At 40.8% G+C, this 54,421-nt stretch overlaps 2 protein-coding genes across 4 annotated transcripts; one reads left to right on the top strand and one right to left on the bottom strand.

Moving 5' to 3' along the window:
* The first annotated feature begins 1,822 nt into the window (after nucleotides 1-1,822).
* Nucleotides 1,823-40,962, top strand: PPP3R1 (protein phosphatase 3 regulatory subunit B, alpha). Of its 3 annotated transcripts, none has more exons than XM_080999308.1 (7): nucleotides 1,823-2,251; nucleotides 15,004-15,072; nucleotides 28,083-28,122; nucleotides 31,293-31,469; nucleotides 35,239-35,298; nucleotides 37,050-37,234; nucleotides 38,831-40,962. In XM_080999308.1, exons 1-7 carry the CDS (start codon nucleotides 1,838-1,840, stop codon nucleotides 38,876-38,878), a joined length of 993 nt encoding a protein of 330 aa, XP_080855434.1. In that variant the 5' UTR covers nucleotides 1,823-1,837; the 3' UTR covers nucleotides 38,879-40,962. The 3 variants fall into 3 exon arrangements, with proteins under 3 accessions (XP_080855434.1, XP_080855433.1, XP_080855435.1); XM_080999307.1 differs by having other exon boundaries at nucleotides 15,004-15,075; XM_080999309.1 differs by lacking the exon at nucleotides 15,004-15,072.
* Nucleotides 40,963-42,548: 1,586 nt separating this feature from the next.
* PNO1 (partner of NOB1 homolog) lies at nucleotides 42,549-51,674 on the bottom strand. The gene is made up of 7 exons (XM_080999345.1): nucleotides 51,406-51,674; nucleotides 47,967-48,116; nucleotides 46,194-46,277; nucleotides 44,619-44,679; nucleotides 43,989-44,106; nucleotides 43,293-43,363; nucleotides 42,549-42,831 (listed from the first exon to the last, which is right to left on the bottom strand). Exons 1-7 carry the CDS (start codon nucleotides 51,652-51,654, stop codon nucleotides 42,764-42,766), a joined length of 801 nt encoding a protein of 266 aa, XP_080855471.1. The 5' UTR covers nucleotides 51,655-51,674; the 3' UTR covers nucleotides 42,549-42,763.
* Between the last annotated feature and the right edge of the window lie 2,747 nt (nucleotides 51,675-54,421).

Raw genomic sequence — 54,421 nt, 5'->3', positions numbered from 1 at the left:
CAGCATTTTGTGTAGAACAGGCCCATGTCTGGACATACTCCTGATAAAAAGAAAGAGATAATAAATTTATCAGGCGACTCTTTTCCTATCAGTTTACCCTATGTAGAAGCCATATTGATGAAACTTATTCCCTAGGTAAGTTTGGAAACTTCCATGAAATGCAGCAATCTATTTTCTGTGATGGATGTTTTAAAGCAAAGGTTGGGTGGCAATCTGCTCATAGCTGTCAATCTTCCCTTTTACGGTGGGAAATTCCCTTATTCCAGTGCCGTTTCCCACTGCTATCCCGGATTGTTAGATATCCCGTAGACTGTCCCTGGGACAAGTGAGCCTGCTGATCCCTTATTTTCGATCCCTTATTTTCAAATCTGAAAGCTGACAGCTATGAATCTGCTGTGGGTGCTTTAGTTGAGACTCCCCCATTCAGGGGCATACCTATGGGTTGTCCAAGTTGGTGCGGGCCCAGGGAGGCGCAAAAAATGGTCTCTCCACTTTGGCTTGGAGAGGAGGAGAAGGAGTCCCTGGCAGAGGATGAAAGGCGACGAAGAGACTGGCACAGCCTGGAAGGTGGTGAAGAGCAGTCCCTGGCAGAGCGTGAAACACAAAGAAAAACAGAGTTTTTGGATGGAACTGGCGGAAATGACTGGCAGAATCCGAGACCAGAGAGAAGAGTCGGTGAAAGAAGACTGGAAGAAATTTAAAGACTATTTACAGAAATATTGTAAAATTAAGGAATCTTAGAAGGATGTTGGATAGAAACTAAGAGGTTTTTAGCTGTAATGCTTTAAGAGATATGAAAAAAGGTTTGCAATTGGGTAAAGGTTTAATGGTAAGGATTTGCTGAACTAACAAATTGAACTGGAATACAAAAAAGGGAGGTATGAGGACGTCCGGGGAAATAAGTATAGGGAAGATAGGTTATGGAAAATTAATGTCTTTTTAACCGTTTTATTTGGTATGTTTCTTTTTAGTTTTTACTTTTTTGGTTATACTTTAAAAAACTGTTCTTTTTCTTTCTGTATTCTGTATTTTTTGTATTTTTTGAAACTTTAATAAATATCATTTAAAAAAAGAAAAGAAAAACAGAGTTTTTGGGAGGTGCCGCTACACAGCTCCCTGCCAAGGGCGCAAGAGGCCCTAGGGACACTTCTGCCTGCATTGCAGGGGGCTGGACTGAATGACCCTCAGGGGTCCCTTCCAACTTTCACGGCCTTATGGATTCTAATGCTGGTTTACAGGCGCTGCCACGCCATGCTTGTTTGGGCGTGTTGTTCTGATAAGACGCCCCTATTCCCTCAGGGACGTTTAATGGCGCAGAGAAGCACCAGAAGCGTTTACATCTGCACCTGCCCTCCAGGGGCAAAGCCGTTTGGCTCCAGGCGCACATTCAGGGGGGTGACGGCTGCCCTCTCCAGCGCAGCGGCCATTGGCGCCTGACGCGATTTGAGCGTCGCTTTTCAAGGCAAGAGGGCGGAAGCTTTGGGGGTTTTTATTTTTGTGTGTGTGTCGTGGGGGGGTGCTTTTAAATTCAAGGCTTTTCCTCACGCGGTGAAACCAGAGCACGAGGTGAGGCCTGGGGCTTATAAGAATAACAGTAAAATTTTATTTATATCCCGCCCTCCCCAGCCGAAGCCGGGCTCAACATCTTTAGCTTGCCCCATTTCCAACGCCCCTCACGGCTAAAGCCGCCATTTTACAGCTTCACTCTTCTCCCCCTTCTAATACCTCCTCCCCCCCCCCCCGGCGTGGGTGACGTCACGCGCACGTCCTCCCTCCCTCCCTCCCTCCCACGTATGCAAATGAAGCCCGTGGTTGAATTGGCGGCGTAGTTGCCCGGATGTTGGAGGCTCCTCCCCTTTGCTGTCGACCGTTCGTGCTTCGGTTCCCCTGTCTCTCTCTCTCTCTCTCCCTCCCTATCTCTATCTTTCTCTCTCTCTCTCTCTCTCTCTCTCTCTTTCCTCCTCCCCCTCCCCTTCCGCGAGGCTGCGGGTCAGCGCGAGCCCACTGCGGCGAAACCGTCGTCGGCAACAACCACAGTAATAATAATAATAAAAAGGAGGGGCGGCGGCGGCGGCGGCTCTTGAGGCAGCGCTTGCGAAGGGACCGAGCGGCGGAGGAGCGTGAGGGAAAAGAGGCGGAGGAGGAGGAAGGAGAAGAAGAGGAGGAGGAAGACGACGACGAGGAGAAGAAGAAGGCCGGCACTCGGCGGTGGATTCGGCTGCGGGGAGGCTCTCGACAACCCGCCACCATGGTAAGGACCTTCGCCGGCCGCCGCCCCCCGCCACCTGCAGGCCCTGAGGGGATCCCGTTCTCAACCGACCGCGGAGGGGGGAGGGGAAGGGAGCGAAGGCGGCGGCGAGGAGCTCTTCCTCTCCCCCCCCCCCCCGCCGCGAAAGGAAGGAAATGAAGCGCCCCCCCGCCCCCGCTTTCGGTGTGGTGTTCATATATATATATGAGAGTAGAGGCGCAATCCGCTCTCTCGCTTCCTCCATGTCAGGCCTTCTCCGAGACCCCCCCCCCCCGTCTGGTAGAAGGCTTACCCGCCCCCTCACCAGAAGCCCCCGTATTTCCCCACTGGCTTAGCGACCTCCTTTCCGCATCTCATCGAGAGGCGCCTTCGGTGTCCCCCCTCAAAAAACACACCCCGACACCGCACCCCAAACCCTCCCCGCAAAAGGGAAAAAAACGACACCCCCGCACGCAAAAAAACCAGGACCTCGTGTGTGTGTGTGTGTGTGTGTGTGTGTGTTTCTCTCCTATCTCTCCCCCCCCCCCTTTACTAACAGTGGCTTTCCTGCTTTTCCGGTAGTTGCCTTCACCCAGCAGTGACCTCTCTTTCCCTGCAGTGCCCCACCCCTGGCAAAGAATTCGTCTCCTCAATATGTGCTGTATTACTTTAACCTCCCCCCCCCCTCCCCACGCACGCACTTTTCACGCGTTAGTTTTCTCCCCTCCCCTCCTGCGATTGCTTTCTTGAAAGCGCCCCTCTTTTCTGTTCCGAACTCCTCCTCATCTCCCTGTAAAAGGAAAAAATCCTGCAAATTTTCTTCATCCCACGCAGCTCCTCTTGCGTATTCGCATTGCTTGCTTCGCAGCAGCGGCACCCCCCCCCCTCCTCTGCAACCTTTTCTACCTTGTATAGTTCGCTGTCACCTACTAGGCTCCCTTTCTTCTTTCTTCCCACCTCACATGTGTGTATATGCCTGTATGTATGTATGCTCACACAGCGATAGGAAATATGGCACACGGCATAACATGATCCTGCCTCTGTGCCCCGAATAACAGCCACGGTTATGGGTGCTTGGTGAAAACAGATGGCGGGACTCTATATTTCACCCACAAGCATGCTTTGAAGCAACTGGAAGAATTTGCTTTTGTTTTAAGTGTGCGCGTGTGTGTCTCTTTTTAATCACCCCAACTGGTAGTGAAGAGGGTGGTTAATGGGTAACTAGTTTCAGGTGGTTAGCTATGCTAGTCCGTTGCAGCAAAAATGGTTATTGCAGCATCTTGTAGATTTACATATTTACTATGGCATAAGCTTTCATGGACTAGGGGCCACTTCATCAGATGTGTAACGAAGGCTGCAATCCTGTGCATGTTTAGTTGGGGATAAGTCCCATAGAGCACAGTGAGACTTGCTTCTGAATAAGATTGCTTTATAAATCAATATTAAATCATCTTGACTATGTGTATATTCAGCCTTATGCTATGCATGCCTGCTTGTTAGTATCACTGTGTTCCATGGAATTTACAGCCAGGTAAATGTGCCAAGGATTTTGCATAGGATCCTGCCTTTCTCAGTAGCTGTCTTAACTGTTTTGCCCTGTAGCATTCACAGACTTCACAATATTCCTTTATCCCATTTTAATTCCATTACTCTGCCTGAACTTCCACATAGTGAAAACTCCTGGATTTGTGTTGTGCTGTAATGAAATGTGTTCATAATTTTTCATTTCCTGGTCAGATTTATATTAATTTCTTCTTGCAGTTGCCTCTACCTGTCATATTCCTTTCCCTTTACTGTCCACAAGCAACCATAGAGAAAGGTCATTCTAATTTCATTTGAAGCCTTGAACCCATTTCCAAAATAATTACTGTACTAAAGTGTCATATTATTCAGTTGCCTTTCAAGCATAACCTGCACAGCAATTTTTATTACACTTTTTATGTAGCCTTCATTAATCTAGACTACACTTTACCTCAGTATCCTCATTATAATTGTCCCAACACCATAATTTCCTCGTATACACCACCACAAAAATAATCCCCATTCACTGATCTTTCTCAGTGGTCCCTGAACTATACAGATAAACCCCCACTTTACTAACCTTCTGCTAGGTGCTAATAAACAGACATGTTCTCACCGTTTAATGCATTAGCCACCCTTTCTTCACCATAGGAATGTGTCCTCCACTTGTACACATCCTCTTTCTACAAATTTTTATTTAATTTTTTTAAATTGTGACTTAAATTTGTTCAGGGGTCTTGTGCACCAAAACATAAAGGCAGGATTAAAAAAATTAATATTTTTCTAGTGTGCTGGTTGGGGGTTTTTTGTGTTGTGTTTTTTTTTTTTTTGCTGTGGTACAGCATTGTTTGATCTTCATATTTGAACTGAGATGCTACAGTGCACATAGCCTTTGCACAAAGCATGCCTGATAATATGTATTTCAGATTCATTAAGTAATGTTAACTCTGGAATATAGGAGTTGATACGTCCATGACCATTCAGGTTTCAGTGGATAAGGAAGATGAGGTAGAAAGGAACTGCCTACCTAAAAATCATGGCGATCAAAATTTGCTGTTCACTGCTATAAAATTAATCTAGTAATACTACTGCTGTAGTATTTTATGTCAACACTAGGGGTGTCTCCTGCTTGCTGCTAGTGCCAAGAATCAACGCCCTTTTCTACAAACATTTGTTAGCTTAAATTATCTATTGCCTTTTCTTTTGTAACAAAATATGTTTTGGGGGGGGGGGTAGACTTGGAAAAGGTTTATGCCATAGCTTGATTTTTGTAATATGTCAGTTGCTTAAAATCTTTCTTATTTGTAGCTTGTGTGTACTATATCTTCAAGGCTGAAATGGTTGTATATTGTGAATTAGAAATGTGTGTCAGAAAAACACAGTATTAAGGTGAACTGTTTTAAAAAGTGACTTAAAATGTGAGCCATTTGTTGAGCATAATTCAAAATAGTTGCAAGCTACATTCTTTAACAAGGTTCAGCAGCATGTACTGTTTTTTATTACCTAAACAAACAAGCAAAAAAAACCCCGAGGCTTCGATCCTAAGTATGTATGCTTGAAAGTGTTTGCAATAAGTGATTTCAACTAAGTTGTACTCATAATAGATCCATTGACATCAATAGACAAGTTACTTAAATACATTGATTTCAGTAGGTCTACTTTGAGTATGGCTAATTTTGGATACCATCCAATTAAAGTTAATCAGATTTTGTTGTTAGTAAACCTGGTTTGGATAGGTTGTTAAAAAGAACTACTTAAGAATAAATAGTTTTGAGGGGTTTCATTATAACAATTTGCATTTCACGTTCAAGTAAACTCAGAGCGGTTCATAATCGTTTTAAGAATATTCTGGTGTGCAGATTTTATGAAATCTGTATCATTATGTTACAGGATTGTTTTGGAATGTTAATTGCTATTCATATTTAGCTAAGTTTCAGGTATTTCTATGCAAGTGGTGATAAATCTGGTTAAGAGATGGATAGATGAAGCCTTTAGTTTTCATAGGGTCTACCAGAAGAATTCCACTTTTAAATCCTGATTGTTGCCTGTTAGATTATTCAAGCATATGCGTCTTAATCCAGGGATTAAGCACACCCAGGAGTTGTGCATGCCCAACAGGTTTTTGGTCTTAAAACAGCAGACTTCCTTGCCCTATCGCAAACTTATTTTTTGAAATAAATTGTCCCTAATAGAGTAGTACAAAGCAGCCTGGTCACACAGAAGTGGCACTGTGGTGCCCTTGATTGTCACAACTATCACTACTCCACCTGCAGGCCTGGCAAACCATTTAAAAAGGATTCCATGGGCAGTTGATGGACATGCTTACTATTTGAGAAGTGCTGCACTACATTCATACATAATTTTATTTGTATGCTGACTTTTCAGAGTTGAAACCTGCTCAAGGCAGTTTACAACATGTAAAAATTACATAATTGCAAACATAAAAAGAAGTAATAATAAGCAATAAATAAAACAGCAAAAAGTACACAACCAAACTGAACAATTTTCACCTAAATCATAAGAACAAAAATAAAGACCCCAAAATTATTACCAATAGAATTATCTAAGTAATATCCCAGCCCAAGAGTCTGTTTAGCAGCCTCAGCTTCTGCAGCTAGAGTGAGGTGGAAAAAGACCTACAAGGCAGGGAGCAGGTCTTCAGATCTCACAGCCATGATGATACAAAAATTATAAAACATCTTCTTTATATATTTTGTAGGCATATATACTGTACACTTTGGGCCTCTATACACTTTTGCTGCATTAATTTTTTATTTGTAGAGAAAATGTGCATTTATTATGCAATCTTCTCTTATTAAGTTTCTGTTGCTAGGATACCATATGTTACCATCGTTCAGGTTGCAATATTTTGTATTTCGCCAAACTTTTGACTGAGATTAAAATCTGTGACCGAGATTATGACTCCCATATTTATGTGCTGGATGTGGAGGGGATTCTCTCCAAGGACTGTGAACAAGAACATCTCCCTGCAGAGGACTTGTCTCGACAGACATTTCCCAGCCTGAGCCTCACCAAAATGTCCCCGGGACCAAGATGAGAATGACTCTGTGGCCCACAACACATTGCTCAGGATGGACAGTCAGGCCCACAAGATGGCTGCTGAATTTATTGAAACTGACACTGACTTCCTCAGGCCTCGCCAAAGCTTGGACTTGGCTGAGAACAAGGGACTCCATCTTCCTTCTGGAAGGTGGAGAGGAGGCATAGTCAATCCTGTGCAATGCTTTCCCCACAGGTCAATCAAAATCCCTCTTCTGTAGTAGCCTCTGTAGTATAATCAGTTCGTCCTCAGTATTTGAGATTGTGGCCTGAGTCCACCTTTGAAGAGAGCATTGACTATAAACCCTTGACCAGAGCAGAGTTTAGAAGTAATGTAATACCTATTAAATAAGGCTTAGTCCTTGATAGTACTAAATAGCCTCACAGTTCATGGTTTGGGGGAGGAGAGTCTGAAACCCTGGAAAACCACTACTGCCAGTCAGAGTGGACAATAATGAGCTAGATCAATCAAGAGTGAGTCATAAGACAGCTTTTTGTGCTTCTCCTTGATAGCAAACTTTGCTAGTGCATTGTGTGGCTGGAGTGTTGCCTTCTGGATCTTTTATGTGATGTCACCAACGATGAGGGACAAGCTCTTCCCTTGTTCCCCTTCTCAGGAGCTTTCGAATTCCATCTTTTAATCAAGCAAGCAATACTCAAGAGACTATGTACTGTATTGCTTCATTTCAGTATAGATAATTTTAAGTACCTAACTTTTAGAGCAAGCATCCTGGAGAGGGAAGTGATGGAGATAATGTGCTGTGAAGTTACTGCAGGCACACATCCACACCCTGGCCCTGCAATACAGAGATGTTTTCGGAGAAGAAAAGAAAAATACTGAAGGAGATTGTGAACTTCCCCATTTGGATTAACCACAGTTTAGTGTTGCATCTGACCCTAAACTACTGTATTTGTTTTTGTATAAGACAATGTTTTTTGCTAAAAATTTTTATCAAAAATTCAGGGTTGTCTCATACATGGATGGTGAATGCACAGGTGTTTTCTTTTTCTTTTCTTTTTTAAAAACTACTTACCTTCCCATGGCTGCTGTGAAAAAGCTGCTGGGACCACCATCCCTTTCACTTACCACTTCCGCCAACCAGGCGCTGGCGGGGGTTGCTAAGCTGGTGTTGGTGATTTGAATATTTAATAAAATATCAGAGTTGTTCTGTTTGATATTTAGAATACTGATTTCTTAATTTGGTCACCTTACGCGTGGGCATCTTATACACATAAAAATATGGTAGCTAATGTTGATTGTAGTTAGTCAAAACCAGCCAGCTTTGTAAATTGTGGTTTGTTTTTCCTACCCAGCGTTAAGCATTATTTGCAGTTTATCCTTATTCAAACATTATCATCATCATCATAAATAACAATAGTAAATAATAAACAACAAATTTATTTATACCCCACCTTTTCCCCTGATGGGACTCAAGGCGGCTTACTGGTTAAAGCAAAAACTGCTTAAAACATAGCAAAATCAATAATAAAAATGCAATTAAACAAAATCATTAAAATACAATTAAGCATCACAACAATTTGAGGTTAGTAAAAATGAAAGCAAACAATTCAGAGCTCCTCATGGCTGCACCAGAGGAGAAAAAAAACTGCAAGAGCCAGAGTTCTACTGCAGTTTGTCCTCATTTACCCTGAAGCACCACATTAGTCCATGTGTGCAATTAAGCACAAAATATGTGTAAAGTAAAACCTTGCACAAATTTACTGGCATATGCCAGTTGTCAGCTTATTTAGGGCCCCCCCCATGTTATTACTTCATTTTTTAATCAATATATTTCAAATCAAGAAGCTTCCAAGAAATATTAATTGAACTGTAAGGGCAGTTCAAATACCTTTAGATAAAGAAATACAGTGGTACCTCGGGTTACATATGCTTCAGGTTACAGACTCTGCTAACCCAGAAATAATACCTCGGGTTAACTTTGCTTCAGGATGAGAACAGAAATTGTGTGGCGGCAGCGCAGCAGCAGCAGCGGGAAGCCCCATTAGCTAAAGTGGTCCTTCAGGTTAAGAACAGCTTCAGGTTAAGAACGGACCTCCAGAACGAATTAAGTATGTAACCAGAGGTACCATTGTAATTAAGAACAGGAGAATAAGCTGTATCTTTCATAGTGTTTCCTATGGCCCATCATTTTGAATTTCAGTTTATCAGTAAACGTTAAAAACCTCAAAGACGCATATCTTTTAGGATGTGAGCAAAGTGGGATTAGTGTTTCTAAGCGAGTTGTTTGGATCACATGTACATGCATAAATAACTTTAATAGGGGTATATGTTCACTTTTCTGTTACGTCCATTGTTGGCAGATTTGCAAATAAGTAATCAGTACTGACCAGCTTTTGAAATTCCTCCATTTCAAGTATGCCATGAGGCATCGTGGATTGAATTAAATCAAGGCAATTTAAATCAACAGGGGGGAAATGCCAATTTAAATAAGTGATTTTAATCATGTTTCCTGTTGATTACTTCATATATTTCCTAAGCAGCGGTGCAAATTGAATATTAAGCCATACTAATTTACAGTTAAATAGGGTATTACTTATATTGTTTCTTTCACCACAGTCTTGCGTGTCACACTATATATATTTTGCAGGTTTTCCTTTTCCTTTTTTTTTTTTTTTACAATAGAAGGAATAGGCAGAAACTAGTGTGTGTATAGACTTCTGTTTGCACAACAGGAATTCACTTCTTCTCCTGCACAGCCCCAAAATCTGTTAGAGTAGATGTTTAGGGTTTGCAGAGGACTGTAGGAGAGATGGGGGGACTGCAAAGTTCCATTGAGCAAACAGAAGTCTGTTAAGCTCACTTGTAGACAGTGTTGTATGCAACCCAGTGTCTTTAATATATTTATTTTATAAAACTTTCTTAACACGAATAGCCTTGACAGTTTGAAAGATGGAAAGTATGGGAATATAGGAACCTGAATCCTGGATGATGTTACCTTCTTTTCAATATTTTTCATTTCTGCTTCACTTTGCCTTAGCGTAGCCTCATAAAAAGAAGGTGGTAAACAAGAGATAAAATGCCCATGACTGATAGTTCTTTGGCAGACAGGCTGATTTCATCAGGTGGAAATGAAATTCTTACGTTTAGTAAGTACGAGCATAAATATTCGTATCTGAGAAATTGACAGACTGATTCAGCTTTTGCACACAAAAGCTTTCTGTGTAAGAGGCTAACATGCTTTTATAGATATGATTTGATAATTAAACAAATTATTATTTAAGATAAACTTGGTATTTATTTTTTATAAACTGATTTTTTATATAGAGAAAGTCTTGCTTCTTGTTCAGTTTGTTTTGACACAACAAGGGGATTTCTGGACAGGCAAAAGAAACCTAAAATCCATTTGGACTCTTGGAAGTAGTTTCATGCTTTTTTGGACTGGATCTGTGTTCTGTACTCTGTGTATAACTTTTTACTAATAGTCAGCAGTAGTAATTGTATATATGAACAAGCTGTTATTGTTCCTTAATTCTGACTGCATGTGATTATTCATAAATCTTATCCAAAGTCATTTTTGACAGTTTTTATAATACTAGAGGTTTACTACTAGTGACACTTAGGTTTGGGGGGAAATAAATGCTCAATAAAGTTCCCTAGTTAGTCAGTGGGCATCAATTTTAACTGCTATGGCTTCATGGAATACTGTTTCATGAACAAAGGGCATAATAGGTGTGTAGCAAGTTATCACTAGTAATCTCTCTGGTTTTTCCAAGGTCTGGTTAACTAGTGACCAGATTTTGCTTCCTTTCTTCTCCCTTCTATATGATTTAGGTTTTCTTAATTATCTGCTGAAGTGTAAAGGTAAAGGGACCCCTGACCATTAGGTCCAGTCACGGACAACTCTGGGGTTGCGGCGCTCATCTTGCTTTATTGGCCGAGGGAGCCGGCGTACAGCTTCTAGTCATGTGGCCGGCATTACTAAGCCGCTTCTGGCAAACCAGAGCAGCGCACGGAAACGCCGTTTACCTTCCCGCCAGAGCAGTACCTATCTATCTACTTGCACTTCGTGTTTTCGAACTGCTAGGTTGGCAGGGCTGAAGTGTATACTGTACTGCTAAATAGGTCCATTTCTGCGCTGTACCTTTTCTTTTGGCATGCTGTTATCTGGATAGTGCACCTGAGTTGGATAGCTCTTGTGGAACAAAGATGATATTTGGATGATTCCGATTTATAAGCAAATATTTGTGCTCATTGCTTCCAATTTAATATTAGAGGCAGAACATTAGTAGCAAACCTACTACTTTATAGCAGTGTTAGTGGTCCCCTGATTTACCTACATGATCATTCTTATATATATATATATATATATATATATATATATATATATATGACATGTGGGGGGAATGGCTATTTTTTTAAAAAAATCATATATATATATATATATATACACACACAGAAGAATTTTTTAAAAAAATAGCCATTCCCCCCACATGTCATCCAAAGCAATTTTAATAATGAACAAGTACTACAGATCCTGAAGAGAAAATACTGTTGCTTCATAGCTTTAGTCTTTTGACTGGAAATGCTTGGAATCTATACTCTTCTTTATAGAAAATTATAAATTCTGCTTATGGCTGTGGTTTTGAAAGGGCACTTATTTCTCATCAAGTATTAAGTTAACAGTATAAGAGTTGAAAATGCTAGTGTTCCTGTCCTTTTTTTATAATGTGACTGTTTTGCCTTAAAAGGTTTCATATATTGGTAATCAACTTTTCATAATGCCTTTGCCCTGGAGATTGTTTTGTGTTTGTCTTAATTCCAGTTAAGATAAACCAAAGTTGGCCTTGGATTTTGGTTTCCATTTTCTATCAACTTTAAAATTTAGGTGAAGTGCTTCTTTGTTATTTGATAATAAGGAATCAAACTTGCGCTGATCTGTTGCAAATCATCTGGTGACCTTCAGATAGATTCCAACCCCACTTCTGCCCACTCCTCCTTTTGAAGATGAATTGAGCTATGGCAATATCACAGTCCAAGCTGGTTTTTTAATAATGCTACTGTTTAAATGTCTGTAGAGAGGGTTAAGGCATTTTCCTCTCTCTTAACCACTAAGCAAATGAAATATTCCAGGTGTGTCTGCTCTATAAAAGTGGAGTTATTATATATTCTTTTTAGAGTTCATGGATAGGACCCAAAATTATGCTGCAGGCAGTGAAGGGTTGTTGTTGTTTCTTTAGTTTAGTACAAGTATTTTCTTTAATTGCTTGATTTCCAACATACTAGTATGCATCTGTGTTTTGTACTTTTTGATGTAACATCTGAAAAGGTAAGATATGCTTCTCTCTGCTATAATATGTGTGGACCTGACATGTTTTGGATCAAATCCTTATCATTCTCATGAAAAGCAAAGGATATTTTAGGGAATAAATCTCATTTCAAGTGACTGGAGTATATTCCTTTCGTCTAAGAGTCAGGCTGAATTTGTATCTTTAAAGAGAAATTAACATATGTATTTTTTATACAAACTTGTGTCATGCAGCTGTGCTGATGCCTCACAATGCCCCTGCTACTGACACACACCACTTAGCATTCTGTGTCTCAGCTGATTGTGGCTATCTCCCATTTCCTCTGAATGCTACAGGATCTGTATTTCTGTTACTCTGAACCATAAAACTTAATAGACTCTCACAGCCTGCCTGACCTCTGGTTCCTTTTAGACCAAAGAAGAGAATCTCTGGCTCTGCTGGTGGTGTTGGACTACATGTTCTATTACTCCTCTTCAACAGCCCTTCTGGCTGCAGCTATTGAGCGTTGAGGTTCTGATAATATCTGGAAGACCACAGATTTCTTAACTCCTAATTTAGACCCCCAACCCACTTGGTGAAAGTGAGATCTGACCATAGAAAACTATGGAGAAATCCAGGAATTTAGTGTAGTTATGAGAGGACAGCAGAGTCTTCCCACCCCACATTACCATACAGAAAGTAGCAGCAAACACAGACTGTCTCTGGCTTTCACTGTGAACCTGACAGTTCCCCCACTAGACTATTAGATAAGTTGTTTTCTTAACTCTAGTCCCTCAGCCTTGGAAACTTGCAGATGATTGCTGCACTGTTTTGGAGAAACTCAAACATTATCTGTCTTTTTAATTTTCCATTCTGATAGGCATTCAGTCACCCAAGTCTGCTACTAGAGCAGTGGTAGGGAACCTCTGGCCTGCAGGTTTAATTTTGTCAGGCAGTGGTCCTAATTTGGCCTGTGAGGCTGTTTCCCCCAAATCTCACCATTTGCCCCACACCTTACATGATACACTTCCAGTTGGTCCTTGGCAAGTTAGAATTGCAATGCATTTCCAATTGTTGGAATTCTTGTAAGTGCCAGCTAGCTGCCGATGGATCAATCTGTTCCCTGCCACTGATGCCCCTACCAGATTTATTGTCTATGCTCATGCAGCAACAAATCCAAAAGCACAATACTGTTATAAATTCCCATGGCACCTTAGCCACTATGTATCAATAATAATGATGTTCCTAATGATGTTACCTATGTATGAAAGCTGCCAATCAATACATGGCCTATTGATTATTTGCTCATAGCGTTGTTGGAGCTACTTAGATCTGGACAAATCTGTGGGAAGGGTTTGGCTGAACACCTATAATGGTAATTTGAGATGCTTCACAGCTGTTTTGAACTAGCATGCAAACAGATATGTTGCAGCATTCTCAGTGGGCACAGAATACTGGCTATTGTGGTCAAGGGGAAGAGGAATGGAGTGAAGCAACTTAAACCCTAAACAGAAGCACTCTACACTGCAACATTTTGTTACAGGACCCTACTTGTTTTTGTCTATTTAGACTACTAATGGACAGAGTTGGTTTTGGAAGAAATCACCTTGTATGGTTACATTTCAAAGTGTCGTGCAGCTTAGTATTTTTTCCTCCATTTCTGCAACCTTCCACAATTCAGGCAATCATTTTGTTAAATACATTTTAACTTTGGAATTTATTTATTCCTGAAGGAAACAGATTGGGTCTCTGGGTTCCCTTCCATTCATATAACTAGTCCTTCAGTGAAAGGAAGAGCGTGTGATCCAATGGAAGCTTCCACTTAGATGAAAACTGGCTCCTCCATTCTATATCATTCTATACCTTATTAATCTGTGACACTATCTCACATGCTGTCCCTATGAGTCCCCCAAACGTTGGGAGCAGATTTTTTGAGGATTCACGTTGCTACATGAGAGGGGAAATATGTGAAAATTGCTTTTCTTCTGGTTATGTGTTTGAAGCGCCCTTTCTGTTGCTGTGGATGGAAATTATTCCTACCTTTGAAGAGCTTCTTAAGTTTCACCTGACTATGTTGTGTATATTGAGTGTTCCTGCCTCTCTGGTGCTTCTCTTCTGGTCACGTGATCTTTTAAGGCAGTTGTTGTCCACAGTAGGCATGCATATAGCTGCTGGTGGCAAGCTCTGAAATAGGCATGCATATTGAAAAGTGCAGCACTCTTAAGAAAACTGAGCTACATATTTGCCAGCAATTGTAGCAGATTTCAGAACTGAGTGGGATTAAGGCAGGCTCAATTTGTAAAAGAGGGTCTTTCTGTTTGCATTAATATTGATGGTCATTTCTCCAATGCAAAGGATTAATTTTAAATAGAGACTGATTTAGAAAACAATGATGTCATTCTATCCCTGTTCTAAGGGGCATGACTTTATAATATTTCTAAAAACGCACAGGCTGGTCATTACTGCTCTATGGTGAAGAAAAGCTACTCTGTCGTGCTTAGAGGCACATATCTTTTATGGCTAAGTTTTGACTCTAAATACAGGATTTGGAACTGAGCCCTCCAACCTTCTAGTTATTATGTGAATGACTATGAGTAATTATTTCAAAATAATCACATTAACTAGCACAGGGCAACTACTTCCATTATAAGCAAGTGTTTAAGTCATGGAGTAGTATTTCTAAAGGTCTAGTAAATTGTGACATATTTGCTAGCCTACATGGAAAGGTAACTGTGATCTGATGAAGTATCCCTTAAGAAAGCTCATGCCACAGTAAATTATTAGTTAGTCAATATAATGGAAGGCCGGGTTTTTAAATCAAAGTAGTGGCGAATGGAAAACTGATCTGTATAAAAGGTTGGGGGAAAGACACTTTCTAAATGAACACATGGCTCATATTTTATATAGAGGAAAAGAAGTGTAAAATCTCTATTATGTTACATCTGCAGCAGCAACGCCAGGCAGGTCCAACACCAGTACCAGGCAGGTCCGGCACCAGCAAGCAGCCGCACCATTCTTCTGTGAGTTTAATAGAATCAGAAGTAGCATATTCCTTTTAATTTACTACTATCATGTTTGTCCTTTCAACAGTCCTATGAGGAGGTAGACCACTATTATTTCCATTTATAGGGAGTCTGTAGCTGAGATGGGACTTTATCTTCTAGATTAAAGTCAAGGTCTCTGTTCATTGACTCTCAAGTTAGACCAACCTGAATAAAACTGGAATGAGGAATTAATACCAAACTGAAGTATACTTGAAGAGGAAAATAGATGTTGAGTGTGGATTTTTTCATATGGAACTGAATTTTGAAGCTGAGCAGGTTCGAGGCTACAGACCATGCTCACGGAGTGAAGTAACCTCAGATATGACATAATTTCATTAGCTTTTTCATGTTTTTGAAGTATGAATAGGTCTATTTCGGTCTTGCATTTATGTCTTAACTGTTTAAAACTGATCATTATGAAAGACAAAAAATCAGGAAATTTTAGCTGCTAAGAGTACAGGGTAATGTTTAGATGGGAGCAAAGTTCAAAAATCTAGAAAAGCACAACTCCAAAAGTGTAGTTAACTTACTTTATATTTGATGCAGGAGCACTGAATTCCAAGCCTTAGCCACATTTTAATAGATTCAAAACTGAAGAACCTAACAAGACATCACATACATTAGAGTTTTCAGCGGGAGTTAAAAATAATACATGATCCTTTTGCATCAAAGCAAATGCATTTTGTACCTTAAAGCCTTTTTTATTTTTGTAGAGCAATATTCTACCAAATTTTATGTAAATGTTTGGAGTTTAAATGTACTTTTTCTTGCCCTTCAGTGGCAGAAGACACTTGGTGTTATGGATATCTTTTGTTACTACCCTTTAGTATCTGTTTTATTTATTTGTTAAATTTCTAACCTACACTTCCTCCCAAAGGAGCCTAGGGCAGCAATTTTCCTTGATTTCACAGTTTGGGCTAGCTTTATAAGCACTATTGTTTTAGTTTTTAAGTCTGTAAGTAATACTAAATTAATTAAATACATGTCTATAGTTAGTTATATGTTACTTGCCTTCTGACGGCTTACAGAAGAGCAGCAGCTCATTGCAGTTTCTGTACTAGGCACAGGGGAGGAATGAAGTGCTTCATGCCTTCTCCACCAGCCTGTTCATTTGTCATGCACTTGCCTGTGGTTGTCAGGATAGTGCCTAAATACAAGGCTGTTTCAAAAACACTTAGGTAAATTAACATAATTTATCAGTATTTCTATCTGATTTTTTTTAAAAAAAATTGTGGAGTGTGGACCTCCAGCTTGAGCTCATTTCTCTTTAATTCGGTGTACCTTGCTCATTACGTTACTCACTTTTCTTTAAGAAACATCAGAGCAGCTTATATCCAACAGTGTTCCATCCAGGCACTTTATGTCACACTAGCTAACTGTTCAGTTTTGTTCAACAAAAATAAAGATGAATAGGAGAGCGGTAGGTTTGTCCTGCTTACAGAGGTTTCTAGGTGGGCTTCAGGGAAGATTCTAGCAGTGTTTGAAATTAACAAGGCGCCAGGTGCATTTTGCACCTGACTATTGGCCACTTGCAACCAAGTGAAGATGCCTGGGCATGGCACCTGACATCTCCGTCATCTGGAGAGTCATGCCTGGGGATCATTGGATCTTGACACACACTGATACCCCATCCTGTAGAATTCTATCAGTTATATTTTACATGCACAATCAGAATGAATTTCAGGAACCAAAAGGCATTTTTCTGTGCAGCCTGAGTAGGAGCAGTGAAAAATGTTGTAGTTGATTGTTGTAGTTTGCCTTCACTTACCCCACCCCACTGCCCTGCTCACAGTTGTGAAGAATATTCCTATGTTATGAATGGTCACCATTAAGAAAAAGAGGTAGGAATAGGTCAATATATATATGTGGACTGTCCCTGGATCAAGAGACTTTTCTTTTTTAAGTTCTCAAAGTTCTTAATCTAGCTGAAGGTTGTCAGATGTTTTAACTGTTAACTAGCCAAATGTTTAACTGATAATCACAATCAGGCCCATCAGTTGAAAAATAAGACTTTAGAGCCATCTTGCCCCACAATGGCAAGTATACATTCTGTTTTGGCGACTGCAACCTTAGTTTAAGAAGCCATTTGGCGCCTGGCTTATATATGAGTTTCTAACACTGGTTTCTAGGCTTTGTTGGAACCGCCATATCCCATAGCTCTACCACACATTTATTTAATCACATTACACCCTACCATTCCTCCAAGGAGCTTATATTAGCAAACGTGTGGTTATCCTATATTCCCCTCAAAATCTGTTTGAGGTAGGTTATCTGAAAGAGAATAGCCTGGTTTGCATACAACACTCAGTGCAATCCTAACCATGTCTACTCAAAGTAGGTCCTATTGAATTCAATGGGGCTTACTCTCAAGTAAGTGGAGTTAGGATTGCAGCTTAAGTAAAGGTTTATTAAGCTACTGTATGTTTAATCATTTGATTTTTTTTTCTAGTGGCTTAACTAGGTTTGTTTACTGTCAAAAAACAAACTCACTGTTTGTTGATTTAAAAACCTTGGTTAATTTTAACTGTTGCTTGGCATTATGTGCAAAACACTGTTCCTTTCTTAAGTGTAGATTGTTTGGCCACCCATCCTGGATGCTCATTAAGTCACAAAGGCACAAGGCTAGAGCACCTGGAAGACAATAACAAAAAACATGCACGAAGCAAGCTGCTGAAGCAAGCTGCAGTTTCTTTGGTCATCTATGAGTTAACTTGTGGTTAACCATGGCTTAGTGTTGCATGGACAAGTCCACCTATTGTTTTCTGATTTAGAACCATGAGATAGTTTTGATGCAAGTACATCTTATTCCTTTGCTAAGCAGAGCACTCTTGAAAATTGAAAATTTATGGGTAGATTGAAGAAAGCAGAGAAGGCTTTTTCTCCTTTTTAATTCTGATTTTGTTTTATGGGGTAAAAACCACTTCACAGCCTGAAATGTCTTATTAAAAGCATGTATGTGGTGATGGTTGTATACATGCATATTCACACAGGTTTGGAAGAATATACTTTTGGAGGGACAGTGCACTCACCTTTCCCCAGAAAATATGGAGAGTGCTAGGATAGACAGTTATTATTAGGATTGTATTGCTGGTTTTTCAGTGCTAGTAGAACTACAGACTCAGTAAAAAGAACTCCTACTAGGTTTTGGGAGGGGAGACGTTAGCATTTGCATAGTACCACAGGAGAGGGTTCTGGTGTGCACTGGCAGAGGAAGAGGGGTGCGGCGGGAGTGCACTGCCCCACGGCAGCGTGATCCCGGTGGGGTGCCATCATGGTTGCCCCCTGCCTACGCTGGGCGTCATGCCCCTGCAGGCAGTGCACCCCCGGGATGCGCGCCAGCCATGCCCCCGCCTGCTCTCCGCCGCCCCCCCCCCGTGCCAGAGCATGATGCTCCGCCACTGCTGGTGTGTTTGCAATCATGGTGGCTAAACCCCTAGAGGTGTGTGATCCTAGTGGGCTTGGGGGTGGAGATCCACATTCTGTCAGAAGAAATCACTGTCTCCAACCCCTCAGATATGCCTGCCCAAGCATTGCAGGCCAAGGAGCTGCCTCTGGTACCTCCCCTGGTTGCACAAGAGCCATCTCCTGAGGAGGTAGCTGGGAGTCTCTCAGATGCTGAGCTGGTCCTTACCCCTTATCCATTTCCTAGAACACAGAATCTGTGGCATGTTCAAACCTAACCCAGTAGAAGGACTGCTTGTCCAGTCTAGGAACTCACCTGTTTGCTGTGCTTGCACCACTCTTCAAAGGGGATGTGTAGCTTGTTGGTTCAACATCTTAGCTCATGCTTAGCCATGCCTTTTGGCTCTCTTATACCCACTGACTCCTGTAACCTGTGACTTGCCTTATGTACCAGTCTGGTCTGAAAGAAAAACCTTCAGCAAAACTGGAGTTCTGAGTTCCAGTTCTTTTTCAGTCAGGGGGAGCTAGGACACTCTGTTATCTTGATGCTGTGGTTTTAGGCATACTGTGCTACACATAGTTGATCAGAGAAGTGAAGCATTGCCCATATGGGCCTGGTCAAAGTTAACCATGTGAGAAAAGCTTGTTGAATATTAGGGTTTTCACCCATGTTACTGAACTTGGCTCAACTCAAAAAGGGTACATTCTTAATGCTAATATATGAATTGGTTCCTCTTACCTTTGTCGCCCAGTGATGAGAGAAAGCCCAGGTAAGCAACTCCATTTTAAATATAGGAGCATGCTGAAAGCACGCTTTCTGGCTTCCTTTTCTGACATAATCACTTTCTTGTCCAAAGGCTGCAGTAAGTGGCAGCTTTGTGGCAGCCTTCATTTTCTGTTACCAGAGCCTGCTATTAGAATATTTATCAATGTTGCTTAGTGCAAAAGATGGTGTCTGTAAGCTCATGTTTTGGGGGAAGAGCATTGTTGTAGGTGAAATCAGCTTAACTAGGTATTCAGCTAGTCACATGGTGAATTTGGAGGATTTGTTAGGATAAAAAAAGTTAGTAAGCATCTTATACACAAGAAATTATTATAATACAGTGAAAAGCATTCATTTTGAATTTTTGTACCTTTACTATTGCTATTTATTTTTATTGTTAATGTTCAACTTGGTTTGTGTAAAAAACAAATAAAATGTAAAAAAACAACAACCCACAACTATACATCTGTGATTCAGTATGGGGTAAACCAAACCTGATTCTGGAATCTAGTCAGGTAAGTTATCTTTTACTTTCACTTTACCAGTGTGTTGGTTTACAGAGTAGCGTAAGCAAAAAAAAGACAGATTCCTGCTCTTAGGCTCTTGCAATAGTAAATTAGAAGGGAGAGAAGCACAATCCTATGTTCTATCTCTTCCACCCTCCTTGAGCCAAAATTCCTGGCAGTAGCCACTGAATTAAGTGTAGTTTGTACTTAACTAATGACAATAAAAGCAGGAGTTGCATTAGGTGGCCCAAAGTACTACATGGCAGGAACAGGGGTTCAGTGCTTCCTTTAAAATAGCTGCTAGTTGGTTTGAGCTAATCCTAGACAAAAATGAGCCACATACACAGTATGTCATAAGAGGATTGTAAAGAAGTGTTTTGAAAAGTAACTACAAAATAGCTACTCTTGTGTTTATCATACACTACTGTTAAGATTCTCAAACTACCCTGGGTGGGATCCAGACTCAACTTCAGTAACTGAATGAATGGAGGGATGATTTTGGTGATTACTCCCTCTACCCCCTCTAACCCCTCCCAAAAAAACACCCTGCTCTGGAGCTGACACTGGGGAGGGTGGGATTACTGAATATAGAGTCTCCTCCTCCTCCTCATAAATGCTTGTTCTCTAGAGCTCCCACAAAACCTCTGTTGATCTTGACGTTGCCAGTTATTTTAGGAAAGTCGAAGAAGAAAAAAAGCTGTTCCTAGTTCAATAAAGCATGCAATAATCACAACTAGACTAAAAATCATTGGTGCTGAAGCGTAACAGTGGCTGAATGCTGTAACAGCTTTAACCTGACCTGATCCTGGCTGTAATCCTAAATCCTGCAATCCCCTTTGCCGTGGTTCATTATCTCTGATGTCTACATTTTTAAATGCTCTGTTCAAGAGGTATTAATCTTCATTTGAATTCCTTTAGTACTGAAGGTCACTTACAGAAGGTCACTTATTTTAATTTATTGGTGAAAATCATAACCATTAAATTTGGACTGACATGCGATTGTTTAATCTAAAATCTTTACCAGGAGGCTCTCTTTATATACAGTTTATCAGTTTTTTAAACCTCAGATCTTGCCTAAACCTGACATCTTAATTTAAATTATTCTCTGAATCAGAGGTTTTCAACCTTTTGAGTCCACTGCTCCTTTCACCAACTACATTCTTTCTGCGGCATCCTGAAGGCTCAGGAGCCCAGTTATGTCACCCCTTGCTTGCAGAGCTGGCAGGCTGTCACCCTTTTTCAAACACCCTCCCTTGTGGAGTGTTCCCTCAGCCTTCTCTCCTCCCCCCTCTCCTCAGAAGTCCTGTGGGCAGCTACTGTTGCCGTCCACTGCTCTACATCATTAACAAACACAACTTCCATCTCTTTTTCTGTTTAGTTTGCTGTGACATCTGAGTTTCAAAACTATAGATTACCCTTTGCTTTGTTCTCAAACCATCAGCGGAAACCATAGTTCTGAAATAAATTTCCACTTTGGTAGAGAGGGCAAGCGATACTCATGGTTTGGTGTTTAGCTGCCACTACAAACTAGGGGTAGCCTTAAACAGGCAGTCATGGGGAAAGAGGGAGTGTGTGAGCTCACAACTTGTTTCCCAGTCCTTCAAACCATTGTACTGTTGTATCGAGTGTTGATAAATTAGGATTTTAAAGGGAATGCCTGGCTTCTGGAGTGGGGAGGAATAATTTAGTATGAGCTTTTGACAAAAAGAAGCTCTTGTAAGACTGAGAACAGACGTTGAAATTAAGACTAGGAGTTGATCATAACTGTCTGGCCAAAATGTGCATTTTAAGAATTGTAGCAAGTTCAGAAAAGGGATGTCATTAATTTCTCTCCTCTTGGGAAAAATTATCTGGCCGGCTCAGAACTATCCCCAGCTACCTTGCCATCTCTCCCTCCCTCCAGAGAGAGCTTTTCCCCAAACAAACCCCATTTCCAGGTGAGGCGGTGAAGCAGGCAGAATCCAGACCCACCACTTCTTACCCCACATCCAAAGACAGATGCCCCATTTTCTTTCATTTTGTTTCCAACCCCATGAGCCAAGATCTTGCTTTTTCAGTCACCAAATCCTCAACCTCTCCAAAAGCTTTGTTTTGTTGAGATGGAAATCTCCCTCTAAACTGCTGGCTGAAAACTTCTGTTCTGCCAGGCCTATGCAGACAATGAAGAGGTATCTCCCACAATGGGTTACTGATATTTGTTTTTAACTTTGCTGTTTTTAACTTTTTAGCATTTTATGCTTTTATTGTATAGTTTTATTTTATTTTTACTGTTGTGAACTGATTTGATACAGTTTGGTATATATTTTAATAAATAAAGTATTAATTTATGCTGCTAAGTGCTTTAGAGACCCAGAGAGCAATAGAGTCAAATGGCAAAGTTCAGATGGTACGGGCTGAGGAAATTGGCAAAAGTTGCTTAACCCTCTTCACCGGTGAGATTCCTTCATTAGCTCAAAAAGTCTTCTGTGGATGAAAGGAATGTCTCCATGAAAGGCATTATACAATATCCATTCTGTGAAGTCTATAACTGAATTCTGTTGAATGTCCAAAAGCAGTAAGGACTGTTGCTTTATGTTTTCAGAAATTGGAATTTCTAGATTGCATGTCTGGACTGAGGGTAGTGTTGTTTTTTCCTATTAACCCATAAACAAGAGCTATTATTATCAGCAGACAAGTATGCTGTTTACATGATGTACAAACTAAAATTTATTTTGAAGGTGAAATGCATATAAACCCACTAAGTTTGTAAGTTCTTCCTTGATTCAAGAATACTTAAATGTTGGGCAAAACTATCATCTTACATCCTTCCTTTGTTTTGTTTTTGGCAATAGCTTACCTTCCTTTCTCTCTGCCAAGTTTCAATTCCAAGAAGTGACAAAGTGTAATTTTACTGTAGCGCTTCTTGTGGGAGCAGAGGGAGAGTGATTCATGTTGATTGAGATAATGTGTCAATACAATATCCACTAAGATGGACACTGTCATTTTACTATGGCAACTCATCCATCAATTCTAGGAAACCGAGAGTCCAGTCTAATACCTAATCCACTGCTTCTACTTCCTTGGCTGTAATATGAGCAGGTGGAGCATTTCTTCCTAATTTCATTGAAACAGTAAAATAGTAAAAATGAAAATTTCACATATATTATGACCTGTTTTTCAAAGCTGCCTGTTTCCATGCATCATGTTTTCCACATTCCTTTCCACATTCTTCTCTGTTGGTTCATTGATCGCTCTCATACAACTTAATACTCCCCTCTAGTGTGTCTGTGAGAGAGAGAGTAGGAACAATATAATTATGCAATTCTCTTTTAAGCAATCATAGGAAAATAGTGAGTTCGCTTCTGAATGGTTCCTCGGGGTCAGTGTTTTTTAAAAGAGAAAAGATTGCTCCTGTTGCAGATGCTCCACTACATACAGGTCCTAATTTGCTTGAAAGTGTGGAGGTATAACTTGCCTCTGGAACAAAATGTGATGAGGTAACATGAAACTTTTTCTTTTGAGGCAGAAGACCGTAGGTGTCTTACTTGACTTGTACAGCTTCATTCCTACCCCATGGGTTGTTGGTAACAGCACATTCCAACAAAGCAACATGGTTTGGTAGACCACATAGCCTCCAAATCAATGAAAAGTACGTTTGATATTTCTCTATATGCTTAGCATGGCTTTTCACTAAAGGGTTGGCCAAGCAGGTCATTGTGTTCATTAGCCATCCTGCCTAAACTTCTTTTGTCTGTTATTTTTGTATTGCACATAGGTTAGACTGCTGTGTAGTTTTCAAATTAAAATATTTGTGTTGCCTAACTTTTCTCTCTGTGTGCTTGCTCAGTAAAAGGACCACATTCTCTTTCTCTCCACTTTTTAAGAAGTGTCATGGCAATCAAACATCTCTTGGACTACAGTGGCCTAGTGATGTGTAGGCCTCAGCATTCATTGTTTCTGATAATAGGGCAAAATAGCTCAGAGGAACTTTAAGTTTTTGTGTTGAAAGTAAATACTTTTTACTTTGACCAAATACTTTTAAACGGTCAAACATTTTAAGGGCCTATGATTTAAACTCTGATGTCTCCATTCCTGAGATCTACTGCTGTGATAGATCTGTGCATTACAGCCAAGTCTTAAGTTGATTCCTCTCCATGACTATAAATAGTTAGTGAGTCATAGACAACTGCTCCCCAGGTTAAGTGTCCGTCAGCTGTAGACCTCTCTTTCTGTCCTCTGGTTTTCAGTGATCTTAATACTAACCTTTCAGTATCAGGTTAGAAAATCTTCACTGCTTGAAGTCTCCTTTTTCATCCTCCCTCAAAAGTTTGACCAGATTCCTCTGTCGTTAAGAAGAAAAATAAAAAGATGACATTAGCTGTGCACTTTTCTGAGTTTGCTATATTACCAGTCTGGAGAGTTGAACATTATTATGCTTATTTTCAGAAGACCTTGTTACAACCTGATACATGCATTGCACCTAAAGAACCCCATTTGAAGTCTGTAACTTCCTTTTCCATTCCATCTTAATATTGTGACCAGATGCAGATTCTAGGGCTTCATATCAACTAAAATTTTTTTTCCTCACCTCCCCCCCCCCCCACTTCCCTCAATTGCTCTGTTTACCATTCCATCCAGAAGTGTGGAGCCTCAGGCCTGGGGACCAAATGGAGACTGCCAGCCTCTCTTGTCTGGTTCTTTACCGTCACTGTACTGTGTCTTTGAACTGTAGTAATGTATTTTGCTTGCCTGGATAGAGAGGTGTAGTGTAGGAACTGCTGAGTTTATGTTACTGAACTATAGCTTGCCATAGAAAGATAGAAGTCACATCTGTTGCTGCAGCCACTGCTGGTATGGGGCCCATGCAGGGTTGCCCATGAGGCAGTGAGGTTTGCTGGCTGAAATGAATTCACAATCCCTAATCTAACATGATAAAGAGTTCCGGAGAACACAAAAGCTTGCACCCTGTCTTGTGATATTTTGGTTGGCTTTATAAAAATATTTCCCTAATGTGGATTTTTGGGGAAAAAGCTGCACAGTGTTTGAACATAGTCACTGGTCTACACTCTAGCTAAGCAATGTACAGCTATATGGTAGGCACACCTGCATTTGCTCAGTTTGGGGTGATGCATGAATTGTGTCCACCTAGAGAAAGCAGATCTGGCCATAATGACACATGATACAGCATAATCCTAACCATGTCTACTCAGAAGTCAGTTCTGTTAAATCCATTGGGGCTTACTCCTAGTATATTATAAACTGTATAGATTTGATAGTGTCTGTACTTTTCTCTCTCAGTACTTACTTACTTGGTTATTCCCGAATAACCGAGTTGTGCTATGGTGTTTGTAGAAATAGGTGTGTTTTATCCTTGAGTGACTTTTAATGTTCTTGGTGCCATCCTTTGCAGTTTCTCTGTGAGTGAAAAAACCCCAAACCCAAATCCTTGTAAATTAAACAGAGAAAAAGAGGGTATGAACACTTCTACTCTGTTGTGACAATGTGATAAGCAGGTGCTTGGGATTAATACTAGATTTGATTTGGGGTTTTTTGAGTTTTTACTCCAGATGTTACTGTGTGTTTAATTGGTTTTGGCTATTCCATTATTGGTATGTTGTATTTTTTATACAGTCAAACCTTGGTTCCCGAACAGCTTAGTTGCCGAACAAGTCGGCTCCTAAATGCCACAAACCCGGAAGTACCGTATTTTTCGCTCTATAAGACGCAGCAGACCACAAGACGCAACTAGTTTTTGGAGGAGGAAAACAAGAAAAAAAATATTCTGAATCTCAGAAGCCAGAACAGCAAGAGGGATTGCTGTTCTGGCTTCTGGGATAGCTGCGCAGCCTGCATTCGCTCCATAAGACGCACACACATTTCCCCTTACTTTTTAGGAGGGAAAAAGTGAGTCTTATAGAGCAAAAAATACAGTAAGTGTTCTGGTTTGCGAATGTTTTTTGGAAGCTGAATGTCCGAATCGGCTTCCGCTTGAATGCAGGAAGCTCCTGCAGCCAATCGGAAGCTGCGCCAACAGTTTCAGGAGTCAAACGGACACCCAGAACGAATTAAGTTTGAGAACCAAGATACCACTCTAATTTGTTACTCTGTGTGTGTGTGTGTGTGTGTGTGTGAGAGAGAGAGAGAGAGAGAGAGAGAGAGAGAATGAATGACCAATGAAAAGGGTTAAAGGACCCTCTGGAATACTGTGGGAGGTAGCATGGAGGAGGAATTGCAGGAGTAAGGGGTGCTAGGTGAAAATCACCACCCTTCCTCCAGTGAGAGCCTCTGCTTGAGACCCTTCTACCAATCAGAGGAACTCTGATATTTGCAGGAAGGGTATATTTGGATCCAAATCACTGACTAGGCTCTCATTTTGACCAGTTACTGTGCTAAAAGCCTCAAAGATGACTTAAGGGTGGCGCATGCTCATGGTAGCTTTGTATACCCAGGTTCAGCACATAATTAGGCTTTGGGAACTGTACTGTGAAAAAGCAGTGTTTTTCTTCTGATCCACCTCCATGTTCTTTGCAAATTAGCAGCTATGTTGGCTGCCAGCCACATAGAAATGTTGAGGATGTGTGCAGATTTAATAAAATAGCATAGCTTGTTGTGCAATTTCAAGTTGCTTGTACACCTTTAAGTGTAAGAGCAGAGCTATAGGATTTGGAGGCCCAGGTGGTATTGCCTTCACACCTTACAGGTAATTGGGAGGATCTATGGTAGATAAAGTGATTCTAGCTGTGAATTAGGTTGTGAATTCTGTATGCGAAGACTTGTTAGCTGATGGAAAAATGTATCACCACCAAAGTGTCAGTTCTGTGGATAGGTATCTTTTTGGGGTGGGAAGACGGGAGAGTGACATCATCAAAATGGTGACGAAAAATGTGCTTATAGTTTATTTACAGAATTGTTTATTTAATTCACTTGCTTGAGGTGTTTCAAGCTTGCACTCTTTTTCAAAGGCAGCACTGTTAGTTGGTTCTAAAGGCCCAGATTATTTCCATTCCCCAAGTGACCCCAAATAGCAAGGAGCTCAGAAGTAATCTGAATCTTTAGAACCACAAGCATTGTACACCAGAAGTGGTTTAGTCATGCTGGCCACATAACCCAGAAAGCTGTCTGTGGACAAATGCTGGCTCCTTTGGCATGAAAGGGAAATGAGCGCCACAACCCCATAGTCGCCCTTGGCTGGGCTTAACCGTCTAGGGGTCCTTTACCTTTACCTTTTTACCCCTGGAAAAAGAGCATATCCGAGGATTCAGTTAAATCAAATGATTACCTAAATAGAATTCTTTTCAGGAGCCAAGAGCTCGTGTCTTTTTCTTTTTTTTTGTTACAAGACTACCGTGAACTCTGTGCATTCTGCTCTGACTCAACTGAAAGGCTACTTACAAATGTTCAGTAAAGGTTATTGAACATTTATTTTTCTAGAAAAAGAGGTGCTGGAACTCACCATGAACACCTCCCTTATTCTCTTATAATGACAATGGCACCTACCTGAGAGGTGTTGCTGAAAACAGCTCTGGAAATGTCATAATACAATAACATCAATCTAAGGCATTCTCATAGTGCACACATTGAAATAAATGGGCTTGTTACTGCAGTCCATTGATCTTAGTGAGTGTACTTTGAGTATTACCTGGTTGGCTAGTACTTATAGTGTTTCAGGTTTTTTTTCCCATATATAGCATGTAAAATCTTGAGATGTATTTAGACTTGGACCTGTTCTGTTCTTACATATTTTATATGTAAATTGATTTAATATTTTATTAGGAATTTTATTCTTAGCTGCTGATGCTTTTCCTGGGAATAAATTCAGTATATCAGGAATTATTATTTATTATGTTTCTGTCCCACTTTTCCTCCCAAAGGAGCCCATGGTGACAAACATCAAAATAATGCAATTTTAAATAAAAAATAAACATGTTAAAAATATTTTAAAATAATCATTTAGAGCATCTAAAAACATTTAAATAATAATGTACCTCACAGTTATTAATTTCAGGGTTGCAATATCCTGTAACTTTCAGGCATCAAATGCTTAATTAAATAGGATGTTTTTGAATAGTCACTAATGAGGGATACAACTTAGCAGGAAGGAGATTCCACAGACAATCACTTCCGAGAAGGCCTTGTTGCAGGTCTGTGCCAAGAAGGCAGCAACCAGAGGTGGCACCACTACCTATTAATGACTTAGAATGAAATTTCTGGTGTAGGTGGTTTTTATAAAATAAAAACAGGAAACAAAAATAGGTATATAAAAGATTATTACTTAACTTCACAAAGAGTCTATAAAGGTGCATTTTTAACTTTGTTCCCCCCTTTTTTTTCAGGGAAATGAGGCAAGCTACCCACTGGAAATGTGCTCACATTGTAAGTTCAAACCTACGTTAACACTTTTTTCTACTAAGCTATGATTTTGAAGGCTCTATATAATGTAATTGTAACATCTTTATAACCTATTTCATAATTTTATAAAGTATGTCTTAGTGCAGTTTTTAGTTATTGCATCCTTGTAATGTATGCTTCTTCAAGTGAATACTTGGGGTTGAATCCAACGTTTGTGCACAAGCAGAATGGAATTCCACTGCACAGTATGACGTCCTCACACTTCACAATCAATTTCAAAGGGTAAGGGATTGAACAGATATTGGTGGTGTGGTGGGAGCGGGGCTGTGTCTGTGTGTGAGGGGAGAGGGAAATGAAATCCCGTTGTGTAAGTGGAAGTACGCTTGCACAACATTGAATTGCACCCTTAAGTATTTATGGTAGAGTCTAAACCAGCAATTAAAAACCCATGCTAATGTGCAGAATGTGCATCTATTCTGGTACATCATCTGTCATGCTAGCTGTTCAGAAACCTCCTATATAGCCTGAGACCTATGAATGTATCTGCCCTCCACATAGAATCATCTTGCCAGACAGGGCTTCCACCTTACACGGAGACACACTGCTCATGTTGACACTGTATGTTTCAACGCACACACAACAGTATTAGTAGGGCTATTCATGCCCCCCCCCCCCGCATTTCAGTATGAATTTGGTAATCCGGATTGGCCCGGGTGCGATCCAGACTTGATTCCAGAATTGAGATGGTGATCAGGAAAAACTAATATTTGCAAATCTAAACAAAAAAGAGAGACAAGACAATAAACTAACCACTGCTAATGTGGGCCTGGTAGTATAGGAAAGAATTACACGCACCAAGAGAACAGCTGTGCTTTCAAAAATAGGGCCAAAATTGGAGGAATGTGTGATACTGCCCTAAATAAGATAAGACAGACAAGAATTATTATTTTTAAAATAAGAGGATGGGACTGCTGGTTTTCTTCCATCCTTTCTTTCCCCAATCAAACATGGGTATAAGGCTGGAAAGGACTAGAGGAAACTCAGACAAGCTGAAATATTAACAAAACCACCAAACTAACTGATCACCAACTTTTTCAAACATTCTTATATTGTGTCTGTTCAGCATTTAGGAGACAGTGAATTTGGGATTTCGAATAATATCTCCTTTTACTCTAGATCTCGGAGGCTACTCTTACCCCATGCACAGCACAAACTGGTTACACAGCCCCGGTTTTTAGGCTAAGACACCCTTGAATATGACATGATTCTATGACATAAGAATGTAACTAAAGAACAGAACAGTTTTATTAGGTACCCTTTCAGTCTTTAGCCAGCAGGCCCAGCTCCTTTGAGTTCTCTCCCACTTCCCAATTTATCAAAGATCCATTTTTAAATTGTAAACCTTTAAAACAAGGTTACATCTTGCCTTCTGTCATTTATAATCACAAAGTTGCACTATCTAGGTTTCAAGCATCTGCACTGGTTTCTTGTAGTCTTCTGGCCTTGATTCATGAAGTTCTACATACTGAGGGGGATCACTTTATTTTCCTGTATCCTGACACAATCATTGAAATCGAGCAGTTTAGAAGCGAAATGGTGTGCAGGAATGCATCTTTCACAGTAATTCCTACAATATTCCTATAGGCATGGCTCACCTTATTTTCACAAATGGTGGTCTGCATAAAATCACCAGTGAATTCATTATTATGTTTTGATTTGAAACAAGAATTAATACGTTCTATCTTCATCATAGTAGTTACTCCTGCACATGAATTTCGTAAATTTTGAACAGCATAAATATACAAAGAGGTGGGCGGTTTCCTAGCTCCAAATTATACTTCAACTTTAGACACCTAAAGCTGGGTGTCTTCTGAAGGCAGTATGAGGTTTTTTTTATTACAGCAGAATTGACTGACTGCATTTGACAACCCTTTTAATTATTTGCATAATACATTTAATCTTTTAAAAAATGTTATGTAACTCTTATGGGAAAATTACAGAATAAAGTTCTGCTAGAATTAGTACTCTGTCCATATTCAGACAGAGCAATCTTAACCCTTATCTAGGGAATGATTGGAACAGCTGAGCCACACCACCATCACATTCAAAATTCTGGGTTAAAAATGGGGGGATGTTTTGAGGAGTGGTGCCAAGGGACCCAGATCAGACCCTTTTTGAGGGTGAAGCATCTCCCCCATCACTAGTGAGCCTGGGCTTCATTTTACCCCCCAGAAACAAACACCAGAGGGTTAGAATTGCTCTCTCAAACTACCTTCTTCAATATGAGAATTCCTTGTTTTCTCACAGACACATTTGAATTCTGTTCAAAGGACAAGTAAAACTGTAAATACAAAGCATTTTCTGCAGCCATCTTTATTAATAAACTGCTATATGGCAGGTTTGGGTTTGTTTCCCTGTTAGATGCATGGCAAGTAAAGCTAAACTGTTTTACTCTGCCTTTCATTGTGACTGCAACTTTTCAGGTGTTGATTTCTTGTAACAGTTGTAGCTTAAACAAACTTTTAAAAATCGATTGTGTTCCACCTTTTGATGGAAATTTTTTAGCCAGACTTAGAAGTTTTTCAGTACTCATGCAGAAATGAGGTCCTGGAATGAGACCATGCCCATCCCATCAATCAAGAATACAGTTTTGATTTTCTTTTCTCCTGCAGAAAAGACATCTGTGGTGAATTCAGTTCAATGCAATCTAAGCTAGTATCTGAATAGCACCTTTTGTATTTCTACCTAATCACAAGGAATTGAAATTGATACAAGATTTAAATGATTGAATTTCTTTTTGAATGATTATTAGCTGACTCCTTTTTGAAGATCCTTGATGATGTTATATACGGTTTAACAGAGCGAGTCTATGATAAAGCAGGATGGATGTTTATATAGTTGAGCAGCCATGTGACTAGAATTAGCTAGTATTATCACTCCTTTGAACATTTGAGTCAGCATACAGTAGTTTATAGTGAGCTGTAAGGTTAAATGTGTCATGGCATGCCCTGTGAAAAAAGGTGAGCAATTTGAATTGGTAATGTTTAAAGCTAACCCTTTTGTATAGAAGTATGTAGAGTTACTATATACTTTTAAAGAAATATCACTGCATTACAGTAAGTCATTGCTTCATATAAAATAGTACAGTGAACTGTTTCTAACAAAATACTTTTTTCTCTTTCCTTCCACCCCAGTTGATGCAGATGAGATTAAACGATTGGGAAAGAGGTTTAAAAAGCTTGATTTAGATAATTCTGGTTCTCTGAGTGTGGAAGAGTTCATGTCTTTGCCTGAGTTACAACAGAATCCACTGGTACAACGAGTAATAGATATATTCGATACAGATGGGAATGGAGAGGTAGACTTCAAAGGTAAGAAGCCATTCTCTCTGGATATATTAAATTTAATATGTGAAAGCAGTGTGTTCACACTTGGACTCTGGTTAGAACATTCTGCTGAAACTTGGCTTTTTGGTTTTTTCCAGCGCAATCCTATACATGTCTGCTTTTTCAGTCCCATTTAGTTCAGTGAGACTTACTCTCAGGTAAATGTGTGTAGGATTGCAGGCATTGTTTGAATTAGTACATCCCATAGAATATGTGTGATAATTTAGTTCTTTGCTAGGGAAATGGTTCATGAAGTAAGGAGGAGGAAATGGAATAGTCACCATTTTGGGGTACTATTTTGTGAAATTTATGTTGCTGCTCAGTTGTTTGGTGAAGGACCTCTAATTTTCCAAGTGCGTAGAAAGTTGTCTTTCCTATAGCATTATAGGGAACATACCAATTTAAATAATGGTATTATGTAAGATCATTTCCCTTAAGATCTAACTTGTGACTAAGGCTGCAGTTTTATAACATACTTATGAGTAGTCCCTTGAACCCAGGGGGGTTTGCTTCTGAGTAGGCATGCATACGATTGTGAATGCTGACAACTTATGTGAGGCTGTTAACTGCCAGAACATATTTAAAAACTTATTTTGGCTTCCACTTACTTAGGCTTGTTTGAAGAAAGTCATAATCCAGCAAAAGTTCAGCAATTTTCCCCCTGTTTCAATGGGAGGTATTTTAAACATATTCTTAATTCTCCCATTAATTCAATATTACTTAAAGGAGCTTTACTTTGGCTTCATAATTTGGGGGATATATTACATGACAGAAACTTAGCTCACATATTTGGCTATAGTAATCTTCACTGGTTATTGCTTGTCACTACAGGGTTTGACACACAAAATTTAGAATGTGAACATTGAAGCTCTTATTTTAAATTCTAAAATTGGTCAATATCTGACCTTAACTAGGGTGTGAATTTCAAAAACATAAATAGCTGCTCCACCGAAATAATACATTTTTTCTGCAAACAGTGGCTGGATCTCGTGCATGTATACAGATAGTGGCTTAGGTCTGTGAGTTGATAATATGCAATTCATAATCTCATTGTAGTAATCATCATTTTATGCCCTTGTTTCCTTTGTCAAATCTTACCTCTAATTTTTCTGTTTGCAGCATAGGTCCCAAGGGGGCAGGGTCTAGGAATGAGCAGCTTTCCTTCATACTAGTACTGGCTCAAGTTATTACCCAGAGTACCTGGGTAATGTGGAAATCTGGGGCCTTAATAGGATTATCCTTTCACCCATATGCACATCTGAACAATATTATCCATACATTCCCCCCCCCCTTAAACAAGGGAAGAGAAATAATAACCTGGAGTATATTTTATTTTAAGCATTTATATTCCACTTATTTGCACTACCAAGACACTTTGGCCTCCTGAGATAGGGTTGTATCTAATAGCACCTTCAAGCAATGAACTTGATCATTCAGGAGGAATGCAACACTATCCAGAACAGAGCACACAACCATTCCCAAATGAGACAAACAGTTCAAATAAAACTATGGAAGCAATACAAAGCAAGGAGTTCAGGAAGTTTTCTCCCTTCAGTTTTAAAGGGAAAGCATGCTAGGTATGGTAAACAATAGCCTCACATTTGAAGATGGGTCTGTCTGTCCTAATACTCTACAACTAGATATTCCAGTGAGCACAACCCAGCTATACTGATTTGCTCTGCCTGAAGGTATTCTTCCACCCAATAAAGTAGCAAAGATGTGCATAACTATGGAAGCCCTTTAGTTGTTATGTTCTTATATTGCAGGACACTTACATTTGTATATTTTAAGTCACCACCTACTTTTAATTCAGCCTTGACATACTTTCAAGCTTTTGGATAAGGTTAGGATTTGCATTTAAAGTGTCTTTTGTGTGCAGCATTTTAATGAAAAGCCACAATATTACAAATTAGAAGGATGACTTCAGCACTTAAAAACTACATTATTTATGTTTAATAGTTACGAGGCCTGCTGCTCACATGCAGTTTTTCTACATATTTTTACTGAATTTGACTGGTGCCAAACTATAGTGACTATAAATATATGCTTGTCTGCCTCCCTTGTTAAAATGTAGAATATTTTTTACCTTGGAGGGAGTAGGTGGGGGACTTAGAAGTCATAGCATCGGAAATGCAGTCAACTTTGGTTGTTTTCATTCTTTATTGCCACCTCTTTTAGTTGTCATAATATCAAGCCTCTAACTGTGAGTTGGAAACCATGGGTGCTTTTAGTTGGGGGCGTTACCTCAAAAACTTCTTATTCAGATCCAATTTTTGAGTGTACAATGGGCACACAATTATCCACACACTCTCATTCTTTCAGTCATGATGTTCCTTGCTTTTACACCACCTGCCGTCCCCATGAGTGGGCAGAGCTTGATGAAACCATATGTAGACTGCTTTTCTCTCATTTCCTTCAGTCATTCCCCTGCCCTTTGCTAACTTTTTTTGTTCTGGTCATGCATGCAGATATTTCTATCCCTGTGCACAGATACCTTAAAAAGAAATCCAAGAAGTGCAAAAGAGCACAATTTTGAACATTATAAGTGTTAGCATGTTCCACAATGGGCAAAATGAAAGCAGGGGTGTGTGTGGAGGGGGCGGGGTAATGATTTCCATTTGGTTTTTCTTCATAAACTGATACTGAGGTCTTGTCCAAGACTATTAATTTACCTAACTAAGGCTTTTAGAGGGACATGGGTGGCACTGTGGTCTAAACCACTGAGCCTTGGGCTTGCCGATCAAAAAGTCGGCGGTTCGAATCCCCGTGACGGGGTGAGCTCCGGTTGCTCGGTCCCTGCTCCTGCTCACCTAGCAGTTCGAAAGCACACCAAAAAGTGCAAGTAGATTAATAGGTACCGCTCCGGCGGGAAGGTAAACGGCATTTCCGTGTGCTGCTGTGGGGTCGGTGTTCCATTGCGCCAGAAGCAGCTTAGTCATGCTGGCCACATGACCCGGGAAAAACTGTCTGTGGAGCGGAGAAACGCCGGCTCCCTTGGCTTGTAAAGCGAGATGAACGCCGCAACCCTAGAGTCGTTCGTGACTGGACTTAACTGTCAGGGGTCTCTTTATCCTTTACCTTTTTAAGGCTTTAAGAAGAGTGATTAAGAGGTCTTTCACAACACTCCACTATATTGTTTTGAAAACTAGAAATGAGATTAGTCTCTGAGGAGTAATCCCCTACATGCTTTGTAGAGCTCATGAGAGAACAGTTGCTCTGAAATTTGCCTTCTGAAGGTGGTAGTTGGTGGAAATAGTTAGGCGCATCAAAAGAGAATGGCTAGGTTATGCTAACGTGAGGAGCAAACAGAAGTAAGGGTATGGTGATAGGGGGGCACTGACCAAAACATTACCAAGCATGTGGTGAAATAGGCCACCAGCCTGAAGGGAGCTATCACACTAGCAGTGACTGTGTATATATTCTCTGCAGAATGGATAAATGGAAATCAATCCAAGAAAAACTATTGACTGGCATTTTAAATTACTTTGTGTGGACACTGCAAAAAGTCTATGGTAGCATCAATTCCACCTGGAAGCACTCTACATATCTTAAATGAAAGCTGAGATTTTGATGAGTATTGTGAAGCCCATAGGATGTTGTAGCACACAAAAACATTGACCAACCTAGGCAGACCACATTCAGGATTGACTTACTTCGAGAGAATGCTAGACATGCATTACTGAAGTCCACAGGGGGTAATTGTATGTTATGTAATATGTAAAATATTTTATAAATGTTCTTCTTGCCTTTATAGAATTTATAGAAGGAGTCTCTCAGTTCAGTGTCAAAGGTGACAAGGAACAGAAGTTGAGGTGTAAGTATCAGATATTTCCTTAGCTGGCAAATAAAGTTTGCAATTGGGCAGTTGGGGGGGGTGGAGAAGAAAATCATCATTGAGATGTCTGTTCTGTAATAAAACAGTAAGTACTTTGAAATAACTTGAATATCATTTGAAAATCCTTAATTATGTGAAGAATGGAAAATTAACATACTAAATCTTTTGTACAGTTCAAGGTGAAATACACAGGCTTTGTGTTAGGAGTTGCTTTTTTTGTAATTGAAAGTACCTTAGTGGGTGTTTTAGATTTGTAGGTGCATCACTAAAGCTTTTCTGGCCCTGTTTGTTTTTTACACAATGAAATACTGTGCCTGCAAATATTGTGTCATTTGCCAATAATAAAGCATAGAATGATTTCTCCACCCCGCAGCCACCCATATAGATATACACCCCACTAGAGAATTCAGACTTAAAGCTGTCCTAGCATAGAAGGCTTTATCAGTTTCTCCTTCCCTCTGAAAAGCTGCTTCATAGGGTTGGGGAACCCTCTGGAACAGTGTGGGAGGTGGTATTGGGGCCTTTGAAAGCACGTCAAAGTGCAAGTAGATAAATAGATACCGCTCCGGCGGGAAGGTAAACGGCGTTTCCGTGCGCTGCTCTGGTTCGCCAGAAGCGGCTTAGTCATGCTGGCCACATGACCCAGAAGCTGTACGCAGACTCCCTTGGCCAGTAAAGCAAGCTTAGCGCGGCAACCCCAGAGTCATCTGCGACTGGACTTAATGGTCAGGGGTACCTTTACCTTTAACAGGTAAAAATTGTTTTCCCAGATCCTGCCTGGGAGCAAACGGGGCAACTCTAGATCAGCAGGGGTCAGCAAACTTTTTCAGCAGGGGGCCGGTCCACTGCCCCTCAGACCTTGTGGGGGGCCAGACTATATTTTTTGGGGGGGGGGGAATGAACCAATTCCTATGCCCCACAAATAACCTAGAGATGCATTTTAAATAAAAGGACACATTCAACTCAGGTAAAAACACGCTGATTCCCGGATCTCCCGCAGGCCGGATTTAGAAGGCGATTGGGCCGGATCTGGGCCTTAGGTTGCCTACCCATGCAACCCATCCATCTCAACATGTTTAGTTAGAACTAAAACCCACTAATATAAGTGAAACATATTTCCAGCCAATTGGGTTTAGGGTTTCAACCAATGTAACCAACTCTGAAAGGGAGTACGCCAATCACTTTGTAGCCAGACAATTACGGTGACATTATACAGTGTTTAGGATTGAAATGGCGCAGCTGATCTAATAGAAGCTATTTTTTTCATATATCTCTGATACCCGATATGGCTGTAAAAAGACAAGATGTCTAGATGAAGTGTGTAACACCGATCTGCAGTAAAATGTTCCTGTCAAGTCTCTTCTTCACTCTTCCAAAGAAAATATAAATTTTAAAATATAAATTTTAAAAAATACCTGAAAGAAAGTTGATCTTCTGTCTTTGGAACTTCACTAAGTGGTGAAAGTAAGAGCCTTGGCTTCAATTAGGAAACTGAATGAATGGTATAAATAAATGCTATAAATAAATACTCATTGACTTAGCTGCTAATATAAAGAATGATTTATGAACATTCAACTGCTCAGAAGTTATTAAACAATCAGAATGAGTCTGTTGTGTTAATAGAAAACAGTGCAGAAAAGGAGAAAGGGTATCACCAGCGTGTGAGAGAAAGAAAACATTGAATGGGCCACAGAAGTCATATTTGCTACTGAGCTTTCCTTATCTTGCAGTTGCTTTCCGTATCTATGACATGGACAAAGATGGCTATATCTCCAACGGGGAGCTCTTCCAGGTTCTGAAGATGATGGTTGGGAACAATCTCAAAGATACCCAGTTGCAGCAAATTGTAGACAAAACCATAATAAATGCAGATAAAGATGGTGATGGAAGAATATCCTTTGAGGAATTCTGTGCTGTAAGTTCATTTTTAGTAAAGTATGTTCATATACACATTTTTCATTTTCAACTTTGCCCTTGCAGATGATGTCGTTATTTCCTAGAAAATAACCCATTTAACTTATTCCATTGTTTTCTTCGACATTCGTCTTAAACTCTTTACAGGATAACGTATTAATTTTGCTTTAAGCCCTTCCCATTTTAAGACTCCTTGTTGACTCAACTGTCCTCTGGCAGTTCTTTTCATTCACATCATATGGGCATTCTGGAGACTTGACATAATTAGCCTCCTGCTACTGATTGCTTCATTTATCATAGATTAAAGCTTCCCCACATTCAAATGTTTTAGGTCTTCAGATGTGAGAAAATTTAGGGTTAAGGTTAGGGAGTGGGGTTTGTTTAGTTTAGTTTAATGTGTTTAGTTTTGAGTTTAGGTTGTGTATTGCATTGTTTATATATTGTATTGTTTTTTTCTTTTTGCTTTCCTTCTTTGCCTTTTTTGTTTTTCTTTTTTCTCTTTTTGTAATCTATAAAAGTAATAAATATTATTTTTTAAAAAAAGAAAAATTAGTTGGCTACAAGAATCTGTTGCAAAACTAAGTTGTAATTTCATTCTGTGCTAATTATACCCACTTGGTAATTTAGGGGTGGGCAGGCCACTTAGACTGCCCACCTGTCAATTGCCTGATGTCATTATGACACGAGGTGAGCAATTTTTCCTCTGCAGCGTGCAAATCATACTACAAAAGGAAATACAAGCCAATCGCTGCTTGAAGTTGCTGTTCAACAGCTTGATAGGCTGTGACTCCAAGCCAGTTTCCTGTACCATGTTCCCATGGAGAACTCAGTTGTACAGCCTGTCCGGTGGGCTTGAAGTCTCAACCTGTCAGCTGATAGGCAGTGGCTTTAAAGCCCACTGGAGCCCCTCTTGCCCCACTATGCACACAGTCCGCAGCCTGTGGGGAACTCTGTAGCCTAGCTGTCCCCAGGCTTTCTCTCACTGCCGATCAGCAAGCCTCCATTATCAATGCACAACTGAGAACACACTTTTAAGGCTCCCAGTTGTATCCTGGCAACAATATCTCTACCTGCCCCACACTTGATTCTGTGCTAATTATACCCACTTGGATTAATATGTTGGCAGGTGGTCTTTTTTTTTTTAAATTGGTATCGTTGGCCAAATTGGCACCCATATAGGGCCCAGTTAGGCCCACGAGCCAGACCTTTAATGCCATAACTGTCTTGCATACTGTTTTTGACTCATTACTTAGGGTTGTGGCCAAGGAAGCCATTGCTTCGATGGAAAGATTTCTGCTCATGCACAGAACTTTGCCTCCCTTTCCTTCTGCCCACATAATCCCTGAAGGGTTGGGGGGAAACCCCAGAGCAGATTTGGGGGTGTGCACACTGGAGGCATGTGGGAGGAAGAGGGAGGTATCTTTGCGTGAACAGAAGTTGTTCCACAACTACAACCCTGAATTTATGGAAACTGACCTTTCTTGAGGTGAGAGTCTATTTCTGTGAAGAGCAGATCAGAATCAGTTGATTTTAATTACCAGCCGATACTCTACTCTCTTGTGAATTCTCATATAATATTCTTATATCAACATTTCAGGTTGTAGGAGGCCTAGATATCCACAAAAAGATGGTGGTAGATGTGTGACTCTTTAGGACACCACCCAACACTTTTGCTTTCTTCTCCATCTCTGAAGATCTGCTCAAGACGTCCAGCAACGCTCTCTGTGTATTTAAATGGAAGTATTTTTCTCTGTGAAGCCACATTTTCCAACATGAGCCTCATGAAGCCAACTAAGTGTTATTGAACTTTTATTCTCTCAATAACTCAAGTGTAGCACTTTAAAGTCTGAAGGACAGCAAGATGGAAAGAGCATATCAGTGTGGTGGAGAAAGGGAAGGGGGTTGGCTTTTTAATTTATTTTTCTCATCTTTTATAACAAGAAAATATCTATCTATATATATGTGTGTATTTATATATAGATATATATGTAGCTTTCTATATGTAGTAGTTAAGTGGGCTTTAATTTAATATACTTGATTCAGAAACAAAAATAGAGTACAAAGTGCCAAGCAGAACATTAACAGTTCAATATATGGATATACATCTTTACTTTTATGTCACACAGTTTTATATATATATAGTAGAAGAATGTAAAGTTTTAAATGGTTGTTAGGTCAACTCTTTCCTTTTTCCTGTGACTATTTCAAATATTTATATATTGACTGGCAGAGAAAGCATTGTTTCCTGTTAATTTCCCTAATTACATTTTTGTAAGACAGGAAACTGAAGTTTGTTTATATACCTGTTGATATATTACCAGGGACTGCATCTTTGCCCGATAGCTCTCAGTACAATTCTACTTATTAGGATGAGAAAATGTAATTTAATGTTAATGCCAAGAACTAGTCCTTGTGTGCAAATAGGATTTAAAAGATGCTTATGGCCATTTCATCCCTTCACTTACTAAATGGATGCAGTTGCACATAATATACCCTTAGTAAGCATCAGCTGTGATCCATTAAGTCTAGATAGAACAGTTGAAAGTATTTGCATTTGTTTCTCAGCACTTAGCTTAATTAAGAATTTAGGATTAACAAGACAATTGTATAGAGTTCCCATTGCACAGTGAGACTATAAAACCTTTCTTGCCATTAAGTTATGTCCCAACCATATAGATTCTTTTATGCATTTAATGTAGTAGTTCCAAATAAACTGGTAATATTTTATATATGTGTATATAGGATTATTACGGATATTACGGGGGAAACATTAACCAATGCCATAGGGAAGGAGGAAAGCTTCACTTTATCTAAATTTATACCTCTTGTTCTTCTCCAGCATTTGGAGAGGGGTTTTTTTCTTTCTAGATTTGTCCATATCATGACTTGTAATGGATAGTAACTTTATATGTGTGATATAAAAGTAGCGAGCCATGTTCTACAACTTTGTATCATCCCTTTCCTTTTCTGCAATGGTACTATTGGCTAGAAGAAAAACATTCATTAGACTTTTAGGATAGCGCACCCTTTCCTGTGTAGCAGTTTTTCCTATTTAAAAGGTTTTATAATTGGCAATGGAAAGGGCAGGCTGTATGGACTTAAAATCAGCTGCCTGCCTGCCTGCCATAGCTGTTCCTTCAACTGAGTGCTGCACATCATGGGCTCTGTCTGTGAAGAGAGAAATCGAGGTGCTTGGTGTCCTTGCATGACATGAAGTTTTGCATGTAGATCGATTTGAAACGTTCCTCTTGTTTACATGATTTGCATAATTTAAAACGATAATGTTGCCAAACTTTGGTAAATGTTAAAAACAGAGAATCTCCACTACATGTAACTTTCTTCCTCTGGATCAGTCCGTGGCTTAGAATCCCAGCCAGTGGTGGTATCTGTTCCAGTGTCAACTGCCATGTGCTCTGCTTCAAGGGGGAACTAGTCTTTTGTGAATTTTTTGTACATAAGTATTTGTTACAAACATTTTAGCAAATGCTTTCTATTTCTTAATTGCTTGTGCATATCCTGGCTGGCGTTATAGAAAAATAGTGCTAACATTACTTTCTTATGGGGGGGGGGGGGATGAGCCTTTTTTTTTTTTTTTTTTTTTTTTAGTTTGTGTGTGGAAAATGCGTTATGTTGAATGTTTAGATTTTCCTCTGCATGCTACATCATACACTGTTGGAACTATAGGAACCTTCATACTGTATGAATAAATAATAAAATATTTGAACTTTACCATAGAATTGTTGAAGCTTCTATAGAACAGGCAAGTAAATGGAAAACTAAAACATTTCCCCTGATTTCAGGTTTAATATGCCAGTTATGTGTTTATGCATAAACCCCAAGCAGTATTTCACCAAATAATCAGTGACAGATATTCAGCTGCCTCTGACTTACCTTCTTGGGATGCCACTGTGTTAGTCAAAATTTCCTGAACAAAACTAACTTGTAGCAAGCTGGTGGAGATATATAAATAGTCTTACTAATAAGACAGTGGGATGTAAAACCTTAATCATAGCTTCAGGTGTAATTTGGACTACAATTTAATGTACACACACACCGGCCATCAATACTGGCTTGGATGCAATGACATTCATGCATGAGTAGAAATCACTTCCTAAATGCAGAATAGGACACATTTCTCCTGAGTTACCGTATTTTTTGCTCTATAAGACTCACTTTTTCCCTCCTAAAAAGTAGGGGGAAATGTGTGTGCGTCTTATGGAGCGAATGCAGGCTGCGCAGCTATCCCGGAAGCCAGAACAGCAAGAGGGATTGCTGCTTTCACTGCGCAGCGATCCCTCTTGCTGTTCTGGCTTCTGAGATTCAGAATATTGTTTTTCTTGTTTTCCTCCTCCAAAAACTAGGTGCGTCTTGTGGTCTGGTGCGTCTTACAGAGCGAAAAATACGGTACATTATACAGTAGAGTTCCAACACTCTTGACTGGGCTTTTGAGTACGCAGGCCTAAAGACCAACTTCAGCACCCATGGAAAAGCACTGTTTGCACCCCAGGGGGAACACCAATACAGGAGTGAGGTCTGTACCCCTCAGCATGGTAACCAATCCCTGTCAGAACTACTTAAACTGTGTTCAGTATTTTACATAAAGCTTTTAGGGGAGTGGGAGTTTAACTGCTCCACCAACAAATTAGTTGAGGTGATGCAAAAATGAGTATTCACTGTCTTGTCATTTAAAGCCCAGTATCTTTAGTATTAGGGACGCGGGTGGCGCTGTGGGTTAAACCACAGAGCCTAGGACTTGCCGATCAGAAGGTCAGCGGTTTGAATCCCTGTGACAGGGTGAGCTCCCGTTGCTCAGTCCCTACTCCTGCCAACCTAGCAGTTCGAAAGGACATCAAAGAGCAAGTAGATAAGTAGGTACCGCTCCGGCAGGAAGGTAAACGGCGTTTCCGTGCGCTGCTGTGGTTCGCCAGAAGCGGCTTAGTCATGCTGGCCACATGACCTGGAAGCTGTACGCCGGCTCCCTTGGCCAATAAAGCGAGATGAGCGCCACAACCCCAGAGTCGGTCACGACTGGACCTAATGGTCAGGGGTCCCTTTACCTTTAGTATTCACAATACTTAAACTGGGGTGTGAAGAATTATTGTAGGGTAGCTTATCGGGTGCATTGTGTCCAAATACAGTAAACAGACTATGGCTAGTTTCTAATTTGAGGGGTATCGGTGGTGGAGGTGAGTTTCCATGTCGACACACATCTCACTGGTCCAACATCTACTACCGAACACCGCTAGGATACAAGTACTGTTGTGGGATCACTGCACAGAATTATCAAATTGGACATTCACCTTGAGACACTGAGGTGTTAGGCAAGTTGGCTATAGCAAAACTTTTGCTTGCCATCTTTATTACATATGCTCATCAGACAATATGTCTGCTGGAGAACAGAGTTACAGTCTTTCCTACACCCATGTTGGAGTGAAGAGTTGCCACAGACTTTTTTCTTCAGTCCCACGGTTTCTGTATACGAGTCATTGTACAGAAAATCCATTTAGATTCAAATCCAGCCTTGTCCGTCTTAAAACCTTTCTGCTGCTCTGCTGGCCACTGCTCTAATATTGCCATAAACCTTCGATGGAGGACTTCCTGTAGAAGAAAGCAAAGTATTAGTACTGCTGATAATGAAATTCAGCACTTAAAATGAAAATATAATTGATACCAACATTGATCTTACTAGACAATCCTAAGACATAAGATGAACATGCACACAAAGGTCATGCTGCTAAGGAATAGGAAAAATGATTAAAAATAGATAAAACCACGAGTACTAATATATTCAAAAGAAGCAGCTTTCAAACAAGTATTTAGAGATGCGCAGCCCTGTAGATAGTAGTACAAAAGCCGCCTCTGAACCTAATTTCCTTCTGTATGGGTACTGATGGTTATACCTACCTCTTACTATCATTCTGGATTATTAAAGTCATAAGTAATTATTTCTGCTCAGAAATGTAGTGTCTCGGCCATCAATAGAAGCAAAGCCAGTTAAAAGTCCTAGCCCAAAGCAGGGCTCTTTAAATCCAGATTTCCTTTTGTTAAAAGAGGCTTACCTAAGATGAGGTTGCAGATTGCTGTTCGTGCCATTTTAATATTCTGGAAAGACCCTAAAATATGAACTTTCCTGTAATGAAAATAAGAAGTTTTACTTTACATGTGGAATGTACAGTATTTAGGAATATTTGACTAATACTTGAAAAAAAATCCTTTTAGTGACCCCAAAGGACCAAACAGTCTCACATTGGTAGAATCAGCACCTGACTGAACTGTACCTCCATAAGGAGAGATTTCAGTCATCAGATGCTCAGCTCTTCCTAAATCCTAAGCATTAAAAGTAGCCATGGCATCGTACTGTCCTCATCTACTTCATTTCAGATCCACTTTGCTGCACTGCATGATAACCACACCATCTACCGTAGCGCACCGAGGGGGGCGGCAGCGGCGGCTGGAGAATCCATCTTAATTGGGGCTAATCCATTCTTTACTTAGTGCTGTATAATACAGCTGTTTCATGAGGAATAATTGCCACAAGAAAACATACACAGCTATTTGAAATTGTTGAGAAAATATACCTAGAGGTTTCGTCAGCTGCCTAGTAAATGACGTCGCCAGATAGCATCTTGCTGCCTATTCAGGGTCCCCTACAATCACTTTTAAAAAGTCTTGTCCAGATAGAACGTTGCACGGAAAGTACACCAATTCATTTTCATACCACAAGAAAATGTTACAGGCTACTGGATTATACTTACGAGTCTGCAAGAACTATTCGTGTTCTGGTCACATTTTCAATAGTGAATTTTGTTTTTCCACCTTTCCCAGCAATTCTTCCTATTGCTCTAGAAAGATGATCTCCTTTTAACGGCTTGACTAAAGAGAAAAGGTCAATGTTACTTCATCGTACAATTTTTTCCAACCTAGTCCTAAATAAGTTTGTTCTGGGCTCAATGAATCATATGGGTGAATGTGATGTTGCACAACTAATGCTCAGTAGCTGTGAACCGAGTTAATCTCTTGAATAAGAGATCACTGAGAACCACATGAGAATGAAATACTTTTAAATGTTTATTCCAAAATGAATAATCAAATTGAAGCAAGCTATTTGAAATTAGTAACACTTAGAACTGTTAACTGTTAAAACTAAGGCTGCAAGCTTTAATAGGGAGATCAGACAACTAAAGTTAATGACACACAGGCTCTGCAATCATTTTATGTGTTGTTATAAGAGTGAAGGAAAATGATATTTAAAACAGCCTTTCATGTAAATAGTGAGCACTAGCGTTGGTTACTTAAGTGTAAGTGCTTACACATTCCTCAGTAACTGAAAAACGCATCTATACTGAGGTTTTGAAAACACAAGACCTTAAAAATGGAAGACTCACCATCTGTTACTTCAAAGGATTCCAGAAAAAGGTCATCTAATCTGATGAGAGCAAGTGCATCCTGGAAGAGAGTTGTGGAATTTGAAATTTTGTATAAGAAACAAAAAAATACTTCTCAAAAATCTGTAATCTTACAGGGCAGGCACAGGACCTAATTAGGGACAGTATGAAAATTAGAACAAAAATAGAACTGACTGGCAGCGGCTTCTGAATTTTCCTTTGCAGCATGCCTAAAATGGGTCACCTGACGTGGGTGACATCCAGTGATTGACAGTCCTGTGAAAATGGCTCACGGAGGGTTGAAGAACCCAGGATATAAAGAGCGAGGCAATGTCACAACAGCAGGTGTGATGGGGACTTCTTCCTTTGCTCCCCCAATCTGTCCTATGGGGTTCCTCTGTAGCCTTCTTAGACTTTACTGACTGGTGGGGTCTGCGTTGCTCCCGGATGGGTGGAAGGAAGTCAAATGACACTGAGGTTGATTCAGAGAAAGAGTTTATTCTGCTCTCCGGATAGCAGAAGGCACTTGCATGGTCAGCCCCCAGCAAGTCCAAAGAAATGAGAAATTTCATGCAGTATATATATCCTCCAGGCACCCTCTCCCCCCTTCCCCAGGAATCCAAGCATGTCAGCTTATACACGTAAGTTGACATCCATGACCATAAACAGTTGTTCCTGTTCCGGCACTCTTGACCATAAAAGGTTGTTCCTGTTCCTATACTCTTATCTTGGGGCAGGAGGTCACCAACTCCTGGCGCCATTCCCTGGTCTCTTGTCAGACTTGACAAGGTCTGTGCGTCTTTGTGGTCAGGATGTAAGATAAGACCCAGACGTGCCCTCCCTGCTCTACTCGGAACTGGCAAGGCCACTCATTGCTGTCACGGACTGATAAGGGAGAGGGCTTTGAGCACTTGTTTATACAGCTGGGTTTTCTGTTTATATATTGACTCAAGAGCTCAAGTTAATGCATTTTAGAAATGCTCCCTTGGAGAAGGAAAAATGTGGAGTTTGGGTCCCGTTTCAGACTGACTGCACAGAAACCCATTCCTTCACCTCAACCCTTAAACAGATTTTTTTGGGGGGTTGCTGGGCATGGAGAATGCAGGAGGAAGAAGGGATGTCTCACTACCAAAAGCCCAGTGCATGGAGGACACCACAGTTGGCTATCATTTGTAGCTTTTAAAAATACAAGTTCCACAAGAGGAGGATTAAGGTATATTAGCAAATATTAAGGAAAGCTTTCCAAAGTCAATATTCATCTGGTACTTTTGCTCCTATTTTTAAACCATCACCTTTGTTTTAAAAACCTGGAAACATCCACTCTGGCAAAACATATTCCCCTTTTGACTACAAAGCACCCCAAAGAAAACAGCTTTAATAAACTCTAAAACAGAAATCATACATGAAAGTCAAGCATGCAAATCTCAGTGCAGGGATGCCTGGAACACAGCACAGCAATACAAAGTCAATTTCTTCATTTGGATAACAGATTGTTAAATCTCCATTGTTCAAAAGACAAAAGAAATCCTTTACCCTATACATGCCAGAGAATCTGTTTAAAAACAAGTAACTCACCTCAACTTGAAATCCAAGTAGAAAAGCTTTCACAAAATCAACTGCTTTTGTCAAAGCACCTACGTCTTTTGTTTCTTTACAAGTCTAGAAGAGAAAATAAGTTGTTAAGGTTTGGGCAATGGAGCGCTGGGAGATTTAGTATACAAGCTGCTCTTCTCTGTGCTTCCATTAACACAAAGGCGACCCTGTTCTTCCTCCTACAGAAGCATATGCTGACAACTCCCAATGGTCAACTTCACTTTAATTTTACCCATTCCTAAATCTGTATTATATTTACCCTTACAAAAACACTCTGCAACAGTACATAATGATTTTGTAAAGTCATTCTGCATTGAAAGTTTTATTCCGCATTGCAAGTTAACTCTCCATGATGAATGGCTCAGATCTAAGTTGTTGTATCTTTGTGTTACTAAGAAATAAGTGAGGTTCTCCCGAGATTAATGGAACTTCCACAGCACTGATTTATCCACTAACCTCAATGACTCTGCCCCAATGGCTTTGTTATTTAATTCAGCTAGTTAAACAGGAGAATCCATCCTGTCTGGTTCCGGCTTTATCTGAGATCCGCCGCAACTGCTCCAATGCCAGCCACCAAATGGCACTGCTGAGACTATAGTGCTTAAATCCAGCCCACTACTACCTGCTGAACTTTTTCACTAGGAACTAGGGCCTGACCCTGTCTCCCACCCTGCTTTCGTGTCACGTCTTTTTAGCCTGTAACTGCTGTGTGAGCCCTTTTCAGCTAAAGGGGGGGGGGGGGGAGAGACATGCTTTCATTAAATAGCAAATACTAGGTCCTCCTACTTTACAAAGCACCAGATGACATGACATGGGAAGAGGCTGCTTGATTGCAGGCTGTTCTCCTCATCCCAGGGCCAAAGACCTCATACATTAACTAGCACCTCCCTCTCTGCTACCATCAATTCTGCTCAACACATTCTGGGCAGCAAAGGGCATAGAATCATAGAATCATAGAGTTGGAAGAGACCACAAGGGCCATCGAGTCCAACCCCCTGCCAAGCAGGAAACACCATCAGAGCACTCCTGACATATGGTTGTCAAGCCTCTGCTTAAAGACCTCCAAAGAAGGAGACTCCACCACACTCCTTGGCAGCAAATTCCACGGTCGAACAGCTCTTACTGTCAGGAAGTTCTTCCTAATGTTTAGGTGGAATCTTCTTTCTTGTAGTTTGGATCCATTGCTCCGTGTCCGCTTCTCTGGAGCGGCAGAAAACAACCTTTCTCCCTCCTCTATGTGACATCCTTTTATATATTTGAACAAGGCTATCATATCACCCCTTAACCTCCTCTTCTCCAGGCTAAACATGCCCAGCTCCCTTAGCCGTTCCTCATAAGGCATCGTTTCCATGCCTTTGACCATTTTGGTTGCCCTCCTCTGGACACGTTCCAGTTTGTCAGTGTCCTTCTTGAACTGTGGTGCCCAGAACTGGACACAGTACTCCAGGTGAGATCTGACCAGAGCAGAATACAGTGGCACTATTACTTCCCTTGACCCATGCTGGATTTGGGACAGCCAATTGTCTGCTTGTGACTAAATTTGCCCCTTAACTCATAGTTTAATTAGAATGGACATGGGATTAGTTCAGCAGTCAGGTTTTCAAGTCTTTCCTATCTATCAATTATTCCTCCTGGCATGAGGAGACGCAGGTGAAAGTAGAGGGGTAGGCACAAATGAGCATTGTGCCCCTGTACACGCTTTGGTCACGATGGCTTACCATTATACGTTCTAGGAAAACACATCCTACAGCTCACCTTTATCTCTACATTCCTTGTTTTTAAATTAAACCTAATTTGAAGCTGTAAGTGTTCTACAATAGGCGTAAAAATTTTCATCCAGTTTTCTTTCAGAGGTGTGTATCTGTTTGGTGGTACAGAAATTTTCCTCACTTCACCTTTTCCACCCTATAATAAAAGACCAAACAAGAAAGAAAGAAAGAAATGTTGGTTTTAAGAATTTTTATTATATCAACTGTACACTTCCCTGAGAAAGCTTTTTTTTAATGCAGTATATAAATTCCTATGTGTACAAATAAGTAAGATCCCTTTGCACCAGAATCTAAATTGCATGACAAGTAAAATTACTCTAAGTATTCAATTCAATGATTATCTTAATGTTTTGCTTTCACTAACCTTAGGAAAACTGTGGCTAGTAAGCCCAGTTGACTTATTTTTGCTAGAAACTTTTACTTTAAGTCTGAGAGGTTGTTGTTGTTCAGAATTGGTAACCAAGTTTATACTGACCTAACAAGCAGTACAGAAACATATAAGGAAAATCATCCCATAACAGTATATTCTAGTGAAGACAGAACTTATTCAGAATGATCAAACAGAGTTGAGAAACTAGGCTGTATAGCAAAAGTTTAGAGTAAACATAGTACATGCTACCACTTCCCCTACCTCTAACCAAGATTCAGGTTTGGGGAATATTCACATACTGAATGTTGAATCCTTCCAAAATGACAATTTTCAACCATAATTTGTCTCCCTGCAACACCCATGAATTCAGAAATGGGGAGGCAGAATAACAGCAAAAACCTAGCCAAGAATTTAAGTCTTGATCATAACCCATTGAGTGACCTGCACTGGCCAAAGCAGGATTTGCATCAGAATGCAGAACCAAACCAGTGTCAGAAACTAAGAAATATAACTTAATCACCAGGTTACAGTTGCCACAACATACTGTTTAGTCGCCATCCCCCCCCCACAATAAGGTTATTGTTTTTATTATTAATTTCATTTCTATTCTGCTTTATATTTTAAAGAGAAAAAAATCAAAGTGGTTTACAACACATTAAAACATCAAATAAAACAATCAAGAATAAAATAAGGACAAGATGTCCAAAGATCAGCCAGCTGGCAGCAGTGTCTCTTGATGCCGGGGCATGTGGGGGCATGTCTGAAGCAGAAAACACACCAGCCAGATGGAGATGTCCATTGCCAAAACTGGCGACAAGACATCTTCACTTGTTGGTAGCAAATGGACCCACACCAGTTGCAAAACGCAACTGGAGCCTGTGGAATTTCGAGCACTGAACCAAATCAAGGTCTAATCACAGTACCCCATGTCAAGTAATTCACTGTGATACAAGTGCCCGTTACATCTCAAAACACAGACTCATAGAATTATAGAGTTGGGAGGTACCCAGGGGGCCATCTATTTTAATTATTGAATTAATTATTATTTATATACTGTCCTTTACCTGCATGTTGCAGGGCAGTGCACAGAATAAAATCAAAATATAAAACCACAAAATACATAATCAAAATAAAAGCAGCAACAACCCAATACGCTCCCCATCAACCAAAGGCCTGGTTAAAAAGGAATGTTTTTGCCTGGTGCCTAAAGATGCGTAATGAAGGTGCCAGGCGAACGTCCCTGGAGAGAGCATTCCACAGATGGGGACCCTGTTCTTGTGTTGCCACCCTCCAGACCTGTATGACTCCTGGCACAAGGTGCGGTGGGAAAAACCGACTGTACTTCACTTGAAAATGATAGCTGCACCCAGGAATTGCAATACCCAAAGATTTCCCATAACATGATGTAAGATCTTCTTGTATGATCATTGCGCAGAAAGTGTAGTGCAGTGACTAATGTTTCCAACTCTTCAAAAGATCCCATCAATGGTGTCACTGAAAATTTTTACACATCACTTGGGAAGACAGGCAAACTAATGCCAGTGTACTGGAAGAAGCAAAGATCACCTGTGTCGAAGCAATGATTCTTCAACATCAACTTTGTTGGACTGGTCATGCCTGATTGTCGTCCTCCAAAACAACTACTCTAACTTAAAAATGAACTGAAAGGGTGCTGGTGGTCAACAAAAAGGTTTAAAGACTCTCTCAAGGCAAATCTAAAAAAAAAGATGTAGTATAAACATCAACAATTGGGAAACACTGGCTTGTGAGCGCTCCAATTGGAGAACAGCCTTTACCAAAGGTGTCATGGGCTTTGAAGACACTCAAACTCAGGATGAAAGGGAGAAAGGTGCTAAGAGGAAGGCAAATTTGGCACACCCTCACCGTGATCAACGTCCGCCTGGAAAACTATGTCCCTGCCGACAAAGGTCCGTATAGTTAAAGCTATGGTTTTAGCAGTAGTGATGTATGGAATTGAGAGCTGGACCATAAAGATGGCTGATCGCCGAAGAATTGATGCTTTTGAATTATGGTGCTGGAGGAGACTCTTGAGAGTCCCATGGACTGCAAGAAGATCAAACCTCTCCATTCTTAAGGAAATCAGCCCTGAGGGCTCACTGGAAGGACAGATCGTGAAGCTGAGGCTCCAATATTTTGGCAACCTCATGAGAAGAGAAGACTCCCTGGAAAAGACCCTGATGGTGGGAAAGATGGAGGGCACAAGGAGAAGGGGACGACAGAGGACGAGATGGTTGGACAGTGTTCTCGAAGCTACCAACATGAGTTTGACCAAACTGTGGGAGGCAGTGGAAGACAGGAGTGCCTGGCGTGCTCTGGTCCAGGGGGTCACGAAGAGTCGGACACGACTAAACAACAACACTGTGGAAGGACATGTGGGTCCAGAATCGGCCTCCACAGTCACTTACAGACTCCCTGTTAAGACCATGTTCATGGAAGACAATCTTACTCAGCTACAAGCGATTGCCAAAGAAGTAGAATATGTGACTGGCGCAGGCATTGTGAGGAAACAAGCATGGCTGGTTTGTCTAACACATAGCCCCTCCTCTCCCCAACCAGATATGCCCTAGTCCCTCCCCCAAAATTATCCAGAGTCTTGGGGAAAACCTCAGAACAAATTTAAGGCGAGAGGAGCAGAAGGAGGGGAGAGCACCCCATTTTATTTGGGCTAGGGAGATGCCATCTGGCTACGTCATTTACTCGGCAACTGCCGAAACCTCTAGGTGCATTTTCTCAACAAATATAGAAAAGGACTAGGGCGAGCAGGGATCGAATCCCCCTCTCAGCCATGAAGCTCACTGGGTGACGTAGGGCCGATCACTACCTCTGAGCCTGGCCTACCTCACAGGGTGGTTGTGGGGATTTACATGAGGGGGAAAACCACGCGAAGCACCTTGGAAGGAGCACAGCTCTAGGAGCGTAGCAAGTCAATACGTCACACAAATAAAACCGAAGCCGGGGGCGGGACGGGGCCCCTGAGCCGCCCACGCAGGGCCTGGAGGGCCCGACTCGCCCCACGAGCCTCTCCCCGACTCACCCCGAGAGCCTCCCCGCGGAGAGGGGGGAAATCCGGCCGCTTGAGGGGCGGAGGGCCCTCGGCCGTCTCCATGGCGCCTTCCTGGCGCTCGCACGCGCGCCGCTTCCGCTTGCGGACCCGCGTGAAGCCTTCGCCGGCAGCCTGCGCCTCCATGGCCGCCACCCCGCTCTCGCCGGCAGAGCCCTCCATGCCGAGTCCGAGGGACACGCCGAAAGGAAGGGGCGGGGCCGGCGGTCTGTGAAACGTCATCACGCCCGCGACGCCACTTCCGCCGCTCTAGCGTCCCCCTTTCGCGCTCTCTATCGTCTTGCGGCCTCCTCTTCCTCCCCCCCCCCCCATTGAACAGTAGTAGCAATAATTAACAACAACAATAGTAGAATCATGCATGTCAAAGAGACCATGAGGGTCATCTGGTCTAACCCCCTGCAATGCAGGAATCCGAAGTAGGGCTCAAAAACCCTGAGAGTCTCTTGCGCTACCAACTGGGCTTATTAACCAGGCACAGGCAAACTCGGCCCTCTAAATGTTTTGGGACTACAACTCCCATCATCCCTGACCACTGGTCCTGTTAGCTAGGGATGATGGGAGCTGTAGTCCTAAACATCTGGAGGGACGAGTTTGCCTATGCCTGTTATTAATTAACAACAACAACAACAAGAAGCAGTACAGTACATCCAATTTCTACGCCGATCTAAAAGGGGGCATATGTACTGAATGAAGGGACGCAGGTGGCGCTGTGGGTTAAACCACAGAGCCTAGGACTTGCCGATCAGAAGGTCGGCGGTTCAAATCCCTGCGGTGGGGTGAGCTCCTATTGCTCAGCCCCTGCTCCTGCCAACCTAGGAGTTCGAAAGCATGTCAAAGTGCAAGTAGATAAATAGGTACCGCTCCGGCAGGAAGGTAAATGGCGTTTCCATGCGCTGCTCTGGTTCACCAGAAGCGGCTTAGTCATGCTGGCCACATGACCCGGAAGCTGTACACAGGCTCCCTTGGCCAGTAAAGCGAGATGAGCGCCGCAACCCCAGAGTCGGCCACGACTGGACCTAATGGTCAGGGGTCCCTTTACCTTTACCTATACTGAATGAGGTAACTATTAGGTGGATTTGTAGCTGGTTGACTGACTGAACCCAAAGAATGGTCAGTAATGGTGTGTCATAATCCTGTGGGGGGGGGGGGGAGTGACAAGCTCATCCAATTTGAAGATGACACTAAACTGGGAGAGGTAGCTAATGCTGCAGAAAACAGAATCTGGATTAAAAATGAATTTTACAGATTAGAGAGCTGGGCTCAAACTAACAAAATTAATTGCAAGAATTGTAAAGTTCTGCACTTAGGCTGGAAGATCCAGAGGCACAAATATCAATCAATCAGTCAATCAATCAATCAATCAATCAATCAATCTTTATTACGATCCAGAGACCCGACAAAACAAATACAGTGGTTAAGAACTTAATTCGTTCTGGAGGTCTGTTCTTAACCTGAAACTGTTCTTAACCTGAAGCACCACTTTAGCTAATGGGGCCTCCTGCCGCCGCTGCGCCACCGCTGCACGATTTTTGTTCTCATCCTGAAGCAAAGTTCTTAACCCAAGGTACTATTTCTGGGTTAGCAGAGTCTGTAACCTGAAGTGTATGTAACCCGAGGTACCACTGTATAAGATAGGGACACCTGGCTTAATGGTGGCACATGTGAAAAGTATATGGGGTTTTAGCAGACCACAAGTTCAACAGGAGTCAACAGTGTGATGCAGCAGCAAAAAAAAGCTAATGCTATTCTAGGCTGCATCAACAGAAGCATAGTGTCCAGGTTAAGGGACATAATAGTACCACACTATTCTGTCTTGGTCAGACCCCACCTGGAATATTGTGTCCAGTTCTGAGCACCACTGTTTAAGAAGGATGTTGACAAGCTGGAACATGTGCGCAGGAGGGCAACCAAGGTGATCAAGGGTCTGGAAACCAAGCTTTATGAGGAGCGCTTGAAGGAGCTGGGTATGTTTAACCTGGAAAAGAGGAAACTGAGAGGAGATAGGATAGCCATCTTCAAATATCTCTAGAGCTGTCACATGGAGGCTATGGACTCTAACCAATGGCTTCAAAGGAGATTCCAACTTCACATCAGAAAGAACATTCAGACAGCAAGAGCCGTTTGACAGTGCAATGGAACTGCCTCAGAAGATGGTGGATTCTCAAAAAGGGTCAGGTTCACTGTGTTAAAGGAAAATATAATGAAAATGATGTACAGATGGTATTTGACTCTTGTAAAATTAGCAAAGATATATCATAACTGCGATAATCTATGTTGAAATGTAACGAAAAGGAAGGAACATTTTATCATATGTGGTGGACCTGCCCCAAGGTGAAAGTCTTCTGGGAAAAGATATATAAAGAATTGAAAAAAATGTTGAAATATATATTTATAAAGAAACTAGAGGCCTTTCTTCTTGGAATAACAGGTTTGGAATTGCCCAAGAAAGATGTAAAATTATTTTTGTATGCCACAACTGCGGCTCGTATTTTGTTAACTAAAAAGTGGAAAACCCAAGAATTACCAACGATAGAATGGCAGATGAAGATGGATTTCTCAGCGCTAGCCGACCTAACCGGAAGAGTCCGCGACCAGAAGGAGGAGGAGTATCAGGAAGATTGGATCAAATTTAATGATTACTTAGTTAAACATGTTAAGTTAAACTAACTGAAAACAGCTTGCAGATACTTAATTGGCTTAGGATTTTTATTCAAGTTAAGTGATGAATTAATAGGTTTAATTTCATAATGTGAAGATGTAAGGATGTTAATGTTTAAGTTAAATATTTTAAGAACTATGATTTGGAAAACCGTTAAAAGGACAATGAAATTCAACCAAGGGGAAGCGAGGAAGTCACTTAATAATGTTAATAAGTGTAATTTTTAATAAGGTTATGATTTATGTTTGCTTGTTTTATGTGTTTGTTTGTTTATAATGTTGTGAAAATTAATAAAAAAAAATTGGGGAAAAATTGTGCATTCTCTTTCTT

Source organism: Podarcis pityusensis (genome assembly GCF_964106645.2).
Source record: "Podarcis pityusensis genome assembly, chromosome: 3".
In the NCBI taxonomy this organism is placed as follows: Eukaryota; Metazoa; Chordata; class Lepidosauria; order Squamata; family Lacertidae; genus Podarcis; species Podarcis pityusensis.
The sequence above is the reverse complement of the archived record's forward strand: the minus strand, read 5'-3'. Positions and strand labels throughout refer to the sequence as shown.

What these genes read in the sequence shown, in the direction of transcription:
- PNO1 (XM_080999345.1), bottom strand. Translation starts at nt 51,654, where the DNA reads ATGACGTTTCACAGACCGCCGGCCCCGCCCCTTCCTTTCGGCGTGTCC. An exon ending in TCCGCGGGGAGGCTCTCGGG is followed by an intron (nt 48,117 to 51,405) that starts GTGAGTCGGGGA and finishes CTTTTATTATAG; the next exon opens with GGTGGAAAAGGTGAAGTGAG. An exon ending in CAAGGAATGTAGAGATAAAG is followed by an intron (nt 46,278 to 47,966) that starts GTGAGCTGTAGG and finishes TTTCTCTTCTAG; the next exon opens with ACTTGTAAAGAAACAAAAGA.
- PPP3R1 (XM_080999307.1), top strand. Translation starts at nt 1,838, where the DNA reads ATGTTGGAGGCTCCTCCCCTTTGCTGTCGACCGTTCGTGCTTCGGTTC. An exon ending in CTCGACAACCCGCCACCATG is followed by an intron (nt 2,252 to 15,003) that starts GTAAGGACCTTC and finishes TTACATCTGCAG; the next exon opens with CAGCAACGCCAGGCAGGTCC. An exon ending in CCTTTGAGGAATTCTGTGCT is followed by an intron (nt 37,235 to 38,830) that starts GTAAGTTCATTT and finishes TCAACATTTCAG; the next exon opens with GTTGTAGGAGGCCTAGATAT.